Raw genomic sequence first — 63,612 nt, forward strand, 5'->3', positions numbered from 1 at the left:
AACGAGATATATTTTTTACACAATTTTAAATATGTACTTATAATTTTTTTAACAATATAAATAAATCACCTGAAATAAATATATTTTTATTATTATACCTCAATTCTCAACCTGCCACTGTGAAAAAAACTTAACTCTAAAATAGTAAAATCACAACTTTCATAATTTGTGGTCATTTATTTTCATTTAAAATTTTAAATAAAATTGCTATTTGTAATTTAAGATGGACAAGTACTTAAATAAAAATAATAATGAAAACAGTTACCTCTGTATTTTTAAGGTCCTGTTTATTTATATGGTCTTAGAGTACATAGCCGTTGGTGTTCCAATAACCCTACCTTACTACATAACTATCATACATCCGAACACACTTACCGTCCACGTGTCCTTTTCTCAATTATCAAATTCATCCAACGGTTCAAAACTCCGAAGTACGTTAACCTTATGCTACTTCTTCAACCACCTACTTCATCTTCTCATTTACTCACCATCGTCCTTCGTCTCTCTCTTCGCCATGCGAGAGAGAGAGAGAGAGGAGAGGGCATGAGTCGCCATTAATCCGAGCATTCAAAGCATTCAACAACCGGGAGGTCCCCTAGCATTCACTCATGGCGTTTCCTCTTGCTCCAGTTCCAGAAGTGAGCGATTTGATGGTAATCTTCTTTTAATGCTCTTCCTACTTCTCCTACATTATATGAATTGCGTCTTGAATGAGGGGGAGAGGGAGAGATGGACTGAATTGGAGTCTGCGGAGTCCGTTGGCAGTGACTGAATCTTTGTTTGCTATTCTTTATTGATGCCAATTTGAGAAGTGGAGTTTTGGGTTGTATTGATTATTTCTTGCTTTTGTAATTGGGGGTGTGAACAGGGAGGAAGGGTGGTGAGTGTAGAGAATGGATGGTGGGAATGTTGGTTGTTCTTCGAGTCACAGGCGATCAAAAAGGTGTGTTTTTTATGGAGTGATGTGTGTTTTTGAGATTATTTTGATTGTTTCGTTGGTTTTCTCATTTTCACTGTAAAAATGTCTTCTTTTTTTTTTTCTTGGGAAAATTACATATACAAGTGTGATTTTTCTTATTTTCTTTTTTTGTTTCTTCTCTTATTGATTTCATTCTAAGGTTTTTGAAGTGGTTTATAGAAAAGGCTGAACTTTAAGTTTGGATTCTTAACTTGAAAAGTTTCGTTAACTTGAAAATGATTTCTGTGTTTTCCTATGGAGATTTCCCCTTTTTTTGCTTTGTTATTTGTCTTTAAATCCTATCTTTTGCACCAGGGTGAACATATAATCTTGTTTTAGTAGTTGTTGCGGTTTGATTTCTGCAAAAGTAGATCTTTTTGTTGATTTGCTATTTTTCTTGTTTTTGATTGTTAAGTGATTTGTCTTTCTAGATGGAGATGATGCCCATCTTGAGCTTGTAATGGAACATGCTTGGACTAAAACTGAAAAGACTTCATTGCTCTTATTTGATTTTAAGGCATGGAATACAACATGCCTATATTTAGCCACTTCCACCAGAACTTATCCATTTTATCCCTGCAGTGCCGCTGACAGGATCTCCGAGTTAGCAAGGCATGGAACTTCATATTCCATGGGAGAAGATATTAATGACTATAAGGTGAGAAGAGAATACAAGGTTTGCTTAAAATTTTCTTTCTTCGGAAATGTTGTCTAAATTCGTATGAAATATTCAAAAAATTAATCTCATTGAATTTAGGTTCAATTATTATAATCACCTTGTATTCTATAAAATGGCCACTAACACATTCATCGCTTGAATGTGCAGAATTTAATGAAGTCGAGTAAGCCTCAGGGAACATCGGAGGTTGCTCATCAAAATAACGTTTGTGATGCTGCATTGAATCATCGGACCTCCCTCGAGAATGATGTAATGAAGAAAATTTGTGAATACTCATATATTTGCCTATATTGTTTTGATTTTAGAAGGAGCATTTATAATATGGATTAACATGACTAATTTTTTGAACACACATCAGTTATGAGTGCATAATGCAACCAAACCTTGTTAGCGAGAATTGTGAGTTGACTGATAAATATATAAAGCACAGACATACTTTATGTTATGCATACTTTCTAGTCTAGGGGCAGAAAGTCTCTCATAAATACTTCCTCCAGATGTTGCTAGAATGATGTCACCTTATAGCTATCTTTTGAATACTTTGCAGATAAAACTACTCCAAGTGAATTTGCAGCAAGAGAAGTCAGTCCGTGTTATGCTTGAGAAAGCAATTGGTCGAGCTTCCAGTACTTTATCTCCTGGGCATAGGCATTTTGCTACTCAGGTATTGCAAATGTGGTCTAGTTATTGTCCCCATATCTTTGATCCTTCATATTGGATATCTTGGATGTTCTTAGGAGTAGTTATGTAGCTTGGAGCGCTCTTCATATTCCTGATGTTTCGTCCATTTGGGTGATACTAATTGCGCCTTCAGGTTTTGTCTGTGATGGTGTGCAAAGAAGGAAAGTTTTGCTTGTCATCTTTGTTTTATATTTATAGAACATATTATGCTTGGGTAAATCGTAGTAGAACTTACTGTGAACATAGCATGCCACGTAAAATTCTTGTGGAACTTATCATTACTTGTGGAAACAAGTTGTTCATCTTTTGTAATGGAGTTTTTTTGGGGTGTTTTTGAAGTGTGATCGAATATATGGTGTTATAATGTGTAGAGTACTGTAATTGTCTATAATGTGAACTTTGGCAATGGAAGATCAGATTTGATCATTTTAATCATTGCTTGCAATGGAAGATAACTCTGATTATCCTGTTGTTATAGCTGGTTCTGAGAGTAGTTCTTTGGTGATTTCTTATTGGGTTTTAATCATCAAGTAGAAAAGGTTTTTCTCTGGAATATAAAATCTTCCTTTTTTCATATTTTTTTTCTTTGAAATAAATAACATTACTGTATCTATTCTGATTTATGATAATTAGTGACAATGCCAATTGTTTTGTAAATTTAGACAAGAGAACTAATAGCTGAGATTGAGTTCCTGGAAGAGGAGATTGCAAATAGGGAGCAGCATGTACTTTCCCTCTACAGAAGTATGCTTGATCAGTGTCTTAGCGCATCAACATCAGCACAGAGTTCAGGCAGAACTTCACCTGCTCAGACAAAGAATGGAGGAAGAAAGCACCCGAGCATAATTTCAAGTGCATTTTGCTCCTCAAGAAAATTCCCGTTGCACAGTTTCCAAGTACTGAGTACCATAAAAGAATCTAAGAAGGGTAGTGTGTTTGTCAAGCCTAAGGGCAAACATGAACAGATATCAACTATGAAAACAAGCACACATGGGGGATGCAACACTTCAGATTTTAAGGTATAAGAAAAGTAGGCCTTTGGTTTTTTTCTTGAAATGCTTATCTTCAATTCCACTGGTTCACTGGTAGTCACTTTATAGTGGGTGATTTATTCATTTGTACTTATATACTGGAAAGGGCTAAGTTATTGTTAGATAATATATTACTTTTTTTAATCCAGCATGAGTTCACATCATTCATAACAGGAGCCGAAGAAGCTCATGTCATGAGGACACAAAGCCATGCATATCAAGAAGAAGATTTTCAATAAGCATAATATCCAAATCTTAAAATTTTCAATAAGTTCTCGTGCAGTTACGAAGCTCCTCCAATATTTGTTTATAACCCTGTCTGTTCATAGGTTTATGCCTTATTTGTTCAATAATTACTTTGAAGTAAATTGCTGGTCTAGGTTAGAGTATGTGCCAATTATAATACAATGCGACCCTGCTCATGTTTGTTTGTTTCTTTCTTAAATGGAGAAGTTACCTACTTTCGGGGGGAGTCGCTTGGCTCGTACTCTAAAAGATCATCTCTACCAATGCCCAAGCAAGTTATCTGAAGAACTGATCAGATGCATGGCTGCCATTTATTGTTGGCTACAAACAGATGCATCCACAGACGCAGAAAATGGTCGCTCGCCATTCTTGTCGAGGTCATCCACCAATGTTATTCTTCCCCGAAGAGGTGCTGGAGATGAGAAAGTATTGTCTTGCAGACCTATGGTAGAAATATCTTCGATATCCATTGACAAAAAAAAGTTCTCAAGTGCATCATATGCCATAAACAGCTACAGGTAGGATAAAAAAGGAGTAGTTGCTTTTCTTTCAGTTTACTTTTTTACTTTTTCCTTATCTTCGTCATGCATTAAAACCGATTTAAACTTGTCCTTCTTTCTGGAATTATTCTCAGATTACTGGTGGAAAATTTAGAAAGAGTAGATGCTAGCATGTTGGAAAGTGGCGCCAAATTGGCGTTTTGGCTGAACGTGTACAATTCTCTGATTATGCATGTAAATCATTTTCTGAAACAAGGGAAGCTCTTCCTCCTTTTTTTGAATTAGTTAACCAATGAATTTCCTTTGCAGGGCTATTTAGTATATGGAATTTCTCACACTTCTTTACGAAGGCTGGCATTATTTCACAAGGTAACTGTGTATTGACATGCAATCATGATCAAATCACTTGATTTGAGCTTGAAAATTCTGTTTTGTTTTGAAGATAAATGCAAGTTAACATTAGTTTTATCCTGCCATTGCCTAAACTCGAATCATGAAAATGGGCTTTTTCCTCTATATCAACTTGCCTTGTTTCCTCTACCAATTTCATTATCCTTCCACATAGCATGTGAATGGTTTCACTTTTAAAGTTCTTTAAAACAATTCTGTGGATGGGAAGACTAATCTATTATTCCTTGAGTTCATTGTGGATGAGAATCTGATATGAAGCTCTTTAATTTCCATTTGACTGATTGTTGTTCCTTCTCCAATTGATTATCAGTTAGCATGTTTGTGCTCTTTGATTTTTGGATAAAAACTAACTTTACCAGACTTTATCCATCTATGCTAATCCACTGGTTTTTGTTGTACAGTGCAGACTGCATATAACATCGGAGGGTATGTTTTCACTGCCAACTCCATAGAGCACTGCATTCTGTGCTGCCATACACCTCGAATTGGCCGTGTATGATCTGAACTTTGTTTTATTATTGGCTGTATGTGCTGCCATACATTCCTGTTAAATCATTTTTGATTTGTTTGCAGTGGTTTGAAAGTATACTTTCGAACGCAATGAGGAAGAAATCCGGAGAAGAAAAACAGCTTCTTGAATCAAAATTTGGTCTTTGTAGATCTCAACCTCTTGTTTATTTTGGCTTATGCACTGGTGCTGCTTCTGATCCAATGGTAATGCCTAACTCTTTCCAAAGTTAAATCTCTTTAAAAGTTTAAAAATTTCTTATTATTATTATTTTTTTACTTTAAAACAGTTGAGAGTCTACACTGCCAAGAATGTCATCGATGAATTAGAGAAGGCGAAGAAGGAGTTTCTTCAATCCAATGTGGTTGTTAAAAAATCAAGGAAAGTTTTTCTGCCGAAGATTCTTGAACGATATGCAAAAGAGACAAGTTTGAGCTCCGGTGAACTTCTTACATGGGTGCTCGAGAACATCGATAAGAAGTTGCACGAATCTGCTGATCCTAAAAACAAGAGAAAGGCATCGCAAGTGATCGAATGGTTGCCATACAACACAAGGTTTCGCTACGTTTTGAGCACGGATTTTGCTGAAAACCAGTGATCATCTAAATTTCTGCTACTAGTTTTCAACAGTTGTTCTGCGTTGTGTGTGTATATATATACTTGCGGGGAAAAATGGATGCATTTGTACACTAATGCATATCATCTTCGTGTTTTCTGCGATACTCTTTTTTCCAATGAAATAATGCAGTGATGTTGAACCAAGATTACTTGTGTTTTTGTTGGTGTGTTTTTGTTGTCGATGAAATGTATTTAGGGTCCGTTTGATTCCTTAAAGAGAACAATACAAACAATATAATACAGTACAAATAGTTAAAGTGCAGCACTAGTGTCTTTTTTCTAAAGAAATAATGCAGTGATGTTGAACCAAGAATACTTGTGCTTTTATTAGTGTGTTTTTGTTGTCGGTGAAACGCATTTAGGGTCCGTTTGATTCGTTAAAGAGAACATCACAAACATTATAGTACAGTACAAATAGTTAAAGTGCAACACAAGTGCTTGTGTTGTTTTATGTTTGATTTTCGTTGGACTGTATAATTTTTTTTTTGTGTTGTTTAATATTTGATTTATATAAATACATAACACAAAATAGTACATTACAATAATATCTTTTTACTATTTCATATTTGTTTTATAATAAAAAATAGTTTAACATGAGTTGATTTGCATTTGAACCGGATGCTAAAACAACATTCATGATACAGGAAAAATAGAGTGTGCTTTGAAGTAGATCTTGATTTTTAGTCATAATAATTGAAGTTGATTATGTTTTAGATTGTTTACTTATTTTAAAAAGTTCATTATATTTTTTTCCAAAAAAATCAAGTTAATTTCTTTTAAAAATTGAATTTTTTTTGCTTACGTTTAATATATGAATTTTTGGCATTTTGCACAAAACTCTTTGGAATTTTAAGTTTTTGCAATTTAAGAAGATTTGTTTGAAAATTATTATTATTTTTTTTCAAAAAATTTCTTATGACAAACTCCTGTCTTCTAATAAAAAACTTTTTTTTAGCTCATTTCTTAAAACCTCACCATTAATTTATATACAACTTTTGGCTCTTTACCTGAATAAAATGTGGTTAGGTAATGGTTTTGCAAATTCGAAAAAATATAGGGACTTAAAAGAAAAAAATTTTGAAAAAATGGATTTTCTTTTATTCTGATTGGGCTTGGGTTTCATACGGCGGGCCCAAAATGGATAACCCCAGAGAGGACAGTTAACACGTGCGAATCGTGCATTGAATGGCAATTTTGATATTAAGGTGAAAAACCAAGGCCAATTCCAAATCCTGACCCTCTAATCATCCATTGGCCAAACCACACGTGCGAAAAATAAGAACCAAAAAAAGAACCTTTATTTTAAATATAAGAAGAGAAAATTAGAAGCCCAAAGGGTTCATTCTCGTTGCTGCTCGTTCTTGTGTCTCGTGGCTCGAAACCCTCACGGAATCAGCCGGAAAACGCTCCGATTCGCTTCGAAAACGCCGGCCGGCGAGGGAATCTATGGTGGAAGGAGGCGTGGTTGGTGCTTGTGTGCCAGGGATGGCTCTGGGGCGTCTCGGGAGATGAGACTGTGCATCGCTGTTGGATTTGGGGCTTGGTTGGTGAAAAGACGAGATTCCGTCTCCGGATGGAGGGTGGGAGCACTATAGGCTTTCTCTCTTTGGTACTTTTTTGCTTCCTTTCTTTTCTTTGTCTGATTCTTGGTCTGGCCTGCCGCCCGCGCTTCACCGCGATTCAGTAGTGGTGAGCTGTGGCTGGATTTGGTGGGCTTTTGCCGGAGGTGAATTAGGGTTCGTGACGGGGGTGCTTTGAATTGCAAGTAGCCGGAGTTTCATTTCGTTAGGGTTCGCGGTCTTGATTTTGAAAATTAGGGTTTTGATTGGAAGTGTGAGAGATTACGTGTATTTTGGTAAAGTTTTGAGCAAGTTCATGGATAAGGCGGCGGCTTAGCTGAATTCGACTTTGTAAGTTTGATTTTTGCTGCATTTCACGGAGTCTTTGAGTTTAAACTTAGGGTTATTATTTGGTCTTTCTTAATTATCACGGTTTTCTGATGCTAAGTTTCTTTTAGGACGAAGTTGGGTCTGCTTATGAGTTGTTAAGGGATTTCTTGAATTTCTTGTTGACTAGAGTTCCGGCTTTGATGTGGTAATCTTGGTTGTCTAATGTTTTTGTGACTCTGTGAGAGTTTTGTTTATCTATTTTTTGGTGAACTTTCTAGCAGTTGTTTTAAGTTGCATTTTCTATTTTGCTCTATATCTACCGAGAGCCCCATTTTTACTATGAAAATTGCAAATTTAAAAGTGCACTGTATTTGATTTCCAGTTCTGCTAACTCTGTTACTATTCTTCCTTGAAACAGGATTTATTTCATTTAAATTACTTAAAATGCGCTTTTTGTGGGACTTCTTTTCAGGAACGTGTTTTAAATTCTATTATGTTTGTTTGGAGAGAAAAAAATAGTGCCTATTGCTCTAGTTTCTTCTCCTATGGTGCCATGTGTTATATTTTTGTTAACTAACTGGGTTTTTGTCTCAATTATGCATCAAGTATCTCTTTCTTTCTATACTATAGAAACCCATGATTGTATTGTGATATAATAAAGTTCGAATACATTGATAAATGGCTTAATCTTATGTAGATAGCATTTGGTATGCTGCACTTCTGACCTATAGTTTATCATGTATTTTGACTTGTATGGTATGGCCTGACCCTATCCCTTTCTTGATGTTGCTATTGGATTTTATGTTCTCAAAAGGGTAGTGACAGTTATCCACAATGGTTCTTGATGTGAATACCTGAATACTTTGCTATTGGATTTATCATGTTCCCTTTTATGACGTTGCTATTGGATATTATGTTCTCAAAAGGGTAGTAACGGTGATCCACAATGGTTCTTGATGTGAATGCTGAATACTTTAATGAATGGAATAAGGCCACTTAATGGTTTTTCTTGGCAGTAATGGTGATCTAGAGTGGTTATTGACTTGAATTGTAATTTACCAATATCTCATATACCTGTTGGCAATTATCAGCCTTGTGCGAAGCATGTTATGAATTCTGAAGGGCTCCAACAGTCTTTTCAATTCAGAAGTAATTTGACCTAAAACATTTAGCGATTAGTTTAGTGTCTGTTGGATACTGTGTCTTTCCATGTTGCAATCTTTTTGTTGCTGGACATTATTTTCCTGTGATCAATGCCTAAACCACTCAGTGTTGCTAGGATGTCATTTTAGAATTATTTTTTCTTGTTTGCCACTGGCAAATCTGGGGATTTTGATATCTTCTAATGACTTCATTTCACTTTATCTGTCCAAGTCAGCATCCCTAATTTCAACTAGTTTGTAACATTTCTATAAAAAATTTCTCAGCTCTGAAATTGCATACAATTTTGACATGTTGCTTAATTGGTCTTTCTAGGACACACTACTGGTGTCTAGTATTGGAGAGTGGTTGTGAATTTTAAGAAATTTAAATATGCAGTAAAATGAGTTACTTTTAGAAAAATAAAACTTTAAACAAGGGTTTTAACTAAAATTTTTAAAATCATCCAAAATCACAAAAGTCATATAGGATTAAAAAGGTTAGAAATATAAGGAAGAACCAATTTTAAGATGCAAGAAATGAATCAAAACTGATATATGAGGTTTAAAAAGATAAAAGGAAAAAATAAGGTAATTTAAAGGAATAAAATATTAAGAAGGAAAAATAAGAATAAAGTTATAGAATCAAAATGAGATATTTGGAATCAAAATCCACTTATCTAGACAAACTCAAACAACATAAAGTGAAGTAGGATCTCACACGGGGAACATGTGGTCCAAACGTGTCTTCGTATCATCGTATGTCTATGGTATGTCAAAGAGACGAGTATATCCAAAGAGACAATATGAATGAAATGCCTCACGCATGTCACTTTATATCGATAGAGAAGATGCAAATTCAATTAATTTTGGCCACGTGTCACTTTATATCATTTGGGAAAATACAAATTCAGTTAATTTTCCCTGTTTTCTTCGGGAATACAGATGCCTATTTCAAAAGTAAAGAAATTGCTTAACTTGGATGAAAATGTTTGAACTTCTTCTGGTATAGAAAATGAAATTTGGAGACATGATTATCCATTAATGCTGCCAATCATCTCATATCAGAAATAGGATCCTTTATGTCATAATTGGGGTTTTCTGCCATGCTTTACTATATATGCAAGTTACAAGTGATGCAAATAAATGGCTCTGTGCCATTCTAATGGTTCCTCATCTAGAAGTGAAGTTTTTGTTCTGAATGTAATAAAAGGTTATCCTTGTTACTCCTTGAAGTTTGTGTGCTACAGATTAATGAAGTTGGCATTTGTCATTGATTCTTGCTTGCACTCATGTAAAATGGGAACTGGTTCTTATCAAGAATTGACTAATGACATGAGCTTGAATGGATGATTTATTTGTTCAGTGTTATATGTCATTTCCAATTTTCACTATGTTATTGTATGTTATATAATTTGTGAACATAGTATTTATTTATATTATTATCTTTCCTTCTGCAGGGATACACCCATGGATTATGATGACAATGATTTTCAAAGCCAGAACTTTCAACTAGTTGGAGAAGACAACAGATTCCCATCAAGTCTACAGTCTTTTTCTCTGCCAAAGCTAGATCTTGATGATCACTTTGATGTCCGTCTTAAGTTTGATCCATTAGTTGAATCAGAGTGTTTTCTTGGAATACAAGGTCAAGATAACAACTGGATTGAAAATTTTTCTTCTGGGAGCAGTGCATTAGATTTTACTTCCAGCGCTGCTGAATCTTGCTCCATTTCAAGGCATAACAATGTGTGGTCTGAGGCTACATCATCTGAATCTGTTGAAATGCTATTGAAATCTGTTGGCGGAGATGAATTGATAAATGATGGTTCTATCATTGAAGAAGTGGGTGCTCATGATCAACTGACTGGTGTAGAAGGCCACATACAAACCTGTTATAAGATGGATGATATCATAAAGATTGATCCTACTCAGCCTCCAGACATATGCTCCAAAAGCTTATCAGGTGTGAATGAGTGTCAAGGCAGGGATCAGTCTCAGGTTGATGCCCTAGCTCAAGCTTCTGAGGGAGAGAAGTCTGGCATGGATATGGATGTGGGTTCCTTTGGTGAAAGATCGGGCTCTGATCAGGAGTCTGGTGCTGAGCAATGCACCATAGATCGGAAGGGAATTGCATCATTGGCTGATGCCCCCCCAAAATGTGCAGCAGTGTGTGAGGATTTGTTGGAGAAGACTGTAGATGAAGATCCTGTAGGTGTCACAAAAATTGATAGAGAAGCCTCTGCTCCTGTTGCTTGTAGTGTGCAAGCTGATGATTCTGTTGTATCTGCTGGAAATCTGATGTTATCAGAGAATGTAATGGAGAAAAACTCTGATATCCCTATGACTCTGAATGATTCCTTTAAACATGAAAGTGATCATGATAATGTGACTGATGAGCCTTCAGTAAGCTGTGGCGCTGATAACACCCTCACTAGTGTTAAGAACTCTTCTTGTTTGGAGGCAAATGTAGACCCACCGGTCCTATTGATGGAGAGATGTAATGAGTCTATATTTTCTGGGAACCCAGATGAATTGCTCGAAGCAATTGCATACCCGGTAAACACCTGTAACAAAGATGGTGAAATTGGTGATTTCAAAATGGCAAGGACAGAGCAGATGCCTTATCTTAAACTGGAAGGAGGTAGGAATCAGGAAAAATCTTCTGTTGAATTCAACAAGGAAGAAAATGCAGATCAATCTTGCGGGACAGAAGTTGAAGATGTTAGCCAAAATCTGCAAGAATCTTGCTCAAAAAATAATTCCTGCAGTGAAAATGTTTTGTGCACTGAAATTGTGAAACTGACTGATGGACATGGAGAGGTAAAGCTTGATCGTTCTACGGAAGGAATGAAAGAAAATGATGGCTCTGAAATTGGTGAAATCAAGGATATAAGTAGTCAATTGGGAAACAATAGTAACAGAGAGGCAGCTGAACTGGATTCTTCAAATGAAGAGAGACATGGTGCAGTTGGGCCTGAAGTTAAAAATGGTGATACCTTGCCAACTAGAGTGTTCGACACTTCTCTGTTAAAAATAGCATCTTCTGATGAAGATAAGAGTGTTGCAGATGGAGCTTTTGAGAAAGAAGTTACCGCAGATCTGCCACAAACTGATTTTCTGGATAAATCCTTTTCAGCTACATTAGCAAATGATACAGATGTGGATTTGCTATCTTCCACCAGCCACAAATCTCTTGGAATGTCTAGTGACCATAAATCAAAGGCAGAGTCTTGTGACATTCAAGAGACTCTGCACGATTCTCTTCCGGAATGGGCACAACCATCCATACATTCTAGCACCATCAGTTCTAACAGTGATGCTTCCATTGTTTTGGATAAGATTAATCCTATATCAGCTGCGGTTCAAGATACTGTAATGCTAAATGTGGTTGAAGATTCATCGACCAATAATATGGTTCATAATATGCCAGGTAAAAGCTGAAACTGAAATGATTTTATGTATGGAATATGGATGAAGCTGGAAATTTAATCTTTTTGCTGCTAATATCTCCAATAAGTTAGTTTATCATTATGTACTGAATACATCATTGGCATTTTGTTTGTGTAGAAAAAAGGGAAACAGAATCAACTTTGCAACCGCCTTTGAGTGTAAATGTTATGCACTTCACTGAAACCTCATGCTCTTTACTGAAAAATGCTGAAGCTCAGACATTTGACAAGCAGGTTTCTGATCCAATTGCCATGGATGGTTTGTCTGGAGAGGAAATAATTCATGTTGACTCAGGTATTGTATACAGCATAGGTTTCTATGTTTATCCATTCAGTCAGTGTGTTATTCTTTGTTTACTTCATTATTGTGAATAACATTGATTATATCCCACAGTGCTAATCTATATTTGTGTACAGTTGCTAGTCTTCCTGCAGCTGATGTCTACTCTGCTTTCCCAACAAATGAGACAAATAATCAGCAGTCACATTCTGATGAAGCCCAGCTTATTGATGCTGATTTAGAACCAGATCAAAGGAAATCATCTATACCCCCATCAGATTCAATTCAGGAGGACAAGAAGGATGATACATGTATGATGGTTTCGAAGGCTTACTCAAATTTCCAATTAATTACATCAAAAAATTCAGTGGATGATTCTGGTATGTAAAGTTCTAAAAACTTAGGCCTGTTTCAACTATGTTTTTCCTCTTTTTGGCTAAAAGTGAAAATTTATTGAAAAACACATTTGTTAACATGTTTTATGATACAGTTTCAACGTGGGTCGCATTTTCATGTTTTAAGAGAACTTCCTAAGCACATTTTTATAAAATGTTTGTTACTTCTTTGATGCTCCAAGGCCTCCAATGATTTCTCCCATGTGATATGCTTATTTTATTTACTATCTTTCAAATTAATAAATATTTTTGGTTAAAATCATGTTATCATTAATGGCATTTCCAAATTTTATATTTACTGAAGTTTTTTTTAGTGATTAATATCCTAATGCACTTGCAGTTGGAGTCTCATATATATATATATATATATTAGCGGATGGTTGCCCATATACCTCCATAAATATTATATTTATTTATATTAAAATATTTATAATGAAATATAGGTGATTCAGAGTATTTGCTCCTAAATTTTCGTGTGATATGTATAAGGCTATTTCCAAAAAATGATAGCAATAATAGTAGCAGTAATAATCTTATATGTAAACTAAGTAAACATAATAATATTAATAAAAATAGTTAAATTTCGATATATCTTAGGAAACTATAGTTAATTAAACATGCTGGAAATAAACAATTAATAATTGAGCTTCTGGATAAATGTAAATTATATTGAAATTATTTATTTGTACAATTTATTATTTGGATATTTTTATCTGTGATTAATTGTTATAATAGATGCATTTTTACATTTTTATTTTCAAGATGTGTTTTTACAAGTGAGTTGAAAAACATGTTCTCTAAAATAAAAAAAATGATAATTAAAAAAATATAAAATGAAAATTTTCGAAACTTTTTCAGACCAAATAGGCTGGTATGTTCTTTGCTTCCCTCTATTTATTTGCTCTTTTTGAGTATGCTTCTTTTTTCATTTAACTTATTTGAAGTCAAAATAATATTTGTTTCAATGAGTAATAACTTTTTTGAAGTCAGAAACTATAAAGTGAAAACAGAAACATTGTTTCTCTTAAAAAATAGATACTGGTTTGAATTTTTTGAAATTTGTTAAGATAGAAAAGTTCGACTTTAAGTGACAAAGCCTGAATACAAAGCAATCTAGAATTGGGAAAACCATACGAAACATAAATCAGAGCAACTGAACAGGTTCTCAAATTTCTGTATACTTCAGTGCTATGTATGGGAATTCAATAGCTGATTTATGTGATATTTGGCAGCCCCACTGAATGTGGCATGGGTTGAGTAAGAGTTATGTTTAGTAAGCTGCTGTCATCTAGGTTCTAGGACTTTCCTGTAGGGATGTAGCATTTCGTGCATCACTGAACTTGCTCCTCTGCTAATACAAGTTGAGGTCCACATCTTTTACTTTCCTGTATATATATATGTACATATATTTCATGTAAGTGCTGCTTTTTGCTCCTTCTGTGGAAAATACCGGGCATGATGAGCCAATAAGGGTGCACCTTTCATTTTTCCTTTTGCAGACCGATCTTCTCCTATAAGTGAAAGTGCAGAGGCCAACCAAGCTAATGTTACTTCAGGTGATGTTGGCTGTATCTCAATTCTCATGTCATATTCAAAAAATAACTCATCTCTTTTTGGATTTTTTTAATCAAATACATTTATTTGGCTTATCTATCTCCCTTTTGGAGCATATACGATGTAGGGAGGGTAGTTGGTGCAAAGCTGACAGTTTTATTTGTTTAATTGTGTGATGTTTGTGTTTCTTTTGTCTTCCTCTCGATCTCTAGGATTTTGTGGAAACTTATCTGCATTTGTATTAGTAGTTTGTTTGGTATAACTGACAATTCTCCTCAATCCTTCTCTATCTTGATAGTTAACGCTGAGCAGCTATCACCAGAAGGTAGAGCTGAAAATTTAAGCTCTCATGGGCCGGATTTGGTTTCACCCACAGTCACTAGTTGCATTGAAATTTCTAAAGATAGGAGGGAACAGCAGAAGAAGAATGAAGATTTGTCGAATAGAGCAGGATCTGTTGGAGAAGACCGGTGTTGTATTTCTGCTGACACTGCAAGGAGTGCGTGTGGTGCTGAACCTGTGGATAATAATTCCAAGGAGGGCACTGCTTTGGAAGATAATAGAAATCCATCATTTGAGGTTTCAACAGCCATCTGTTCTGATAAGACTCACAATGTGTCGAGACCTCCCACTGTAAAACCTCAAAAGCGTTCTCAGGTACTATTTTTCGTCATACAGATGTTCCTTTGATTTACATTATTGTCACTTAATCTTTTCCGTTGATGAAAATTTTAGACAGCAACAAAGAACACTCAGGAAAGCCATTTTGAGTCGGAAGTAGAAGTCACCAAAACAATTCATGAAGATGGGACAGTAGCATCTAGGAGCTACTCTGGAAAAACTGCCAAACCTGATGGGAAGATTACTGAAGAAACACCACCATTGAGCCAGACAACTGAAAAAGATGGCAAACAATGTAGCACACCACCAAGTGCTGTTTTAACCATGGGCAGTGACAATTATCCAGAGATGAGGCAATATCCTGGTACTAAGGATGGTAACTCTAAAGTTTCATTTCCATCTGCTGTTCAGACATCAGATCAACCTGATTGACGCTCTTCAATTTCTGCAGCTTCTTTGTTCCATCAACCTTTCACAGATTTACAACAAGTGCAATTGCGTGCACAAATTTTTGTTTATGGATCTCTTATGTAAGTAGTATGTTTATACTGATTAAATCTTTGAGTCAAGCCCACTCTAAACATTTCTTTTTGGTTGCTGCAGTCAGGGAACCCCACCTGATGAAGCTTGTATGCTCTCGGCTTTTGGGGAAACTGGTTAGTGTTTTCTAATTACTATGTTATCTCTGCACATGCTTATTGTGAATCTTGCTTTAGTTGCATGGTGTCTCTGATTAGTTTTGTTGATAACTGACAGATGTGAGACGTGGTTATTGGGAAGGTATGCTACGTGTGGCAGTTGAACGGTTCCAGAATCAGAAATCGCCCTCTAGTGGTTGTGAAACCCCAGTGCATTCTCGCTCTGGTATTTATAATTTTGGTTGTATTTCTGGATTTAGAATTTTTATCTAATATGTTTAGCTAATATAACATTTGGTGATACTTACAGGTGTTAGGGTTTCTGAGCAAGTTACGAGGAGCAAATCTCTTCCAAACAAAAGCCACAACCCTCCTGTCACCAAGTTTGCACCATCAGTCAGCTCATTATCTTTTCCAACACCTTTGTGGAGCAGCTCTGCTCGTGATAGTTTACAGGCAAGTATGCCAAGGGGCACTCACCTTGACTTTAATCAGGCTGTATCGCCTTTGCATTCTTATCAATCACCACAAATGGGACATTACTCGAGCAATGGCGCATCTTGGTTTCCTCCCAATTATCCTGCAACTGTGGTCATCCCATCTCAATGTTCAAGGCTTGATGCTAACCCACAATATTCAGCCGTCCCAGTTACTGCAACAGTTCAAGTAACACCAACTAGGGAATCATCTGTTTCACGCGCCTCTGTGCAGCCTGGTGCTGCAAGTGCTCTGCTGCCGTCCCCAGGTCCAAGTGTTACAGTGGCGACAACTGTTCCTATTGAAGTAAATAGGAAGACACCAACCATTGTGAATAATAAGAATCCATCGCCTGCTCAGAGATCTAGAAAAAGGAAGAAAACTACAGTCTCTGATAAGGTTGAGCCTGTTTTCCCAGCATCTCAAACTCAGGCTGAACCTGCTGCTGCTACTCCTATTGCAAAGACTGTAACATTCTCTGCTGTCCAGCCCTCTAGTAGCTCGCCAACAAAAAATAGTTCCATTGTGCCTGTGATTACATCTTGTAACATCTCTCCAACACATAATCAGATAGTAGCAAGTGGTAATACTGAGCAGAGTGCCATTTTTCCTGAAGAGACAAGTAGTAGAATTGAGCAGACAAAGCTACAAGCAGAAGAGGCTGCTGCTCTTGCTTCTTCTGCTGTTAGGCATAGCCAAGGCATATGGAGTCAGTTAGCGTTGCAGAAAAATTCTGGATTAGCATCAGAATGTGAAGAAAAACTTGCTTCTGCAGCTGTTGCAGCCGCAGCAGCAGCTGCTGTTGCAAAGGCAGCTGCTGCAGCTGCCAAAGTTGCCTCAGATGCTGCTTTACAGGCTAAGATGATGGCAGATGAAGCTCTGGATTTGGTTAAAACTGCAAATACTTCCAAGAATTCTGATGCTGACTACCATGTCGGTAAAAAAATGACAATGCTTACACCTGTATCCATTTTGAAGGGCAAAGACAAGTTCCATGGATCCAGTTCAGTTATTTCTGCTGCGCGTGAGGCTTCCAGAAGAAGATTAGAAGCAGCTTCAGCTGCCGCCAAAAGAGCAGAAAATTTGGACGCTATACTGAGGGCGGCAGAGTTGGCTGCAGAAGCAGTAGCACAAGCAGGAGTTATTGTTGCGATGGGGGATCCTTTACCTGTTGCATTTAATGAATTGGCAGAAGCTGGCCCAGAAAATTACTTCAAAGTGCTTTCCTCAGCTTCTGGGAGATCTGGCAAAACAAGTCAGATTGCAGGAGATCAACTAGCTGTAGATTTTTCTGGCGGTCAAGACAAATCAGCTAAAAATGCCAGTGATTGGTTGAATCACAATGAAATTCAGAAAGTTCCTGCTGGAGATACAAAATCTTCTCATGATAAGCTTCCTTCAGCGGCTGAGCAAAATCATTCAGGTTTATGGACTGCTAAGAGTCTGCACTATTTTCTAATTATGGGAAAAAGCATGTGAAATTCTGACCTCTTTTGTTACTTCTAATTTTTTTTTTAATACTTATTCTGAATCAGGTAGTATAATGGGTAATGCATCTTCAAGTGATCCGATTATTATATGTGAAAGAGACCATTTGGCAAGTATTTCAATGGAGAATGGCATATCAAAGGATACTCTTGTTGAGGTATGATGGAATTGCTGGTTATAGACTGTTCTATTCCATTTTCATGAGAATGTTGAGTATCTGGCTGCAGATTTCTTGGTAGTTCCTTTTTATTTGTTTTGACCACTACTTGTTGACTGTATTTAGTTGTCTTTTTCCTTCTTACTTGTTTTTAGAACATCCAAGCAAATTATTTTGGTTGATTTAATTATGATCTGTGGTGTTTTTGGTAAATGTTTAGGTTATGCCTAATGATGATAGATTCAGAGGGGCTTGGTTTTCTGCACATGTTCTGGAGCTGAAGGATGGTAAAGCACATGTCTGCTACAATGATCTTCAGGATGAAGGTAAACAAAGAATCTTTTTTTTTAATGGTCTGTTTTTAATTGACATATGTTGAGTTTTTTTATTTCACAGCAAATAATTACATTTTTTAAATAATTTAATGTGAAGCTTGATGTGTTTTTCTTTGAATACTCTTTATATCTGCAATTTGTTATGTAGGCTCTGGTCAGCGTAAGGAATGGATACCACTTGAAGTTGATGGGAATAAAGCTCCCAGAATAAGAATTGCACATCCCATGACTATAACCAAGCCTGAAGGAACAAAGAAGCGGCGAAGGGATGCTGTAGGGAAGTATGAGTGGTCTGTTGGTGATCATGTAGAAGCATGGAGATTTGATGGGTAATCAATCTTTAAATTTATCCCTGGATATTTACCCCGATGGTGACACATCTTTTTTGCTTTATGCTGAATTTTGAAATGAATGGATTGCTTTAATATGAAACTAATTATAGATTTGATAATTTTTAATTGTGACGTAAGGTTTATGAAAGGAATGATGTTTTATGGGATGCGGTAATTTTAGAGGCAGAGTATCTTTTCTGTGACCTTTTTTTGTCTATTGGACAATGTTGCTCTTAAATTGATGGGTCAGTATGAGCATATCCCAACTTTTGGTGATTTACAATTATTTCTATCCACATAATATTTGATTGTACAAGGAATGCTAGTCCCTGGCTTAATTTGATGAGTGTGTTGACTGTTGCTACCTCTATTTTGTCGTGAAAGTTTTTAATGTTAAGATTTATGCATCTCTATCATCATGCATTTACACTTTACTTCTTTCTGCTAGCTATTTATGCTTTCCTCGTTTTATTTGTTTCTGGTGCTTTAAATTTTCAGTTGGTGGGAAGGTATTGTCACTGAGAAGAGCAAGGAGGATGAAACAAATCTCACAGTGCATTTTCCAGGTATGAAGTTTGGTGATGTTATTGCATCTTCATTTACCAGTCAGATTTTATCATGATTGCAGACACGGTTCTCATCCATGAGGTTTATCTTGATTTATTTTTCTTCATTCAAAGCCAAAATCTCAAATTTGTGATCCCTTGCAAAAATATAATGCATAATCATGTTTATATTTTTGTAAATTCTTGGTGGTCATTATCTAGGTGTGTGGGTACCAGAAATGGCCCTCTATTGGGGGGCGTAAAGGCGTTGACGCCAAATTATACTAAAATTATGTGAAACTGGACTTTTAAGCATTGTTATTTTGTCCCTCAACTGGCAATTACTAACAAACATGTGTTTTTGAAGTGCTTCATTAATCATATTTTCAGAAAAACAAATAATTTCAAAAATTATGAAAGATGATTTTTATAAAATACATTTTTGCTGATGGTAAATGTCAATATGGCTAACCATAATTTTCTTCTTTAGCGTGCCATGTTATTTATTTTTACTGTAAAGTGAGTGACTTGGTATGATATCATTCATTGCAACATGATCACTTGTTTGCAAAAGCCCTTTTGGTCTTCAGGTTCTTGTTTAATTTGTGAAAATTTTTCTTAGATTTGTTTTATGTGAAGGTCCTGTTAAAGTTAACTGTTTTGGTGGGAGTTCTCTTCCAGGCTATATGATTATTTTCTGACTAGTCTCTCTGCATGTGAAAGATGTCAATTTGCCTTTATTAACAATTATTTGGTTAACGATATGGATTGGCTTCACTAACTGTATCATTATTATTATATTTTTTTTCAAAATTAATTGCCAAAGCAATCACATTCAGAAGTTATTTAAATTTTGTATTTTACTCACAGCTGGAGGTGATACATTGACTTTCAAGGCTTGGAACCTTCGACCATCACTCATTTGGAAGGATGGCCAATGGACACAATGGGTTCGTTTTAGAGACGTTAGCTGTCAATCATATGAGGTTTGAATGTTTTTAAGCATTCTTTGATTTGATTTGGTTTGGTTTAGTAAAGATAGCTTTATTCATGTTTTGATTATGTTTATCTTTACTATTATTATGGTTAGGGGGATACACCTTTTGAGAAAAGACCAAAGTTAAGCAGGCTTGAAGCCAGTCTCAATTCAGAAGTTGATGGAAGGGGAAATGAGGAGACTAGGCCATTGACGTTGTCTGCTAAAGAAAGCACATTTACTGCTGGAAAGAATGTGAGAGGAGAGAAAAGTTCTAATCCTCGTCAAATGACAAGGACTGGTCTGCGGAAGGAAGGAGCAGGGGTTGTCTTTGGTATTCCCAAGCCTGGTAAGAAAAGGAAATTTATGGAAGTAAGCAAACATTATGTTGCAGATAAGATGGACAAGATAAGTGAAGGGAATGATTCTACTAAATTTGCTAATTTTTTTATGCCACAAGCATCTCGCTTACTGAGAAGTACTTCCAAAACTGATCCTCAAGGAAAGCGAGCTTTTAACTCCAGGCCTAAGTGGTCAAGACCTGTCAAATCCCAAACAATTCAGAGCAGGAGTATGGCAGAGAAAGAGAACTCGTCTGTCAGCAATGCATCAGCTTCCAGTGGTGGGGAATCTGGCCAAGATTTGTCCCTGCATCCTGTAGCTTCTCTTGGCAATGAACATGACCAGCTAATAAAGAAGAATACTCTAGAAATGGGCTCTTCCTTCAGAGCTGTTGGGCCCACCAGTAGCTCTTCGCTGGAATTTTCTTTTCAATCTGTACCTGGTGTTGCAACCTTAAAGAATTTTTCTGGTGCTGAGGATGATCGTGGGATAAAAGGAAAGCTTATGTCAGTGGCAGAGAAATCATTTAGAAGTGAGAAGGGCTTTGAGCATCCTGGAAAAGCAATGTCTGAAACTGTCGAGCCTCGTAGATCCAACCGAAGAATTCAGCCAACCTCGAGGGTAAGCTCTGCCATATCTTAAAATTTGATTGTAAACTATTTTTTTGAACTTATGTGCAGTAATAGGTAGGGCAAATGGTTGACATCAATTACTTCTATTCCTTCTCTTTGCCTTCTACATACTTGCCTGTGGTTAAAGTAGAACATAGCATGCATATAATTTCAACATATTAACTTGCTGTGTTAGTCAAATTCAACAAGAAAGCAAGTACTATCGTCATTAACTTGAATTTCATGGATTTGTTCTCCTGCTTTGCGTTTTGATGGATTATGTGATACAAGACTTGGTTGTGGCTTGCTCTCTTCTTTTTCTTCTTCATCTTCCTCCGTTATTTATTTATTTATTTATTTATTTTTGACACAGATGATAATTCTTACTCTCCCTCTCAATTGATCTAAGTCACTTGTTAATTCATAAATTGGCTGACGTTAAGCTGTTGTTTTGGTGCAGCTGCTTGAGGGACTACAGAGCTCTTTGATTATTTCCAAGATTCCTAATGTTTCACATGATAAGGGTCCCCGTGCTCTTCATAGAGGTGGTTCATCTTCAAGGGGTAATTACCTGATGTCCTAGTCTTGGTCATGTTTCTTTTTTTTTTCCCCCTTAATGCTTGGGTGAGTATTCTTTGAGATTAAATTTGATTTGGTACAGGGAATACTCATGGCTGAGAGAGGCTTTCCTAATCCGGTCAGTTCGTAGAAATGCTTTAGAATGGTGGTAATTTCTAGCCAGGACTTTGTACATAAATGCAATTTTAGGAAATGGAACCAGAGTTTTCTTCTCTCATAAGATAAGATGTAAAATGTCATAGTAGCCCCGGTTAATTTTATTTTTATTTATTTTGGGAACCATCTCCTTGCTTCCTCTTTTCTGATGCATTAGTATGTGTGATTGTCCCTTGCTGTTTCTTCGGCTTTCTTTCTTGATGAAAATTTTGGATTTCATTATATTCTGACCAGTTTTGCAGGAGATGCCCAGGGTCGGCGATCCACTGACAAATTTGTTGTCAGTTTATGCCCATTTTGCTATTAATCTTTCCCTTTTGATGTGTGCTTTGTGTTTGTTTCATGCTTTGACTTCACTTTATGCTAATAATTGTTTTCTTGTCTGTCGTTTAACTACTAATTCATGTTTTATGTTGAAATTGCTGTGCTTACTGCTGCCTCCGGCGAAGGAATGGTTGGAAGCATTACCCTTAAAATTGTATTGCAATAAGTAAATGTCAAATGCAGTATGCGGCATTTCATGGCATGTTTTCAAGAATGACATGATGCATTAGAAAGCCAATTGTTTTTAGTGTGTTGATTTTTTGCAGTTTGGTTTTTATTCTGGTTTTTTCATGTTTACATTGTACCCAGTTGTGTTTTATTTGTGAATTATGTGATGTGTGAGATGGCTTGCAAAGCTTGTCTTCATATGCATTTTGGCTATATTTATTATTTGAATGGTGGATGGGATTTAACCAGGTGACCAACTTTGTGCCGGATGAGAGAACAAAGCCAGATAAGCCTGGGTTGCGGAAATAATGACATATTTAATCAGCTACTTATTTAAGATTAGGTGTCTAGGTCTTTTCAAAAAAAAAAAATGTAGGTATTTTTAATTGCCAAATGGAATGTTGTTAAACTCACAGCCTATATTGCAATTATCAATCTCAATATGTGTATAATCCACTAATAGGCATGAGTTGCATAATCAAGTGCTACCATCTTGAATTACTTAAAATCAAGCGATTTAGAGTTTTAATTTTTGTAAATATAAAATAGCAGCGGGAGGGAGTGGTCTATTATTCTCGATCTATATATATATATATCTTTTATTTATTTAATGGCATATCAACATAAACTTTATAATTGCCTGAAATGAATTAGCCAAAAAATCATACTGAACTTGCAGATCTCAATAATAAGAATCATAGCATCATGAAAGATACATATATATATATATACGCAATTAAATAATACTGATACTAAGATCAATGTAGATATAAATACAAACTTTATAAATATTTAAAAATGAATCACCCAACAACCTTTAACATCATTCATAAAGACTAATAATTGATAAGATAACTGCTTATCTTGTGCAGTGAACAGTGAACTCATCATCATATGAAGCTTGTGACGTGCTTTTTTATAACTGAACCAAGCCTCGTGAAAAACAAACTACTACAAAGTTCTATAATACCTCATCCCAACGCTTTCCATGCCTCGAGATCGTCACCCTCCATCCATCAATCATCATCATCCCATACACGTATATAAGCTCTTCTCTCTCTCTCTGTCTCTCTGGTATGCTTCTCAAATTCAACAATGGCCGTCAGGGTTCTCGTCACGGGCGCTGCTGGTAGTGCTTTTTATGATGCTTCTTTTGATGTATTACTGTTATTCTTTTCGTTTCTTGAGGGATTTGGTTTGGAATATGCTTGGCTTTTGGTGTTTGGAGAGGTATCAATGCTTGTATTTGATGCATGATAAGGATGCCATGGTTTTAGTTTGGTTTTCTTTTGTTTGTTTGTGAGATTTCGTTGGTTTTATGGAGTCTTTTTATCTGATTCTGAGGTTTTTGAAGTCTCTTTTTATGAGATCTGTTCTCGGTTGTGAAAAGCAGGAGCCTTTGAGAGTTTTGGTCACTGGCGCTGCAGGCAATGCTGAAATTGATTGAAATCCTGCTTTATTTAATTTAATTTAATTTTTTTTTTTAACTAGAAGGGAATGATGAACTGATTATGTTTGTTTATATCATCAATATGTTTAATGTTTTCTTGGATCTTATACGTTGATGCTTATATAACTCGGTAAAAGGAGTCTCTTTTTCTTCTTTTTCTTCCTCTTCTCTTCTTTCACTTTTGCTGTGTATATAAAAATGTTTGTTTTATTTTTCCCAATTTTTGTTTTTACTTGTTCTGCTATGGATTTGGATTTGTTAATATTGATTATGTTTGTGTATATCAGTGTGGTTTATGTTTTCTTGGATCTTATGGGTTGATGCTTTCTTATCTTAATATGTTCTTTGTTTTCAATTTTTTTCTTCACTTGTTTTGCTGTGCATCTCAATATGTTCTTATGCCTTCTTATTTTTAATGCATTTTGCAACATATCTTAAAAAAAGTTCTATGTTTTCATTTTTTGTTTTTTAAATTGTTCTGTGTACATATTATGGTTTGATTCAATTGGAAATGAGTTAATGGTTCAATAAATAATCTATATTGAAGATGATTATTTGAAGTTTGTTGGGATTTTGATTAAAAAGAGATGTAAATAACAAATATTTTAGTTTAGTTCTTTAAGGGAGTTAGATATGTTCAACTGACAGAATTTTCATGTAGATCAGTATATTTATTAATCCATAATAGCAAGAAAAAAAACAGGAACTTTGATAGATGCATTTTAATTCTGGATAAAATCAGGGAAGTGGAAACCATTTGCTCAACTTCGTTGATTACAGATACTAAAGTATCCAATGTTAATATGTAGACACAGTAACAAGCATCACATTATAATCATGCAAAAGTTCTTGTTTTCTGTTCAATGGCATTGCCTTTGTGTCAATGTCAATCTTAGCAAATAATGAATTCAACAATCTATGTCCTTTGGAAGATTAGTGGAAAGGAATTTTACAAATCAGATTTAGTTTAAGTTTGTAATGTTCACCTACCAATTGTGTTTTCTCATGCAGGACAAATTGGATATGCTCTTGTTCCCATGATTGCTAGAGGGGCAATGCTGGGCCCCAATCAACCAGTGATTCTTCATATGCTTGATATCCCACCAGCTGCAGGAGCATTAAATGGTGTGAAGATGGAGTTAATTGATGCTGCATTCCCACTTCTCAAAGGTCTCTATTCTTCAATTCATAGACAGAAATAGTTCTGCTTGAGTTTTCCAATGTTGCTTATATTTTGGTTCAATAGGTGTTGTGGCCACTACTGATGTGGTTGAAGCTTGCTCTGGTGTAAACATAGCAATAATGGTTGGTGGATTTCCCAGGAAAGAGGGAATGGAGAGGAAAGATGTGATGTCGAAAAATGTCTCCATTTACAAAGCTCAAGCTTCAGCTTTAGAGCAACATGCAGCTCCAGATTGCAAGGTGATGATACTTTTGATTATAGATGCTATTCATCATTTGTCAATTGGGCGTGTTCGAATATCATCTCAGTTTTAATCTTTCTCTCATATGTTGATATAAGCCTTTTGTTTTAAATTTGCAGGTTTTAGTTGTGGCTAATCCTGCTAATACTAATGCACTCATTCTAAAAGAATTTGCCCCTTCAATTCCAGCAAAGAATATCACATGCCTCACACGGCTTGATCATAACAGGGCTCTTGGACAAATCTCAGAAAGACTGAATGTTCAAGTTAGTGATGTGAAGAATGTGATCATATGGGGAAACCATTCTTCAACTCAATACCCAGATGTCAATCATGCAACTGTGATTACCAAAGATGGAGAAAAACCAGTTAGAGAACTCATTGCTGATGATAAATGGTAAGACACCAAATAACCATAAATCTTCTATCATCCTGCTAAATACACAACAATTTAGCTAATCTTTGTCTAGTGTGCATCAGGTTGAATGGAGAATTTATAACTACTGTACAGCAGAGAGGTGCTGCTATTATTAAAGCGCGGAAGTTGTCCAGTGCTCTATCTGCTGCAAGTTCTGCTTGTGATCATATCCATGATTGGGTTCTTGGAACTCCCAAAGTCAGTGTTCATCCATTGCCATAATCTTCAACAGTTTTTATTGTTTTCCTTTGAGAATTTATCAGTTTACTTTGTCTTCAGGGCACTTGGGTATCCATGGGAGTGTACTCTGATGGTGCTTATGATATTCAACCTGGTTTAATCTATTCTTTCCCTGTTACATGTGAAAATGGAGAATGGTCTATTGTCCAAGGTCAGTGTATTACTTGATCTCTTACTTCTCTCTTATGTTTTAGTAACTTGCATGACTTATAATTCATAACATTATTCAACTTGTTTTCAAGTTTCTCCTCATGTTACTTCAAAATCTTCTGCATTTTTTCGGTTAACTTATTCGATAATTTAACTCTGTTTGATGTTGAGATTGATTCATAAAATTCCTTGTCTTGAAGTTCTATATATATATATATATTGTTGTTTTTGTTTAGCTGGATGTTAATCAAATAACACTACTAGTTATTCAAATTGTTTCATATGCTGCTACTTCACAATCCTTTGAATTTTGTCTACTTCTTTAGCAATTGGAATTTATCCTTGAAAACTTGAAACTTTACTCTTTATACATTTCATTTATTTATTTATTTTTGATGATTTGCCGTTAAATTAGGAAAAATAATTCTATGTAAATCTTAAAATTCACAGGTTTAAAAATCGACGAGTTTTCAAGAGGAAAGATGAATGCAACAGCAAATGAACTTGCCGAAGAAAAGTCTCTGGCTTACTCATGCCTTGCTTGATCATCTTGCTTATTCTTCTATAAAATGAAAAAAATAATAAATAGTAAGAAGAAGAGATGATGAATGATTAAATAAGGAAAACATTGGCAATGTTTTCCTTAGAATTATTTCTTTTAGTTTATGTTACTTATGCTTCTTTTTTAAGCTTTTCATAGCATTGTGTCATCAGTTTGTTTTTAAAATAAGAATCATATACATAAGAAGGAAGAATGTGGGGGGAAAGATCTCTGGGATCCCAATCCAAGCGTAATATTTATCATTATTAATCGAATTTTACATATTAAAAAACTTAGTTATTTCATAAAATTTTATAAAAATTTTATTATTTTTTTAAAATTGTTTTTAATTTATATCATTACATTTACATTTTTTTAAAAAATTAATAAATATTTTAGATATTAAAAAATAACAGATAAATAGAAACATATATTTGTGACAGATAAAAAACGGAAGAAGTATTTTTATTTGGACATAATATGAAGAGAATAAAATATAAGTTATTATTTTTTTAAAAAAATTTTGGGTAACAAATTCATTTAAACAGTAAAAATGAATGGGACTAACATGATAAATGTCTAGGTCAACATGCACTGAAAATTGGGTACACAGACACTGACAAATATTCATGAGGTGTCTCTGTAATAATTGAATCCAATAAAAAAAAATAAATTTTTTTTTTTTTTTCCATGAATGCTTCACTGAAGACTACCTATGAATGCTTATATTTTAAGAAATAATATATCAATGTTTTTCTTAAAAAAATCATAAATTATTCTCCAACTTTCCATGGGATTAGAATGGATTAAAACCAATCAAAGTTGAGATTTTAAAATGTGAATTTTCTTCTTTTTTCTTTTTATTAAATGCAATGAGAACAGTTAGTTGGTTGTCTATATGGAGATTGAACATCCCATCATTTTTGGAGTGGGTTAATAATGCTGTTAGATTTTGAAATTTTGGTAAATTCACATTTGTTTTAATTAATAATTGATGTTTATAGATGATAATTTATTTTTAGTAATAATTAATATTTTTGGGAAAAATTACTTTTATTCCAAAATTTGATCATTGTTAATTTAAATACAAACAATACTAAAATACATGAAACACCACATTAATATTAAATTCAATTTTGATTTATTCGATAAAACAAAAGATTAAATATTATATTTTAAAGCTTCTTCTGTAGCTTTTTGGTTCAAAATAAATTAATAATAATAATAAAAAATCTATTGATAGTTTAAAAATACAAAATCTATATAAATATAACAACATAACATAATCAATATAACAAAAAAATAATACACATACATATATCTATTTATTTATAATAGTATCAAAACAACCTCAGTCAAAACTAAATTAATAATTTTATTTCAGTAATAAAATAAAATAATAAAATAAAATAAAATAAAAATAAATCTACATATAGTATTTTCAACTGCAAAACTGCGGATATTTGTAAAATGTCCACGCGTTCATAGAAAATAGTGAAAAAAAAATACAAAGAAAAACTGATATATAAATAATATAATAAACATTGTCTAAATTTGATTATAACATATAACCGTTGGATTTGGAATCCAATGATTAAAAACTAAATCTGTAGGACTAAATTCTATGAATGTTAATAGAAAACGTGTCTCATCTCTAATTAATATATATATTATTATTATTATTATTATTTTTTTATATTGGGAGTTCTTAGCCAATGAAAAAAACAGAAGGTTCTCTTTTTCCAAAAATCATGCTTTTCGCTTTTCTTTTCTATTAATTGCGATGCTTCTCAAGAAATCGGGGTTCTTTGTTCCCTTTTATTGGGATTATAAGATTCTTGGAAGGGAGGGAGGAATGGTTTTCGGAATGGAGAAGAGATCCGATTCGGCGCTTCTTGCATCCAGGAAGCGCTGGGCGCCTAGATCGGTGGTGCTGGGAATGATGCTCTTTCGCGCTTGGCCTCATCTCGCTCTTCGCTGGTCATGTTGTTTCCGACATTGAGTGGACGCGGATTCAGAAGGCATGGCGGTCCAGAAAGGTATGGATTTTCGGCTGTTTTTCTGGTTTATTATTATTTTTTTTTTTGCGGGAATTTTGTTGAGAAAGTTTGGTAGGCTTGTTCTTTTGTTGTTAGGATTTTGGTGGTTGTGATTGATGGATATTGGTATTGATGTGCGTTTTGATAGTGCTTTTTCAGTTTCAGGTGGAGTAAGGATTGTGAAAGATTATGTTTTAGTGGTCTGAGGGGGAAATTTGAGCATTTTAGATGGTTTGGTGGATTAGGTGTTTTTTGTTTTTGTTATTTGGAAGGTATTATTGTTTGATATTGAATTTGATAAGCTTTGGGATAATGTAATTTAATTTCAGGTGGAGTTTGTGTTATATAGATTGGTAATATTAAATAAATGTGGCCCAAAAGATATAACTTCTCAAAAACATCTATTAAGTGTTGTGACTTTTCAATGATAGTATATTAGACCTAAAACAGATGTGACCCTTCACGTATATCATTTGAAAGGTTAATGGTTTCATTAAGAGAAAAGTTGTAACTTTTCGAAAAGGTCTTTTGGGTGGTTATAATATTGGACAATCACGATTTTTCCAAAGTTGTGATCTTTAGTTGTATCCTGGCCACATAAAACCCTATGGACAATAAAGACCTGAATTAATCTTGTATGATAATCTAGTACACCAATCCTATTTATTCTAACAATAGGGCTTGCTTAATTGTTTATATGTTGGAAAGTATCATGAAAGATTATGTTTTTGTGGCTAGGGAGAAAAAATCTTGGCATTTTAGATTGTTTGGTGGAAAGTCTCTGTTAGAGAAGTTGATAAGCTTGAGTATAATTTAATTCAATTTCAGGTAGAGTGGCTTTTGCAATCTAAATGTTAGTTGTATTTTAGTGGTCAAAGAGAAAAACCTAAGCATTTTTGATAGGTTGGCGGATATAGAGCCATTTCTTTTTCGGGTGTTAGTTTGGATGGTCTGATTGTTGGATATAGAGGTTGATAAGCTTTAGGACAATGTAGGTTAATTTCAGGTGTGGTAGGATTTGCAAATCTATCTTTTTTAAAAAAGAATAATGAAAGATTATGTTTTATTGACCTGAGAGAAAATTCTTAGCATTTTAGGAAGTTGAGTAGATTTAGGCTTTTCTTTCAGATACTGTTTGTTTGGCAGGCCTGATAAATAGATATTAACGTTGGGAGAATGTAGTTTGTTTATAGGTGAATATAATCTATCTGAATGTTAGAAAGTATTAAAATCTCAACATTTTAAGGAGTTTAGTTGGATTTCAGGTTTTTGGATGTTGTTTGTATGTAGCTTTGGGCTATTTTTTGAACTGTTGTTCGTTTGACAGTCTAATATATAGATATTGGAGCTGATAATCATTGTGGCTTTAGATGGATTAGGTTTTGCAAATCTTTCTATTCATTAAATTTTGTGGAAAACAAGGATATGCACTACTAGAGATGTTCTTTTTGCCTAAACCCCCTTGATATTGTAAAATATTTTGTAGATGAGTAGACTTTCCTTTAATGGATGTTGTTAGTGCTGAAGGGCAAATAGACATTAATCAGTGCTGATAAGCATTTAATAGGTAAAGTTTGATTTGAGGCTGCTCAAAGGTTTGAAATCTATATTTTGGTAAATTTAAAAAAAAAAATATATCATGAAGAGTGATTTATGTGCCATAGAGAAGTCTTTAAATATGAAATTTTTAATTGAAAAAAACGTGATAGGACTGGTACCAAATCTATATGAGTTTCAGATTACATGAACTATTTCATATAATTTTCACTCACTATGTTAAAATTGGATTTCCTTACCCTGCGGTTGTTTTGAATTCATTACTTATTATGGGTGCTTTGGCTAATTTGAAGATTTTTTCAGGGAGGTTACAGTGGAGTTGTTGATATATGGAAATCAGAGTTTTCAAATTTGTATTATGGTTGTTCTGGTAGGGGCCCTCATTTTCATTGTAAGTTCTCTAGCTAAATGTGGTGCCTTATCCTTTCTTTAATGGTTTTAATATGTGAAGTGAGGGATTCATACTCCTGGAAAATTGCTATTTCTCCTCGAGGGAGATCTGTTTTATCTTGTTATCTCTTTGTTAATGTAGAATTTTTCACTTGTATTGAATACATTTTTACAGTGTTTAGTGAGAAACTTTCAATTCAGCATACTTCCTGATCGCATGTAGTTCAGTAATCCATTTTAGAATGCGTACTGAAATTAACATAAATGTACAGCCATTTAAGAATATGTTGTTATATGTCTTTATCTTCATGTTCATATATCATCCTGATTATGCTATTATCTTGTTCTTGTCTCTTGAGTTTATTTTGTGATCAATTAAGATTGTTCAATACAACATTATGCACATACTTTTTATTTTTAATGACTAGTGAGTTGCAAATTTGTGACTAATTAATGCTCTTGATGCAAATAACACTTCTAATAATCAATACTAATCAATCACACTTCTATTGATTTTAAACATGTTCTGGTTTTGCATATAGCTGCAGTACCTGAAAGGAAATCTAATGGTTATTTACTAATTGCAACAAGTGGAGGACTAAATCAACAAAGAACAGGGGTAAGTGCTTTCCTATGCTACTGTGCGGCTAATATGATATGAAGGCATGAAATATTTGTGATGATATTACAAAAGAACTCCAAGTAGTGGTCATGCCCAGAAAGTCAGATTTATTTAGTTATTTATTTATGGTGATGAAGCTGTAGTTTGGCTAAAAATCCTGCAACTTAGTCATTTCTAGATATAATCTGTGAGTGTTTTTAGCTTTAATGGCATGTCAACCTTGGGAAGGAAGTATTGCAACATCAGGAAACATGAATAGTAATAATAAAGATACGTAAGGGCAAGATAAAAAGTTAGAAATAAAATCTGGAAGTAAGAGTGTAAGAATTTCAAGCCAGAGTCTATTATAAATGCTAAGCATTCCAATTAGAGATGTACTAGCTTGCTTTCATGCTGATATGCATTTTATTGAGGTTAGAAATATATAACCAATAGAACTAATCTTCCAATCATCTCAATTTGGGTCTTAATCTTTTCATATGTGAATTTTCAATTTCTTTGAAACTTTAGTTAATGCTCTATATGGTCTATAGGTGACAGAGAGACTCATATGAAGGCAAAGATTTTAACGAATAAAAATGAACATCAAGGTCCCTAATATGCAAAAGATCTTGCATCTTAAATAGCCAGCACTTGTTTCAGTTTGCTGGATGCTGGAAGCCCATTTCACCAATGATTATATGACAATAATAGTTCGTTTAGCACAATTTGTGACACAGCTTTGCAACCTTGCCGCAATTTCCTTTAGGAAAAGCATTTTTCTCTAGCATTTGATAAAAGTCTAATTAGAAGGTCAAATTGTATTTGAGGGAGTGCATTATTCTCATGTAATTTTTTTGATTCTTTTGAATAAACCAATAAGGGAATTATTTTGTACAATGACTAGACATTTTCTTGGTTCTCATATTCATTCTATATATTTAGATAACAGATGCTGTTGTTGTTGCTCGGATTCTGAATGCTACACTTGTTGTACCTGAGCTGGATCATCATTCTTTCTGGAAAGATAACAGGTGAGACAACATTTAATAGGTGCGGTGTATGTTTATATCTAAGTACATAAATAAAGACATTTAGCAGGAAAATGCTATCCAAGAAAATATCTCTTCTTTTTCTTTTTGTGTGAAATGTAGAATTGCATACATCTTATGAAAATAATTCCTGACTTGCAGTGATTTTGTCAACATATTTGATGTTGACTGGTTCATGTCTTTTCTTTCGAAGGATGTGAAAATTGTTAAAAGGATACCTGATAAGGTAATGCGATCAATGGAAAAGCCTCCATACACAATGCGTGTTCCAAGAAAGTCAAGTCCAGAGTATTATCTTGATGAAGTTCTTCCAATACTCCTTCGAAGGCGTGTAAGTAGAAATAAACTAATTTAGATTTGGTGTATGAATTGGATCTCATGGAGCTTTCTTCCGGAGGGTATTGCTTAGATTTGGCATGATGGTTGTTTAAGGGATATATGTATTTACCCATTTTGTGTATGCAGGCTTTGCAGCTGACGAAGTTCGATTACAGGCTTGCAAACTGGCTTGGTGAGGATTTGCAGAAATTGCGATGCCGTGTTAATTATCATGCTTTGAGATTTACAAGGCCTATAGAGACACTTGGGCAGAAGTTGATTACAACAATGCGAAGCATGACCTCTCGCTTTATTGCGGTTCATCTGAGGTATACTTCTTTGTCTTGATTGTGTTAATTTCAGACAATATTACTTCATGGGTGTAAAGAAAATTTTCTTTTGTTTGATATTTACTGCTCATGACCTTGTGAGATGATGCACATCCTTATCTTGGTCTTCGCCACCTGGTCAATCAGGATTATATTCAGATTCAATATTCCTGTTGCCATGATTCAGAGTTCTTTATATAACTTTATTAATTTTTCCAATTTGCATTTCTGGATGCAGCTTCCCATTTTTATTGGTTATATTATTTTTCTCGGCACTTTGTGTTCTCATTTGGAAAGTTCTAATTTGTTTTTAAGCATTTGTTGATGCATGCATAAGCAGGTCTTGTGCACCGCTGAACTTTTTGTTTGATTTTCTTCTTTCTTATAATTGTATAAATTTGTTAGTCTATAACTGAGCTTTTGAATGAATTTTACATTTATACTGAATTAGATAGAGAGAAAATTGGAGATTTTCATGTTGTGGCTGAAAAATAACTTTTAGATGACAATGTTGTTTGCCTGACGTATGAGTTCCCCCTTTCTTTATGCTAACAGGTTTGAACCTGACATGCTTGCATTTTCTGGTTGTTATTATGGCGGTGGTGAAAAAGAGCGCAGTGAGCTAGGTGCAATTAGGAAGCGATGGGAGACATTACCTGTGAGATACCATTCCCACTCATCTGTTTGATTGTTTATAATTCATAGTAAATTGATGTTGCACCACCCTACTGAAATTATCTTTACCTCAAATATTTCATTTTGGTTAATGAGTCAACATTTTGAACTTTCATAGTTCCTTGCTGTTTGCAGAGGTATTTTAAAACCCTTGTATGAATTTTATTCATATTTGTTGTTTCACTCCCTACCGAAAACAACCTTGCTGTTATGGTCATCTTCTGCGGCGTTCTGTTGTCAGTGCCTTAATCTATATGGATTGAAATGAAGGCTTTTATCCATCAGGCATATCCCTACCTATTTGCACATTGATGAGTGGATAAAACAATCCCAGTTTTGTACCTGAAATAAAACAATTTGTCAAAGCAAAAGTGTTAGAAAATTAATGAAATAAATTCATTGGTGGCTTCAGCAGCAAAATTTGTAAATCACACTAAAAGCAAAAAGGTTTAGCTTCTTTTCATAGATTAATATAGACTTGAATTTCCATTACTTTCTTCCTTATTAAGTTTAACCTGATGGAACATAGTTGTAACCATTTGTAATTGTATATTGGCAGGACTTAATCCCTGAAGACGAGCGCAGTCGAGGGAGGTGTCCACTAACACCCCATGAAGTTGGATTAATGCTACGAGCACTTGGCTTTGGAAATGACTCATATCTTTATGTTGCATCAGGAGAGATATATGGTGGTGGCAAGACTTTACAGCCTCTCAAAGATCTGTTTCCAAACTTTTATACCAAGGAAATGCTTGCTGGAGATGATTTGAAACCCTTTCTTCCATTTGCCTCCCGCCTCGCTGCGATTGACTATATTGTTTGTGATGAGAGTGATGTGTTTGTTACCAATAACAATGGAAATATGGCCAAGATTCTAGCTGGCAGGAGGTATGAATCTAACCTTGTTTAATTGATGCTTTTACTTTAATGCTTTTGGATTTTAGATGTTGCTGCTTCTCTGATCTTGTTAATCTCAAGAAGACCTAGTAGAATAAATGTTCAAATAACATATCTTGTTCTAGTCATTTCTTGGGGAGGTGATTTATGAAGGCTAGGGAAATGCTAATTTGTTAAACTTTTGAATATCCCTTTCTGGGCTTGTTTGGCTAACATTGTGCACCTATGCATCATACATCATAGGTTTCGTTGACAAGGTAGTGTTGATAACATCAACGCTAATGCTTCATATTTCTTTGAAACTGCTTTAATTATTGAATTGCCACATATGAACTTCATGGCAATTGCTTCTTTTTCTCCCCTTGGCTCCTTCTAATCATATTTTAAGTAGTTCACTTTCTGATAAGAAGAAGCCATCGATTTATTTCAACCTAATAATCAATGAAAGTTCTATTGTTTCAGCTGTTTCCCTGTGAAAATGGGTCTTGAGAAGTGCAAATCATTCAATTTAATGGCTTTGGGGTTTTTCCTTTCAGTGGCAAGACACCATAAAAAGATATATAGAGTTCTGTCATCTGATGATCCATAACTGATTCAAAGTTTCCTGCAGGAGGTACATGGGACACAAGAGGACCATCCGACCAAACTCAAAAAAACTGAGCTCATTATTTAAGGGACGCGATAAGATGAACACAGAAACATTTGCCAAGAAAGTCAAGTCATGCCAGAAAGGTTTCATGGGGGAACCCAGATGAGATGCGGCCGGGAAGAGGTGATTTTCATGAATTTTCATCTTCATGTATCTGCAGGAAATCAGATAACCGGAATGAGTCTTCAGATAATCCTAAGAAGCTGCTTTGATTGAAAAATGTGAGACCGATAATGAAGTTGAATAGCAAGTCCATCGACAAAGCGTTGGACAGAGGAGTTAAAAGAGGGAATTTATTTACTTCGAGGTGTTTATTCTAGATGTATACTATGTAGCTTTTTCTGATCACTTTCATCCAAGTTTCGCTTCGGTCACACTGGATGCAGTAAGCTGTCTTCAGGAAGATGAAGTGCTGATGCTTCTTTTTATTACTGTGGAGTAATCAGAAACCTTCATCAAGATTTTGTAGTATTAATTGTAATTTCAATTCTGGTTCTGTTGTAAGCTGCTTCATCTTTGAAGAGGTCTGTGTTTGTTGTTGTGTTTCAAAGTGTTATAAATGTTGCTTTTTTACCTTTAAAAAAAAAAAAGCTATATCATCATGTTGTTTCATATGATTTTCTTATTCCTGGTCTTTTTATTCAAGAATCAAACAGGTCTCTTTTATGTTCAACTGTTTTATGTTTTTGTCAATTCTAAGTTGTGTTTAATTTTTATTGTTAGAGAAAATAGATTCCCTTGACATCATGCACCTTTGCTATAAGTGGGGACAATCTTCCTTACTAGGCCGGTCTTTTGGGGTCCGCTCTTTCCTCCACTTGTGTGCATTACATTGTAACTGCCCTGTATTTGGTTTTTGCATTATTGTTAAAAAAATGAATACAAAAAAATCTCTAAACAAGTTTTTTTAATAATTTAATACATCAAAAATTAAAAATAGTTTTAATAAATGAAAAGAATTTGAAGGAACTAAAAATAATTTAAATTAACTTAAAAAAAAAATTGAAGGGTTTGCACTAAATTTATTAACTTTATTAAATTAAAGTTGTTTATATATCCTCTTGAGTGAGGAATGAAAGTTTTACATAATTCTCTTAGTATCAGGGTTGCCATCTAGTTGTTTATTCATCACCATTGAGATTTATCTGGGTTTCAGCTCCGATCTCAAACTATGTGCATATTGTTTTTGTACTCATTATGCTATCAGTAAAAAAGAAGTCATTAGCTTTCAGGCTTTATATTTTTGTTTTTTGTTATTAAACTTAAGTATGCTTCCAATCATTTATACAAACTTGTATTTTAATATTTAATGATTACAATTAAGAACTTGTTGTGTCAAGCATGCTTTTACTCACATTAAATATCTGCTCACTCCATGCAGCAAGCAAAGGACATATAAAATTTTTTTTTGTAACTAATCAAAATAATGTGTTAAGGGTTTTCATTACCTTCGCCACCATTTAAGAATGTTAAAATTCATACCTCTATTAATGTTCTTAAAATTTAAGAAGGTAGTGTTTAAGTAGAGTTGACATCCAACAACAACAACACTAATAATAATAATAATAATAATAATAATAATAATAATATATTATTCCCCAAAACCACCACCAGCTAAGTGGCGGGTTTTGATAAGCCTAGTTAGGACCAATTGTCGGCCTCTAGTTTCGTTGTAACTTGATGGATTTAATAAAAAATAAAAAAAAAGGGTTTGGAGGAAATTTTTTTACATGTGAGATCACCATTCATCTAATCAATATGATTTAAAATAAATAATTTCTAATTTAATTTATATTTTAAATTAATTATTTTTTTAATGAAATACAGACAAATCAAGTATCAAAAATATATTCAAATGTAAAATTTATCTCTAGTACATCTGCGCACTTTAACACCCTAAAACAGGAAGTAATACTTTTATTTATAAGCTACATAAATTAATACATTATTAAGAGTTAATTGGTATGTTGTTGGAGAGAAAGAGAAATTAATTTTATATTATTTATTTCTTTAATCATTCCCCTATGCATTCTTCCAAACTTTGGCTACACAATACCTTTGGTCGGTGGACTGATGCGCTTACAAATTTTATTTTATTTTTTATTTTTATTATTATTTGGTCAGAGAACTTGGGTATGCCGTGACCGCACTTTAATTTTATTGACAATGATATGTTACCAAATTTAATAGTTTTACATATGTTACTCCATCCTTTCATTAGAAGTGCCCTCACTTTAATTGTTATAGAAAATGGTTAGAATTAAAAGTTTTATAAAAATTTAGTTTTTTTTTTTTTTACTTTTCTACTCATCCATTAAAATGATGTATTTAAAATAACATGGATTGGATTGTATGAAATAATCGTATTTTTCATTTGAATGCCTTACCGTTTTACAATATAATTTTTAAAACTGTTAACATATTTCTTTCTTGGTTTTCAATAGTTGCTGATAGTCAATAGCTATCTCTTAATGAAGCAGCTTAGAAAATTAAGCACTCATTCAATTTTCTTAAGCGCTAGAGTCTCAAATCAAGCCAGCAATTCTGATCCTGATCTTGCGTAGTAGTAGGCGGTCCATCTGATAGTTTGGGTAGGCCTGAGGGGCTAGACGGTGGCTTCTGTCTTTCCAGCTATTTTTTTTCATATTTTTACTTCATATTGTACTTTATTCTATTTCCTTATTTCGTAAGATGATTTATCTTCTGTTTTCTGTTGTTACTTTTATTCAATAAAGTTGTGGTTTATCCACATTTATTTTTAAAAAAATAACATGGATAAAAAATAATAAATTTAAAAATTAATATTTAAATTTGTTATTTAGATAAATAATTTGGGATATGAAAGTTTCTAGAGGTTGATACTTACAATGCATCAAAAGGAGTACTTAGTAATAGTATTTCATCACCTAAGTTATATATAATAATTATTTTATATAATTATATCCTAACATATAAAATTCTATCCTTATATTTTTTAATTTATAATTAACTCGTTCTATCAAAAGACTCATTCCAAGAGAGCCAAATTTCAAATTAAATAGCATTTTTGGGGTAATTTTTTTAGTAAGTCACTAAATTTTGGCTCATTTTCACTTTGATCACTGAACTTTAATTTGTATCAATTTGGTCACTCAATTTTAATTTGATTTCATTGGGTAGTAAATCAAGGAATTTCAGAACCCAAATGAATGATGTAGCTCTTTTTTGATGACATGTACGGACTCAAATAGACTTAATAATGTGCCATGGGAAGAATTGACTCGGATTTTTAGATAGTCATGTAACCAATTAAGAGTTAAAATCCTTGATTTATTACCCAGTGAAATCAAATTAAAATTGAGTGACCAAATTGATACGAATTGAAGTTCAATGATCAAAGTGAAAATGAGCCAAAGTTTAATGACCTAGTAAAAAACTTACCCAACATTTTTGTCCTTCAAGTCTTCATGCCAACAAAGTCAAAATATTAATATAATAATTGTTTAATTGTAGTCCACTTATATTGAATTTAGCGAGTAGACATGAATAGTAAATATTATAAAGTTCAATCATATATATTGTACCAATCTACAAATAGATTTAATCTGACATCAGTTGTGTTAGAGTGAGCTTGAATTTTTTTTTTTTTTTAAATTAATATTTTAAAATGAAGGGTATATAATTTTCTATCAAATTAGTATTTTAAAATGAAGGTCTGCGCCCTGATAAATAGTATAAAAGTCTCTCTGGGAACACCAATGTTAGAGATGGCAATTTGTACCCTACCCGACGGATATACCCGTACCCGTACCCGGTCAAAGAGGGTATTACCCTCTTTGACCGGCACGGCACGGTGAAAGGGTATTACCCGTTAGTTTTTGAGCTGCAGATTTCGGGGTGCAGGTATGCCCCTCACCCTACCCGCACTCCTTACCCTCTCATATATATATATAATTTTTTATTAAACTAAACATTTACTCATAATTTACTCAATATCTATTTTTATGGTAATTAATTTGAAAAATAATACTTCAAATTTTTCTCTTAATATATTATTTTTAAATTTTTATTTAATTTCTATATTTATATTTGATAATATTATCAAAATTGAATTTTTAGATATATATTAAGAATCATAATTAAATTAAAAAAATAAACAAATATAAAAAAATAATGTTATAATAATTTATTCTATAAATTATAAGAACATCCCGAAAAAGATACTTAATAAAAATCAATTGGATATAACTTATGAGAATTACTTATAATGTTTTTTATATTCAAAATCTTACTAGATATTTATAAAATTTGAAGCTATATAAAATATAAATAGTAGATATATGAAAAATTTTTAAACAAAAACCAAGATGGTTAAACATGAACAAAACAAAAGGTAGAGTTACCATTGAATCCTAAATAGACTTCATTTTTATGTGATTATATAATTTAAGATAAACAAATATATATCAACTTGTAATTTTGAATTTATGGACATGTGTTTAAAGATTGTAATATAATGTATAACTAATTCATTTTTATTATTATTTAAATTTAATTCGATAATTTGAACAACGGGCAAGCGGAGTAGCGTCAGTGGATAGCACCAGTACCGCGGGTAAGGGTAAGGGTATGATTTTTTTTACCCTGAAGGGTACGGGTAAGGGTACGGGTATGGGGTAGAGGTTACGGGTACGGGTAAGGGTTTTGACATACCCTACCCATACCCTACCCGTTGCCATCCCTAACCAATGTATGGTCTTTGGACTACGTTAGTGGAGTCAAGGATTTGTTTTTGTTTGTTTTTTATTTATTTTTTTTTTCTGATTTTTAGTAGGGAAATGCTTTAGTTTTTAAAGTCAAATTAATTTTTTGGAGTTAAGGGGTTTGCACCCTTACAATATAGTTATTTACTTATTTATAGTTCATTTTTTATTTAAAAAAATAGTCAATTTGATTCTTTTTCTCGCTTGATTGATAATATGATAATTTATCCCATAATGGATTATTTTTTTTTTAAATCAAGATTGATTAATTACTTAATATGTGGAGTCCATTTGACTAAATTATATATATACACACTGTTAAGAGTAGTTTTGATTTACTAATGACAAAGTGATCTATTAATAACCGGGTTCCCATTAAAAATTTTCACAAATGGTGAGAGTTCGAATTATGGATAAGGACATATTTCTATAAGTGTGAGTAGTGGTTGTGTATGAATGATCCTAGCGCTCATATGTGTACGGGTCTCATCTTCACTTACTCCGCTAAGATTTGTACATGCTCCTATATTTTTTAGTGACCTAGCGTTCACCTTGGCCCCAAAAAAACGAGTAGCCTTTATTTTTCTTGATTTTCCTTTAATAAATTAGTGATTTAATTATCCAAATTTTTATATATATATATATATATATACACACAGAGGGAGGTGACCGAGTGATTGAAGTTGAAGATACAAAGCAAGACTTATTGTTCCTTTGAGAGATGGGTGAAGTAGTGAAGAGCAGTGAGAGTTGGGCGAAGTCTATTCCGGCAGAGAACGTTCAAGCTCTTGCAAATGAAACTAGTATGAATCCAGAGATGGAGATACCTCTCAGATATATAAGGCCTGACTTGGATCATCATCAGGACAATATTAATAAAATCATCGTTGATGAAGTGGTGCCAATCATTGATATGAAGAGATTACTTGATCCTAACTTATCTTCTCAAGAATCTTCCAAGCTCCACTATGCTTGCATGGAATGGGGTTTCTTTCAGGTTAATTATTTTTTCCATGTTATATATACTTATCAATTATTTCTAGCTAGTTTCATATTCCATGCATAATTATAAGTATATATATATATATATATATATGTTACGGTGCATGCATGTACGACGTAGGTTGTGAACCATGGAGTAGATGATGAAGTGATTGAGAAAATGAAGGTTGATTTGGAGGAGTTTTTCAAGCTACCTTTGAAGGAGAAAGAGGTGTTTGCACCATTGCCTGGTGGTCTTCAAGGTTATGGCCAAAAGCTTGTGCTTAATGAAGAGAAACTAGAGTGGCAAGACATGATGTTCCTCATCACTCAACCAGTTCTTGCTAGAAACTTCAGATTTTGGCCTACTTCTCCTCCTACTTTCAGGTACCTATTTTTCTCTCTTTCTTAATTCATTAATAAGTAATTAAGGTTCATCCTTTTAGTTATCTCTTTTCTCTCTATCAATTCTATAATTAAGCTTAATTAATTAATTGTTGTACTTAATGTTGATATTAATTTCCTTTCTTCAAGGCTTTAATAATTTTATTTTATTTAAGTAGTGGCGCCTTAATTCTGCTTTTCAATCAATATCTAAATATTCCAACAATGATATATATATATATATATATGGTTTTAACTTGACAAAAATAAATCCTTGATATATATATATATATTTTGGCATGTAGGTCAACACTAGACAAGTACTCAAAAGAACTAAAATCAGTTTCAATGAGTTTGTTTGCTGCAATTGCTAAGAACTTAGGACTCAATCCACAAGTACTTCATGATGTTTTTAAAGAACAACAAAGGATGAGGATGAACTATTACCCACCATGTCCCAAAGCAAACCAAGTGTTAGGCATCAACCCACACACTGATGCTGGTGCCCTAACTATTCTCCTTCAAGTCAGTGATGTTCAAGGCTTGCAAATAAAAAAAAATGGCCAATGGCTTCCTGTTCAACCACTCCCACATGCTCTAGTTGTCAACATTGGTGACGCCCTTGAGGTAAATATATAAATAATATAATATTATATTATTATTATTATTATTAAATATTAAACTTTGGTGATGATATATCAATGCCTTTGAGCTTTCTAATTACTGCATGTTTGTACTACTTGATATATATGTACGTAGATCATGACTAATGGGAAGTATGCAAGTGTAGAACATAGAGTGATGGTGAACAACAAGAAAGAAAGGCTATCAATTGCTGCATATCATAGTCCTAGTTTTGATAAAATAATTGGACCTTTGCCTGAGATTGTACAAGGTGGTAAAGAGTACTACAAGACAATGAAGTATGAGGAGTATATGGAGTTCCATTTCTTAGCCAAAGTGGAAGGCAAGAACCATATGGACTTCATGAAGTTGAATAATTAAGTTGTTTTATTTAATTACTTATGTTTGTAATAAATAGTATCATCTCTGTGATTATATATATATATATATATATGTATGTTTGTTTGTTTCATTGTAAGTCCATTTAAGCAAGTGTATGAACTAATCTGTTAGCATTTGCTTATCTCATTTGGATGATCTTTATTCTATTATGTGATCATGGAATGTGAGTAATAATTTAGTTCATCATCATTCCATTTGGATTTAAACTATTTAAAGAATGGTTGGTAGTTAGTACATCATTTCATTTTGAAATTTCTTTGAACACATGTGAAAATTAATTATTAAATTAGGTGTATTTTTTTCCAAAAACAAACATTAGTTATGAAAGGTAGATCATTGTAATTCTCTCTCTAAGTTCATATAAAAATTTAAAAAAAAATTGTGATGTGCATAAAAATTAATTATTATGGTTAATTATAAACGAATTACTGATTATCTTCATATTTTCCCTACAAATGAAGGAAGAGTTTATAAGTGTATGTATTTTATGCTTTATATTTTCTTGGTTCAATCATATTAAACTTTAAATGATATATTGTCACATTTATTCCATTCTTGGATATATATTTACATATTTATAAACTTGGAATTTTCGATATTTTGGTAAATGACAAAAGTTTGCATCATCATTTCTTAAACTTTTAATAGCATAAAAAATATTATGATCATCTTCTTGATTACTAATTAGCTTGAATCATTAAACATATTTGCTTGTCAAAGTACTTCTAAATTGTATATAATAGTTGAAAAGAAATGAAATAATGGCAAAAAGTAAAATTAAATAAATTAAATGAGTTAGATTAAATTATTCTCAACCAATTAACTTAGTTTAGTAAAAAATAAAAGTTTACTATCCATACATATACAAAAATTACCATCTGATCGATAATCCTAAGAAATAATCACTTTTTTCTTTAATCTATTTATAATAAACAATAAATTCCAAACATGAAAATGAGAAACATGTATCCAACTTAAAAATTTATGACCATGAATAATAGAAACTCTGATTTCTTATAAGTGAATCACACAAATCAAAACAAATGATATGACTCTAAATTAACTTAAAGCTCATGTTTATTTGTCCATATAATCAATAGTATTTCTCAAATATTAAATCCTATCCAAATCTTACCCAAATCTTTCTCATGGACATCTTGAACTTCTTGAAAAATACATCTGAACTGCTCAATAATTTCGAAATATTAAATTTTAACAAACTAACATTTCAAGGATTAATTATTATATGTGCAATTATTGATGAATATATATATATATATATATGAATGCTTTGTTAGATGGGGAACATGACTATATTTATCTAGTGAAAATTTTATTTTATTAAGTGTGCTCCTTGTTATTTATGTTATTATTTAAATATATACTAATGTGCATGGTTCCAAGTTCCAACGTAATGACGATTTTACTTTAGAATACATATATATATATATATATGTGTGTGTGTGTGTGTGTGTGTGTGCCAGTGAGAGAGTCTCATTCTTATTATTTTCTATAATCATTAGAGACAATACAACCACCATGATCAGCTAATGTAAATGATCGAAGATCTCCTTTCATCAAGCACTAATGAATTTTTTTTTTATAGCTTTTGGATTTATTATAATTTTTTATTCTGTCAAAAAAAAAAAAACTTTTGTATAATTATATAAGTCTCCACTATTATTACTTTTTCATTAGTTTAATCCTTAAAATAGGTCCCATTTACACCAAACCATAGCAAGCAAGAAAGGTAAGATTTTAGCTTATAATTAATTAAGTTTTCCAAAGAAATTTTAATTATAAGCACATATATACTAAAGTCTAGCATCACAAACTGTGAGTTCAAAGAGAAATTAAGAAGTGATGAGGAAAGATGAGAGTTGGGGGAAGTCCATTCAGGTTGACAACGTTCAAGTTCTTGCAAATTCAAGTGCCGATATACCTGAAATATATATAAGACCTGACTTGGACATCGGAGCCGGAAAAATCTCCGACGAGAAGCTCCCTATAATTGATATGAGTCTGTTATTGAATTCAAACTTCTCTTTTGAAGAATGTTCTAAACTTGATCTTGCTTGCAAACAATGGGGCTTCTTTCAGGTTTGTGCATGTTTATACATATATATTTGCATGCATATATATATTTCATGTGTGTATATATATATATATATATAAGTTAATTTGATTAAATATTTATTTGAAATTAAGTAATTGGAATGTTGTATTTTGAATAGCTTGTAAACCATGGGATAGATGATGAATTGATGGATAAAATGGAGGGAGATTTGAAGGAGTTTTTCAAGCTTCCATTAGAAGAGAAAGAAGTGTTTGCACCAGTGCCTGGTGGACTTCAAGGTTATGGCCAAAAACTAAATGTTAATGAAGAGAAGTTGGAGTGGCATGACTTGCTATTCCTCATCACGCGCCCACTTGATTCTAAGAATTTGAGATTTTGGCCTACACATCCTTCATCTTTCAGGTCGATCCCTAAACATCATCACTTTATTTATTTATTTTGTTTGTTAATTAATTTGTTTATTTCATTAATCGATTTTTTTATCTTAATTTGTGATTTATCTTTTTTTTTTATATTAAAAACTAATTACAAATGTTTCTATCTAATATGAAAACCCATATATAAGAGAAAAAGAGAGATTTTATTCATACTCAGACTAGCTAGTTGTATATAATGATCACTATATAGTAATATTAAGATAAAGCAAAAATTGTATACATACTCTAATGAAGTTGGTAGTTGCTAATATATATATTTTTCATAAAAATTGTATTTATGTATATATCTCTGTAAAAGGTTGTTTGAAATGTCTGTTTGAAGTTATTTTGTTTATTTTGGTTTTAACCCGCAGGTCAACATTAGAAAAATATTCACTAGAATTAAAAAGGGTTTCAGAATGTCTGTTTGAAGTTATTTGCCAAGAACTTAGGGCTCAAGCCAGAGACACTCCTTAATCTGGTTGATGACTCATCAAGGTATAAGGATGCATTACTATCCACCATGTTCAAAAGCAAGCCAAAGTGTTAGGCTTGAACCCACATTCTGATGTGGGTGTTCTAACTCTTCTACATCAAGTGGGAGATGTTCAAGGTTTGCAAATCAAGAGAAATGGCAAATGGCTTCCTGTTGAACCAATTCCTCATGCCTTTGTTATCAACATTTCTGATGTACTTGAGGTAATTAATTAATTATCTCTATTCACATTTACATTTAATTTTCCAAGTGACTTTTAGAACAAAATTAATTATATTTATTTATTACATAGTTTTCATTCAATATAAAAATCTTAAGATAATAGCAGCATGTACGTAGTAGGCATGGGACATATAATGATTAATTTGATTAATTATTTATATATATGCCAGGCACGCAATGACACCCTACAATATCATTATCATTATATATGTTATAATTATATGATCTCAGATAGTTATGGATTATCTCTATATATATATACTATTCATGTAACAAATTTTAATATTTTCATTACTCTATCAGTTAGAAATTTTAAGCTTATCCCAATAATTTTTTACCTAATTGTCAAACTAATATTGTGATCAGCATCTTAAAAAAACTTAAGGTTTTGATTTAAAATTTCTTTTTCTTTTTTCTTTTTTGTTCAATAGCTCATAGTTTAAACTTTGAAGTTAAAATACATTGATAGTTGATACATATATTAATATATATCATTTGCAAACTTTGGTAATAAATTAAGTAGCTTCAAACTTCGTAACTAAAAATTGACCAACTTCTTTAATTATATATATATATATATATTTATATATTTGATACGTTGCATGGAAATGAATTATAGATATGGACAAATGGGAAATACGTAAGCGTAGAGCATAGAGTGACAGTGAACAACAAGAAAGAAAGGCTCTCAATTGCAACACATCATAGACCAAAGGCTGATGGCATGGTTGGCCCTCTCAAAGAGTTAATGCAAGGAGATGATCAGGAGGAGCATTACTACAAGACTATGGCCTTTGAGGAGTATATTCAATTATATTTATCAGGGAAAGTTGAAGGAAAGAGACACATGAACTCCATGAGAATCAACAAGTCATATATAGATGCATAGCTAGCTCTTGCATGCATACATTTATATATAAAATTTGTGTGTGCATCTTGTTAACAATAAAATGTATGTGCTTATATGTATGTTGTTTTTAGTTATTAAGCCTTTTTGAAATAAAAATGGTTATTTAATTTGCTTTATTAAAAAAAAATGTTCCACATTTATAAATTCAAACTCTATATATAGACACATGATGCATATTTATATATTTATGATATTAGATGTAGGTTCATGTAGTTCCTATGTATATACATATTACGTACAGTCACAATCCTATCATAATTAAAATGAAGTTATATTATTGTAACTTTGGTTGATATATGTTATTTTCTTCGGATGAAGAATTGATTTTTAAGCCATTTATATATATATATATATATATGATGACAAGAAGATGGATGTGATATAGAGCAATTGTAATAGTGCCTTGAATGTCAAAAATCAATGTCTATTAAATTTTTATGCATTAACATTTTAATTAATAAATCAAATTGTAAAGCATTCGATTTATACAGAGTTGTTAAATGCAAATTAAATTTGTAATGTTTGAGCAAGATTTAATTTAAAAACTTAAATTAATAAAATGAGAAGTTTAAATTTATCGGTTTATATTTATATTGATTAAGCTATTTGATGGGATTGTGAGGCTATATATTTGTTATTCTTGCATGGAACCTTCCTTCACAAATATGTAATCCTTAGAAGCACACTTCTCTGATACAAGTCTCGAGGCTCACTATCTTGGCCCAAATAATAATATATTTAATTAATATCTAGCAAAGAATAAGTTTAATAAATAATAACTTTAATAAACTTTGTTTTTCTAATAACTTCTTTTATATATTGCAATGTGGCAACACATGTGCAACTTATTAGCCAAAAATAAATAAATAAATAACTGACGAATAAAAATTCAAACAAAGTGATATATATATATATATATATTTTGAGAAAGGTGACAAGCACCAGAATTCAGGGACGTGTATGTGTGGGGAGCAAGGCTCAACGCCGACCCACGTGCTCTCACCTTGCGTAGGACATGAGGTTCGATCTTGGGTCCTCCTCGAAATGAACGCCCTACGCAAGAGACCCAATACCAATTGACCCAAAAGCCGTTGGTCAAAGTGATATATTTCACTAAATTTAAAAATTCATAATTCAATAAGCAAAGACCAACTAAAGCCTAATGCTTCTAAATATATAATTTAGGAACTTTGCTATTTAATTTTGGATCTCTCATTTAGAATATTTATTTTTAAAGGTAAAATTATGTTATCACCAAATTGTTTACTGTACTTTTTATGTCTTACAAGTACTATTTTGTTTTGTGTATTCCTATTTTCTAAAGCATACACAGAAAAAAAAACCATCAAATAAAATGAATTAGTTTGGTCCAAACACCGACCATCTTTTAAAACAAACATTCTGATTTTAATATTTTTTATATATTACTATTTTATTTTGTGTATTCTCATTTCCCAAAAGCTTGAGGGGTAAAACCATCAAATAAAATGAATTAATTTAATATAAGCACTAATCTATAAATTAAAACAAATATTCTTAAAAAAACATTGCAATAAACAAAAATTGGAAAACAACTTTAAAAAAAAAAAAATTATGTACCCCTAAAATTGGTCAAAGTTATCTTAGACCTTATTCCTCAAAATTATCTTCCAGTTTTTTAGTCTTAACCATTAACATAACTACTGTTTAACACCTTTAATTTAAAACATTTCCCTGAATAATTTATTAATCAGATTATAAAATTTAATTTAATGAAAGTAAAAGACCTCATTGCCCAATATTGCAAGCATGTGTAACATATCCAAGAAACCCAAAACAAGACAAGAGAATATTAATTATATACAAACCCAAATGTACATTAGTACTGGTAGACTCAAAGGGGCCCACCCTCCCATTCCCCATACTCCAAACTCTTCATGTCCACCACTTCACTTTGACCATAATTTCAAAAATGCCCTTGCCCATCTGTCACTGTAGGGGAACATGGCTGAGGGCAAATCAGTCAAAATGTAGGAATGATTCTGTGAACAAGGAAGGTGCCCACAAGCTTCCTCTATGTCAGGGCCCCCCAAATCCCACTAGTTTCCAAGGTATCCAATGGATATGCATTGCACACCATGGTGGAACTCCCCAAACCCTAACCCTAACCCTAGACCATAAATAATTACACCCATTTCACCATTTGGGATTAATATTTAAAGTTCATGTTTTATTATAAATTAAGATTTTTATTATATATTTTTTTTATTAATTATTTTATCTCTAAACATTCTTTTTATAAATATGGATAAATGAGGAACACAACTCTCAACTTCTTAACTATATATATATATATATATAACTCTGTTATTATAAACACTATCTATTATTTTTTTATTTATATATATTTAAAATATCATTAAATATAATTACATGATAAAAGTGATTAACATCTGGTGTTTTCTAATAATTTTAACTAAAATAAAGTCTACAAACAATCACACTCTTGAGCTTAAAATATATATATTAACATAGAAAAATAAAACAAATATAATATATTCACAACTAAGTGAAAAACAATAAAACATTGTGAAGATGGACCACAGTGAAGACCTTCCTATAAAAACAATAAAACCTTCTCCTTCTCTTGATTTCATGGTGCAATAACTTTCCTTCTCTCAACCAACATCCAAAGAAGAAGAAGAAGAAGAAGAAGAAGAAACAACACAACTTGAAACAAAGACACATATATAGATATGTTCTTAGAGTATGAATGGACTAATCCTGCTGCAGCAGCCGCAGCAGCCATGCTACTCTTCAGTGAAGAAAATCAACAAGTTATCAATGATCACAGGCAAGTTTATAACCATCATTTTGGCCATGATCTCACCGGAGACTTCTTTTGCCAACCTACTACCATACCAGCTCCACCACCAGCACCAGCACTGCCAACTTCAGGGCTCTTTCCGATGGTAACCTCATCTTCTTCATCACTGCATGGTCTTGCTCTTCCACCAGCACCAACAAGATTAGGGTTGAATCTTGGAGTGAGAACTTACTTCTCTTCTGAAGAAGGGATGATGGTAACTGGTAGAGTCTCTCGCCGGAGACCTCGAATGGTCCGATGTCAAGCCGAAGGCTGTGGTACCGATCTAACTCATGCTAAACACTATCACCGTCGTCATAAGGTTTGTGAGTTTCATTCTAAAGCTTCCATTGTTATCACCGCCGGACTTTCTCAGAGATTTTGCCAGCAATGTAGCAGGTATATATATATATATATAGTGTTATAAATTGTTCTCTTTAATTATTTCCACATATTAATTACTATTATTGTTGTTGTTGTTGTTGTTATATATCTTTGAAATGTTATTATTGCATGTGTTGTAGATTTCATGTGTTGTCAGAGTTTGATCAAGGGAAGAGAAGTTGTAGAAAAAGACTAGCTGAACATAATCGTCGGAGAAGGAAATCACATGATCTAATAACTTCACCGGCCGGTGAGAAAACTCCGGTGATGGTGACCGAAAAAGTCTTGTTCACAACTAGTGATAACAAAACCAATGATCATGTCCTTTCACTTCCTCCTCCTCCTCCTCCTCTTCCTCCTCAAGAAGAAACTAATGGAGCACCAATGGTGTTAGGGTTAGGGTTTAACTCTAATGAGAGTGGTGATTTGATGGTGGTTCCGGCACCGGCAGGGCTCTCTGGCTCATCGTCGACAGGGACGTCACCGTGTCGATTTCCGGTGCAGCTCGGAGACTTCGGTGAGCATGAAAATCATAATCATTTTCCAAACTGGGATGATGGTGAGGATGGAAGTAGTATTAGAGCTCTCTTTTCATAATTAGTGTGGTAATATAATGCTTATGTTTAATTTTGTGTTGCTTTTGTTTACTTTTAGTTTAATAAACTTGAGAAGGAGATTAAAGTCTCTTTTTCTTTCTTAAGTTTTTATCCATGATCTTTAGCATGAGTTTTGTAATAAGATTTAGTAAGAGGACTGCATGAAGGTTCTGTTAATCACGTAAGCATGCATGTGTGTTTGTGTGTATATATATATATATATAGTCTCTTATTGTTTGTTTAAACTTAATTATATGATAATTAAGAATGGGAGAGTTTCTAAATAGAGCATGAAATTATTGTCCTTGATTATTCTGTCTATGATGTATTGTTTTTACAATTTGACAGAAAAAATCAGTTGCACGTGTATTATCCTTAAAGCAAAATGAATGTGGAGTTGCATGCACTCTTAATTATGAGAATTATTATATTGTTCCATCTCTAATGATAAGTTTTAGATCTTTGCACATGGACCATGTTATAAAGAGATGGATGTTTGTTCTTAACAAAATCTAAATTAAGCTGCTTTCTTCTTCTTCTTCTTCTTCTTCTTCTTCTTTCCTATTCATCATAAGGTGGATTAATGTATGTATTATAGTGCCACTGATAACTCTATCATAATTAGTTTAATGATGCTTGCAAAAGATTTGCTTATAAAATATTTTGATTTGTAATTTTGGATGGAAGTGAAAATTATAAGTTCATATATCCCTCTAAATTATAAATAAATAAATCTTTCCAACCAAACCCATAATATCTGATTAAAAAATTCCGTCGAAGATGAAAAATTTTTTTAAATCCAATCATTACCATAGAGCTCTAACCAAATAAACTCCCTATGATCAAAATTTAGAATTATTTTAGTCAATTATATTTACATAAGATCTAATAAATAACTTTGTTAAAGACTTAAAAGAAATTTAAATCCCTCAATATTAGAGAACACCGACCAAATAAACCCTCTTTGCAATAATCATAATTTAAGTGTATTTTTAAAAATGCTTTGAGAGTTATTACAACCAAACAAATAATATCTAGCTAGCTAAATTAATTTCCTGTCGGTGACTATTTAAAATTATTATTATTATCAAGTCTGTAAAAGTTATTTGAAGACCTCAAATGCTTCAAAAATCTTATCACTCCTCTGTAGCAAGGTGTCTGGATTAGGACATTACTGTTTCTGTCATGAAACAGTGATGGAAGACTTGAAAACACAGAGCCTAGTGAATTTTGGCCTTCAAATACTGCCAACAAAAACACAGGTATCTTTTCTTAGGGTTACAAGCAGTAAAATGACCTATTACTTTCTGCAACCATATTTACCACTCAGAGCCATCCAAAGTTTGAGGAAAGTTCCCGGAAAGTTTATATGAGATTCTGTGTGTGCACGTGTGGGACAATTTATCATGACAAAAAACCAATAGCCATTATTCACATTAGGGTAATGCTCCAACTGAACTAGCTACCAAGTGTAGAGATTACAAGGAAAGCACAGAAGCTTTAGCCCAAATTTGCAAAAAAAGAAAAAGGAGAGTTACCTGTTTTTTTGTCTTTACTGCATCACCTGAACCTTTGACAAATAAAAGATGAGAAATTCCCAGCAGCTTCCTTGAAAACATTTCTGACCATAAACTCTACATGTGCAAGCATCATGTGCATTGTTTATTCACTCTTTTGGTCAGGCGACTCAGGCCAAATAGTACCTTAGTTTTGTTTCAGTTCTGGTTCTCATACCACATGAGTGCCTTCCAAAGATTTCCAAATATCGCAGCATTCTTCTTCTTGATCCTTGTTCCTGCTCCTACCGGAAAGGAACTCAAAAGATTGATCAGGCATTTGCATCAGGTCTAGTGTTACTTGAGTTCCGGTCTCTTGAAAGTGATCCCAAGTGCTGGTCAGCTGAGATGGTTCCTGGGAATGGATTTGTTCATGTTGTTGAGGTAGATAAGAGAGAGTTGTGGAGGTTATTGTGCTTGTGTTTTGCCAGCCATTGCGGTCGGAGAACAATTGCCGAGCAAGGAGAGCTGCACGGTTCTCTGCTATCAGCTCCCGAAGAGCGGCGCTTGACCGAGACGAGAGATCGGACGTCGAAATCCAAGGAGAAGACTTGGATGACAGAAGAGAGAGAGCACGACCCGGAGTAGCTGATGATATGTATGGGAATCTATTGCCCATCATTGTGCCTTCTGTAGAACAAGATTTGTGATAAAAACATCAGTGATGCAGTTATCAAATTAACTTCACTATTTGGCTACTGAGAAGAGAAATCATTTTGGTCATATTGTTATATGCCAAATTGAACATTCAATACGAGCATCAACAAGCTAATAGGAAAACCTGACGAGTTCATCAACAAGCTATTATAAACAAATGATTTATCTATTACTAAATGAGATTGACAAACTATAAGTGATTCAGGCTGTGTGGCATAAAAAATGTAACAGAGACTTCAGAAATCATGGAAAAGATCACTGATATCAGCCCCTTATAATTGCAACCTTAGAAATAAATGAAGCACAGTTTATTTGACAAAGAAGTTCATAACATTGTTTTTAATTTCTTAAGTAAAAATATGAGGTTTGACGATGTCAAACAGAGTAACACAGCAAAAACTGATCCTCAGTCATTCAATCTACTCAAAGCCTAGATGGTAAATTTGTTGCTCATCCAATTTAGAAAACAATAAATTTAACTTTCAACTTTTTTATAGCCTTTCATACTGTGCTAACTCAAAAACTCAAAAATAAAGTAAAATAACATAATACAAAATTCTTGAAACAGCTTGCCAAAATGGAGAAAATATGACTTGAAAGCCATCACAGATTCACAGTTAACTGAAACTTTGAATATTCAAATTGCAGAACCAGCTTATTGAATTAACTCATTGATACATTAAACTAATGGATTTATTCTAAAATTTTATCAATTTTACATTAGGATTTACACGCCACCCCTTGAAAAACAGTGAAATTGTTTCGAGCCCACTTCTCAGAATTTTTTAATTTTATTTCACTTGTTATCCCATGAATAAGTCCTCCAGATCAAAGGGTGAAAACAGGCCAAAAATATCTTTTCAAAACCATTGAAATAATTTAATGCCATCAGGTAAAATTAAGAATATCCTCTCCGGTGGTTGTTATTTAGCAAAGCCCAACAAACAATAAAAATATGAATAAAGCATCATTTTATCCAACAGAATTAAGAGCAGATGTTAAGTTACATTTACAATAATTTGGGAAAATTTTACTATAGGAAAGTTTCCACAAAGAAGAAAGGAATTTTAATCTCAGTCAGTGATTAGGGCCATGTTGACACAAGTTCATGTCGATAAAACTTTTTTTTTTTAATGTATTTATTAGAGCATCAATAGAAGTTTTCAGACTAGTGGGATTTGACTGTACGATATGACAATTTATAAATACTTCTTTACTATGTTTTAAATTAAAAAAATTTATTTTATACAAATTCTTATCAAAATTTTATATTTAAATTCTATATTTATCAGAAACAAAAATCTATCTGTCTAGCTGATATGTTAGGGTTTTAAGTTTCATTTGCGTTAGATTTTTCTTAGTTCAACTATATTATTAATTTTCATATGAAATCAAAGACATAATAAAAATTGAAAAAAAAAAAATTGCATAGATATACCTACAATATACACACGTACACTTACAAAATGTAGATAATCTGGCAACTATAAAAAAATTATACTCTTATATACCCAACAAACATATACATAACTTCTTTTTTCAGAGCAAATTTCACTTAAGTATAGACTAGAATAATATAACTAAAATATTTGTGTTTAGTTGTGAAAATAATATAGGTAAAAAATGTGTTTAACTATTTCATAACAAACAGAGTTTTCTAGTTTCCATTGTAAAATTTGTTTCTACATAGTTGAAACAAGCATAAATTTTCAAAATTTTAAAAATTAAAAAGATTTTATAAAAATAAAAATAAGAAAAATGAATTTTTAAAGAATCGTCCCAAAACAAACCGCCTTTAGTTTCATTATAGCAACGTTTTAATGTGTAAAAAGCCTAAGATTGTCACTTTGGATATGTAATAGTCAACGGCTTTGCATTTAACTTAGTTTTTAATAACAAAAATCAAGCCACAGCAAATGAAATAATAGGAATTATGAGGCATTGTCTGAAAGGTACAAGGATGACAATCGAGGTTTTTTTTTCAGGAGGATAATAGAAAGCAAAAAACCATTTTAATCATGTCAAACTAGAGCAACGATAAAATTACCAGCCGAACTTTCAACATTCACCAACCCACCATGACAATACCTATATGACATTAACTACATGTAATTCACCACCTGGATGACATTAACTACATGCAATTCACCATATGAATAGTCTCGCAATCTTTACCATATGAATAGTTCCATAGGGAAAGAAAATTCATTTGAGAATATCTTAATAAAGAGCTGCAATGTTTATTTGTTAAATATCTTTAGGTCACTCATTTTAAGGTAAAATTGTCTACTCACATTCCACCAATTCATTTAAGGGATCTTGCACAAAAATTAATAAACACATTAAATTTTATAAAATTTTGAACAAAAATGAACTAAATAACGAGGGTTGTCAATTTATTTCAGACCCATTAGGAAGTCCGATTCCAGTTCTGATGAAGCAGGGATTAGGGCTAAAATTTAAGAAATAAGGTCAGGGCCAGGAAAGGGAATCCTTTCCTCATTCCTCCACATCCCTGAATATATAATGTAAATATTGTATATACAATAATGCTAAAAATTATTTATATTAAATAAAAATACATATTTTAAATATAAGATATTTGGTGTATTTTTATAGTAAAAGAGAATAAATTGATGAAAAAAATTAAGGGCTGGGAAATTCTTAAACCCAAATAATCTCCGCAAGTACAAGGATGTGAAAAAATAATTTTCGTACACGAATTCGAGGGACGGGGTCAGGGATGGGTTTGCCAAGTCGGGATCGGGACCGGGAATGCATCCCCAATGAATCCCTATCTCGTTGGCATTTCTACAAATAACTAAGGGGTCGTTTGGTAGTATTGACGATTTTTTTTTTCAATTTCATGTTTGGCAAAAAAACTAATAAAATATGTTTGGCAATTTGTTTTTATGTTAAAAAATTTTGAAAAAAAAACATATTTATGTTTTCAACTTTTTTTGAAAATGTTTTCACCTCCACTTCTACTCCTCTTTCTCCTAAAATATATTTTTAGAAAGAATTTGTCAAAATTATTGTTTCTAATTTAAATATTATATATATATAATAATACTAAAAAATTACTTATATTAAATAAAAATACATATTTTAAATATAATATATTTGGTGTATTTTTATAGTAAAAGAATAAATAGATGATAATAAAAAATTCGGAGGGGTAATTTCTAAACCCGAATAATCCCTGCAAGTATAGGGATGTGAAAAAATAATTTCCGAAACCCGAATTCGAGGACGGGGTTGGGGATGGATTTGCCAAGTCGAGATCGGGGCCGGGAATACATTCCCCAATGAATCCCCATCCCATTGGCATTCCTAGAAATAACTAAGGTCGTTTGGCAATGTTGCTGGATTCTTTTTTTTTCAATTTCGTGTTTTGTAAAAAAAAACTAAATTAATAAAATATGTTTAGTAGTTTGTTTTTATGTTCAAAAATTTTGGCAAAGAAACATTTTTATGTTTTCAACTTTATTGAAAACGTTTTCAAAACCCCTCCACTTCTACTCCTCTTTCTCTTTAAAGTATATTTTTAGAAAGAATTTGTCAAAATTATTGTTTCACAATTGTTTTTTATAAACTAGGATATACCATATAATATTATATATATATATATATATAGGAAAAATATTTTTAAAGATCCATTGTTTAAGCTATTGAGTTTATTACTTGATTTACCCAAAAAAATGCACAACAGTTAATATATCCAAACATGCTTTTGTTTTCAAGAAATTAACAACAAAATAAAAACAAAGTAAAAATAAAACAAAAAATTAAAAAACAAAATGGATGCCAAACAAACCCTAAACAACTCTTTTCTTGGAATTACACCTTTTTAAGGACTATAAATATGACTCCTCATTTATATAACATGAAAATTTTAAATAAATAAATAAATAAATATTGCCTTAGTATTATAAAATTTCAAAACAACTTGTATTTCAAAATGGAGAAAGAGGTAGGGTTGCAAATGAACCAAACCGCTCGCGAGCTATTCGGAGCTCGGCTCGGAAAAAGCTCGTTCATTAAGTAAATGAGTTGAGCTCGAGCTTAACATTTGAGCTCGAATTATTAAATCGAACCTCATATTGCTCGGCTTGTTAAAGCTCGTGAACTTGCTCACGGGCTTGCCCGTTTATCAAGCTCGTGAGCAGGCGTACAAGTTTGGTAAATGAGCTTGCTCGCAAGCCCTACTAACAAGTATGTTAAATAAGCCTAGTAATGAACTTACTAATCGCGAACTTGTTTAAGGAGCTTGCTAAATGTGCATTTTTTCTAAGTATGAATGGATGCATGTATTAAAAATAATTTATTAGTCATTATGATTTATTATTTTTTAAAACTTCTTTTAAGCCCAAACTCGAAGCGAACTCGAGCTCGATCTTGGCTCGTTTTCATCATAAATGAGCTTCTTTTGAGCCTAGCTCGAAGCTATCATAAATGAACTTCTTTCGAGCCAAGCTCGAAGCAAACTCCAGCTTAAGTTTACTATCTTAAGCTTACAAATATGGGCTCGAACCTGTAGCTAATTCTGTCAAGCCGAGCTCGAAGTCGATTACACCCCTAGAGTGAGGATTAGTTTTAATAATTTATATTTAAATAGTCTCAATTTTATTCATTTATAATATCAATAGTTCGAAAACACAACTTAAATAATTTAGTCAAGCTTTAAAATTTTCAAATTCATTATTGTTCAATAAATATACATTCAAATATACTTTAGCATAACAAAAGATATGCTTTCAAAAAATATTTTCTTCAGAATATTTTCATAGCATCCATACTTTCGACATAATTAACATGTGTACATGCAAGCCTATAAACTAAACTATGAGCAATTTTCTCCATGAACTTAAAAGTGGGTCAATTTCATCATTGAACAAAGAATGCTCAAGTAAGAGGGTAAATTTCATCCTTGAACGAAGACGAGTGTTCAAGTATAGTGATGTGTTCAGAGATGATTTGATTAATCTAACAACCAAGAGAAGTTTTGAGGGATTATCTTTAAACTGGCAGAAATCTGACATTTTGATTTTTTTTTTTTATTTTAATTTAATGACCAAATTGACTCGCTTTTGAGTTCAAAGACCAAATTGAACAAATAAACGTAGCTCACGGAGCAATGCTACAAAAAAACTTAGCTCACCAACCAATGCTACACTTGTAACTATGTAGTATACAACTAGGCATTGGCTTGAAATAGACTTTGCTGCTCCAAAGTTTATTAAAAAATAATAATTAAACTAAAATAAATATTCGCAGTTAATCAAAACAGTTTAAAAAAATTAAAAAAAATTACAATGGTGTAAAACAGTTTAAAACAGTTTAATTTGCGTAAATAAATATGACATGAAAAAATTGTCATGCCAGAAATTACAATGGTGTGAAATATTATTTGTGAGCTTTTATCAACGTTATTGCTTGCAATTACTATTTATTTCATACGCATCATTTTAAGTCATGAATAAGAAACAACTAGAAGGCCTTCTTTGGCTGGGGATTTCCTCCATACCATAGTCAATCAATTAAAAAAAATACAACAATATTAATAAAATAAAAATCGATTCTTAATTGAAAATAAAATTCGATTCTTAATTGAAAATAAAATTGAACTTTAAAAGTATTTATTTAAACTAATTTTAAGTTGATAAAAATTTCCCTTCAGAAAACAAATTTAAACACTAATCCGAAACCCTTAACCCTGGCCCGCAGCTTTGAAATTTTATTATTATTATTATTATTATTATTATTATTATTATTATTATTATTTTACAAATTTGTTGAAAGCAAGTACTACTATAAAGAAAATCAAAACAGTTTAAAATCGTTAAATAATTAATGAATTTGCAAGCATTAGTATTGACTATGACTACTGTATGAAAGTTAGAAACCATGTTCAATTGATTATCTTGTAATTAAAAAAAAAAATCTTTTTATTGAAGTTAGAAACTCACTCTTATTTCATCAAAACTGACAAAAAATCAACTAAATTTCATATTTAATAAAAATAATATGTAAAACAACACAAGATGATTTGTGTGCTCAAATTAAAAAAGAAGCTATGTTGTAGATGATATCTTTCATAGTTAACTTTTAAAATATTTTCTGAGATATGCACAATGAGTCAATGACAAAATAGAACAGTTTGGGATATCTTTCATAGTTTGGGACATGTAATGAGATGTGCACATCAACACTACAGTGAAAGGAGGGTGACCCATGTCTAAACTACCCCATTTAGGTATATATATATATAAACCACAGTGAAAGGATGGTGACCCATGTCTAAACTACCCCGCCTGGGATATATATATTTTTTATCTATATATATTATATATACATCAACACCACAGTGAAAGGAGGGTGTCCCATGTCTAAACTACCCTTTCTCAATCAAAAACAGGACTGACATGTGATGAATTTAAATTAAACCCTTATCTATCTGTTGAGTGTTAAACCTAAAAAAATCCCTATGTCACAAAAAGGTATTTTTATTTTATAAACGCCAGTAAGATCCCACTCCCCTAGTCTACTACAAAGCTTGATGTTTCATAGATAGCTCAGAACTAAAACTGCATGTGTGGTTTTTGTGCAACAATCCTTTATACTCTACTCCATGTAACATGAGTATTATTAACAGGAACGATAAAAGCTACAATTTCTTAGTTCCAACCTTAATAGAAATTCTTGTTATTTCTATCAAACAGCTAGATGATATATAACAACATCAATCAACCACTTGGTTTTATTATTTGCCCTTTTCCCTTATCATCTATAGAACTATAATTATTCATGACCATAATAAGCAAGAGCTTTCTCTTTTTTTTCCTTTCTTTTTCATTTTTCTTGAAATTTGACTCAGGCAAAGCCTTTCTATATTGTGCAGTATTCTAAGGATTCAGTAGTACAAAAGCCATATTAATTTACACTCTCCAGAGGAGTTCAAACTTAAACTAACCCCCCCCCTTTGAAAATTCTGCCTGCCAAGTTCCCTCCATGAAAAAAAAAAAAAAAAACCTCATCTGCACTAGCAGTCATGGATGACTTTCTACAAGAAAAACAAAAATTGTATCAGATCAATGACCTCCAACTCCTCTTCCTTCACGCATCCTCTAATCTTCTAATCAAGCTTTCCAATTGTATCACTAAGCACTAAGCAAAGCATCATCATCAACATGTCATATTGATAAGAAAAAGAAAAAGAAAAAGAAAAAGAAAAAACCAAAGTCTTATCATATCCACAACCTCAAACTCTCCTCTTCACCCACCCACATCCTACCAAGCTTCTTGCACCTCTTTTAATTATTCCAATCAAACTTTTTCATCCCACTTTACAGCCAGATATCTTTTCATGGCCTACACTCCACTAAACAATCATACAAAGAAAGCAACCAATGTTGAAGACCTTCCCAATTTTTTTCAGACAATATTCTGGAGCCAATCCCAGCTGCACCTAATCTCACCCACAGCGAATCCGCATGCGTACTGACAGAGATACGCGCAGCCTTGATCTGACACCGCGATTGAGACCTCACTCCCAACTTTTCCTCCATGCCCTACACGTCCCACCCCTATCTATCCCCATCCCTGAAAAGCCAAAGAGGCACACAAAACCCTAGCCATTCCCACACCCACAGTCCTTAACCTTATTAACTAATAATCACACAAAACACAACATTTGTTCTTCTAATCTTTCACTACGAACAAGTAACAACACCAGCAAAATCAAAATTAATAACAATAATCAACAACAAAGGTACCTACCTAGAGACGAGTTCTTGCAAATGGATTCATGGCTACTCTTTCGCCTCCTCTCGTTGTGCCCTGCCAGCCTTCTCCTGCAGCTCCGCTTCGCATCATCAAACTCCGATACCGCATGAAACCTATCCATTATCCAACACCATCATCAATCAAGGGTTTCCACAAAGATCTACAAAGATAGAGCGAGAGAGAGAGAGAGAGAGAGAGGAACCTGCTGCACTGTTGACAAAACCGCTGCTCAGCACCGAGGACGACGACCTTCGGAGCCTTAGAATGCATCTCACAAACCTTATGCCGACGATGATACTCCTTAGCATCAATCAATGGCTTCCCACACCCATCCACCTGGCATCTCGGCACCACCGCCATCGACGACGATGACAACGAAGCAGACGTTCCAAGCCTTTCACGCTTCATCATCACTGGTGATGATCCGATGATCCCATTCCCCTCGTAGTAGGGTCTCTTCCCCAAGTTCAAGCTCGTCAACTGCCGCCGCTGCTGTTGCTGCTGCTGCTGCTGCTGATAATGAAGTTGATGGTCATCACCAGCACCAGCTACCGAAGAAGTCATCACCGTTGTTGATACAGTGTCATGGTAGCCGGCGAGGTCCCAGATTCCCCAACCAACGCCGCCATTGGAGTCCATCTCTCTCTCTCTCTCTCTCTCTCTCTCGAGATCTCGATGGAGAGGAGTGTTGGGGAGAGAGGGAACGAAGAGAAAGGATGGCGCGGAGGAGGGGGACAAAAGGGTGATGGAGTTGGTGGTGGTGGGGGAGCACGTGAGGGAGAGAGGGAGAGGCACGTGAGGGCAGGATGGGAGTAGGGTGGGGCCCGGACACGTGGACCGAGATGATTTGAGGGATGGGATGACAAGACGGAAGAGAAGATAGAGAGAGAGAGAGAGAGGTAGGCATTCAATGTGGCTGCTCTGATAAAAGCTTCCAATCAGATTTCATTTTGGTTTGGTGCGCATTTACTATACTACCCTCCTTTTTTATTTATTTTTCATTTTCTTTTATTAGTGAAACTCATTTATTAATTTAATAAATTAAGAATTTATATATTATTTATCACATTTTTTAGAGTTTTTTTAAGTCTTTTTCTACTTTGTACATTAGAAATTTTTGTATAGTATTAAATATATTTTTTTTAAAATTTATCTTTTAATTTAATGTATTTGTATAATTTTTAATAAATTACAATCAATTAAATATTAAATTATATACTGTCACGCCCCGACCCGCGGGCCCACGGGACGCGACAATCGCCGCAGCAATCCCGAGGAGGGATACCCGCCACTCAACCCTCAGGATGCCGCAAGGCTAATCAACACACCGAATTCAACAATATACATATCGCGGATATGAGCGGAACAATGTTACACAGCGAGCGAATAACAACAACAACAACAACAACAACAACAACAATAGGATACGAGAAAAATATGAGGTTCACAAAAATACGAGGAAACAACCCTAACAACAGAGTGGGAAATGGTAATACAGAAGTTTAAGAGTATTTAAATACTAAACCATGCAACAAGTTTTCTACACACTAGTGGATCCATAGGGTCTTATAACATGTTCCATGACAACAACAACATACATGAGCCGAAGGAAATACAGCGAGATGATAGAATAGTAGTAAATGCCGAGTCTGCTGCACACGGTCACACCTACTACCTGCAGTGATCCCGGGAGGAAGAAGAGGGATGAGTAACTCAAGTTACTCGGTGAGGGAGGTTAGCACAACCTTAGCAGAAAAAATACACCAACAGCAAAAATAATAATAATGAATCATCAAAATAAATGCTTTACCAAAGTAATACAAGTTTAGAAACATTATTACATATAATAGAAGCCTTCAAGAGAATTAAAAAAACATAATAATACCAAGAAAACTCTATTTACCCCAACTAGGGTTTACAACACAAAAAAATCATAAAAGCATGGTTTTTAAATACAAGTAAAACAACAAAAATATCATGGGTTTGAAATAAATAAACACAATACCCAACACTCACCCAACATAACATGGTCTAGAAAACTCTCTAAACCTTAGCCGTGGCATGGCTGAGTTCGAGCCGCCAAGGTACTCATGCCCTTGACGTTGACCCATCAGTTCACCGGGTTGGTGACTCGGCTATCCGATGAATATCCAGTCAGGGGCTCTACACTCCCACACGAAGCGGCCCTCGAGTAATCGGCAGGTCGACACGCCACCTCAAAAGGTGGCCGTGAAGACCGCCCTCTGCAGATAGGGATATCACCAAAACAATCACCACAATAAAATACAACTCCACTCGGAGTACAATATCCATCCATGATCATAAATCAAGAATACCTCGGCCATTTGCACGAGGACAAGATAAACACATAAGCAAAGCCCAAACTTTTAACACAAAATAATTTGCAAGTCCCAACACAAGCAACAACATGGAAATCATTTTCCTTTCAACAATCCAAAATTTGCTTCAAGCCTAGGATTTCACCAAATCAAAGATTTTCATAACAAAACTCAAGTTTCAAACAAAATAAAGATTTCACAAACTCATGGATACATATATCAATCACAATTTCCACGATAACAAAACAAAAGCCAAAAGAGACATCCAAGATTTGCCTCAACAATAATTATCATTCACCAAATTACCAAACAAGTATAAATCAATAAAACTTACTTAAAACATGAAATGCATATATATATATATATATATAGCTATTGGCATTCTTCTAATAAAGCTATGCTAAATAATTCCACTCACAGAAAAGGAAATTTGTCTTCCTCGCAAGCTACTCCTCGGCTAAGCCTTTGCCTCGAGCCAAGACTTCTTCTCCTTGCCAAAGCATAACAAAATACAACAAAATTTAACAAAAACAAAACAAACAAGAAAAAAACCCTAAGTTTTCTAACAAACAACCCTAATTCGATCCTAAGATTAGCTCAAAACTAGGTTTAAAGGTTACCAATGAATTCCTAGGGGTTTTAGCTTCAATCTAATCTAAAAGAAATCAAAAGAAACAACTCAAAAGATTGCCGATGCTACGATAAATTCGACCTTTTCTACAGGAAACCGGAGCCCTATACTATGGTTTTCTCCCAATTTACAACTCTAAATCACAAATTTTCTTCTACAACATTCTCACACAAGATCAACAATTCAATGGCTTCAATTTAAACCTATAAACATGCAAATCCATGGAGAAATTCTAGGTTTTGAAAAACTAAAAACAAGGAAAATACAAGAATAAATACGGTATAAAAACCATAAATCTATGCTTACCAAGCTCAATGGTGAAGGAGGAAGAGATAGGATGCTTGGTTCGCGGAGAAAACTTCGCCGGATAAGAAAAATGGGAAGGTTCGGCCAAGACAAGGAAAGAAGAAGAGAAGAAGAAAAAGAAGAAGAAGAAATGTTTTAAGTGAAAAATTTTTCGGTCATTTCTAACTATCGGTGTCGAAACTGCTCGATGCAGAGCCTCTATCAAACCCGAGCTTCTCTGAGGAACAAGTTGCTTCTGAGCAGGTTTTTGCTACGAGGATCAGAGCCCCTACTGGTTTTGGGCTGAAAATCTATAGCAATGGCCTAAAGCAATCTATAGTAAACCCTGGTTATAACATATACTCCACTAACCGAGTTTTAAATACGGATAATTTTGAAAAATAATGAAATTTTTTATAAAATATAAATAATCAACTAACTTTAACCAATATTTTTAATC

General features: G+C 33.3%; 8 protein-coding genes across 16 annotated transcripts; 7 read left to right on the forward strand and 1 right to left on the reverse strand.

The window, feature by feature from the left end:
• The first annotated feature begins 522 nt into the window (after positions 1-522).
• Positions 523-5,736, forward strand: LOC120279660. Of its 4 annotated transcripts, none has more exons than XM_039286585.1 (12): positions 559-653; positions 869-943; positions 1,541-1,616; positions 1,785-1,886; positions 2,185-2,301; positions 2,981-3,337; positions 3,803-4,113; positions 4,230-4,329; positions 4,405-4,464; positions 4,913-4,999; positions 5,080-5,220; positions 5,304-5,736. In XM_039286585.1, the coding sequence occupies exons 2-12, from the start codon at positions 894-896 to the stop codon at positions 5,610-5,612; spliced, it is 1,710 nt and encodes a 569-aa protein (XP_039142519.1). In that variant the 5' UTR covers positions 559-653; positions 869-893; the 3' UTR covers positions 5,613-5,736. The 4 variants fall into 4 exon arrangements, with proteins under 4 accessions (XP_039142521.1, XP_039142519.1, XP_039142520.1 ...); XM_039286586.1 differs by lacking the exon at positions 559-653 and adding an exon at positions 1,390-1,475 and having other exon boundaries at positions 692-943; XM_039286587.1 differs by lacking the exon at positions 869-943 and having other exon boundaries at positions 523-653.
• A 1,234-nt stretch (positions 5,737-6,970) lies between these two features.
• On the forward strand, positions 6,971-21,724 carry LOC120279009. Of its 5 annotated transcripts, none has more exons than XM_039285836.1 (20): positions 6,971-7,241; positions 10,121-12,093; positions 12,231-12,407; positions 12,530-12,772; positions 14,287-14,343; positions 14,640-14,998; positions 15,077-15,338; positions 15,414-15,492; positions 15,566-15,618; positions 15,719-15,826; positions 15,911-17,500; positions 17,613-17,722; positions 17,943-18,048; positions 18,206-18,386; positions 18,888-18,955; positions 19,805-19,920; positions 20,025-20,259; positions 20,371-20,873; positions 21,324-21,426; positions 21,525-21,724. In XM_039285836.1, exons 2-20 carry the CDS (start codon positions 10,131-10,133, stop codon positions 21,539-21,541), a joined length of 6,330 nt encoding a protein of 2,109 aa, XP_039141770.1. In that variant the 5' UTR covers positions 6,971-7,241; positions 10,121-10,130; the 3' UTR covers positions 21,542-21,724. The 5 variants fall into 5 exon arrangements, with proteins under 5 accessions (XP_039141770.1, XP_039141768.1, XP_039141765.1 ...); XM_039285834.1 differs by adding an exon at positions 7,317-7,542 and having other exon boundaries at positions 6,971-7,212; positions 20,025-20,873; XM_039285831.1 differs by having other exon boundaries at positions 20,025-20,873.
• Positions 21,725-22,876: 1,152 nt separating this feature from the next.
• On the forward strand, positions 22,877-26,443 carry LOC120278769 (malate dehydrogenase-like). 2 transcript variants are annotated; one of them, XM_039285500.1, is made up of 7 exons: positions 22,877-23,219; positions 24,552-24,710; positions 24,787-24,962; positions 25,084-25,361; positions 25,445-25,580; positions 25,662-25,773; positions 26,223-26,443. In XM_039285500.1, exons 1-7 carry the CDS (start codon positions 23,186-23,188, stop codon positions 26,315-26,317), a joined length of 990 nt encoding a protein of 329 aa, XP_039141434.1. In that variant the 5' UTR covers positions 22,877-23,185; the 3' UTR covers positions 26,318-26,443. The 2 variants fall into 2 exon arrangements, with proteins under 2 accessions (XP_039141434.1, XP_039141433.1); XM_039285499.1 differs by lacking the exon at positions 22,877-23,219 and adding an exon at positions 23,385-23,517.
• A 1,589-nt stretch (positions 26,444-28,032) lies between these two features.
• On the forward strand, positions 28,033-35,434 carry LOC120279544 (O-fucosyltransferase 29). The gene is given in 11 exon segments (XM_039286467.1): positions 28,033-28,261; positions 28,263-28,352; positions 30,213-30,300; positions 30,842-30,918; positions 31,846-31,934; positions 32,094-32,283; positions 32,418-32,599; positions 33,155-33,257; positions 33,834-34,162; positions 34,782-34,917; positions 34,919-35,434. Coding segments are annotated over 11 exon segments (1,563 nt in total). The 5' UTR covers positions 28,033-28,096; the 3' UTR covers positions 35,033-35,434.
• A 4,819-nt stretch (positions 35,435-40,253) lies between these two features.
• LOC120279546 (S-norcoclaurine synthase 1-like) lies at positions 40,254-42,039 on the forward strand. Its single transcript, XM_039286469.1, has 4 exons — positions 40,254-40,559; positions 40,686-40,930; positions 41,233-41,554; positions 41,687-42,039. Exons 1-4 carry the CDS (start codon positions 40,284-40,286, stop codon positions 41,930-41,932), a joined length of 1,089 nt encoding a protein of 362 aa, XP_039142403.1. The 5' UTR covers positions 40,254-40,283; the 3' UTR covers positions 41,933-42,039.
• Positions 42,040-43,748: 1,709 nt separating this feature from the next.
• On the forward strand, positions 43,749-46,148 carry LOC120279534 (S-norcoclaurine synthase 1-like). The gene is made up of 4 exons (XM_039286457.1): positions 43,749-44,053; positions 44,188-44,432; positions 44,821-45,145; positions 45,784-46,148. Exons 1-3 carry the CDS (start codon positions 43,817-43,819, stop codon positions 44,921-44,923), a joined length of 585 nt encoding a protein of 194 aa, XP_039142391.1. The 5' UTR covers positions 43,749-43,816; the 3' UTR covers positions 44,924-45,145; positions 45,784-46,148.
• Positions 46,149-48,631: 2,483 nt separating this feature from the next.
• LOC120279454 (squamosa promoter-binding-like protein 8) lies at positions 48,632-50,013 on the forward strand. The gene is made up of 2 exons (XM_039286385.1): positions 48,632-49,318; positions 49,444-50,013. Exons 1-2 carry the CDS (start codon positions 48,810-48,812, stop codon positions 49,898-49,900), a joined length of 966 nt encoding a protein of 321 aa, XP_039142319.1. The 5' UTR covers positions 48,632-48,809; the 3' UTR covers positions 49,901-50,013.
• Positions 50,014-51,196: 1,183 nt separating this feature from the next.
• Positions 51,197-60,624, reverse strand: LOC120278856 (squamosa promoter-binding-like protein 7). The gene is made up of 3 exons (XM_039285597.1): positions 60,100-60,624; positions 59,892-60,010; positions 51,197-52,085 (listed from the first exon to the last, which is right to left on the reverse strand). The coding sequence occupies exons 1-3, from the start codon at positions 60,534-60,536 to the stop codon at positions 51,628-51,630; spliced, it is 1,014 nt and encodes a 337-aa protein (XP_039141531.1). The 5' UTR covers positions 60,537-60,624; the 3' UTR covers positions 51,197-51,627.
• Positions 60,625-63,612: the final 2,988 nt, after the last annotated feature.

This window comes from Dioscorea cayenensis, chromosome 16, assembly GCF_009730915.1.
Source record: "Dioscorea cayenensis subsp. rotundata cultivar TDr96_F1 chromosome 16, TDr96_F1_v2_PseudoChromosome.rev07_lg8_w22 25.fasta, whole genome shotgun sequence".
In the NCBI taxonomy this organism is placed as follows: domain Eukaryota; kingdom Viridiplantae; phylum Streptophyta; class Magnoliopsida; order Dioscoreales; family Dioscoreaceae; genus Dioscorea; species Dioscorea cayenensis.

Excerpts from the sequence above, each read along its gene's own strand:
- LOC120279660 (XM_039286585.1), top strand. The coding sequence starts at position 894 with ATGGATGGTGGGAATGTTGGTTGTTCTTCGAGTCACAGGCGATCAAAA. Across the intron at positions 944-1,540 it reads AGTCACAGGCGATCAAAAAG|TGCCGCTGACAGGATCTCCG; the intron begins GTGTGTTTTTTA and ends TTATCCCTGCAG. Across the intron at positions 3,338-3,802 it reads GCAACACTTCAGATTTTAAG|TTACCTACTTTCGGGGGGAG; the intron begins GTATAAGAAAAG and ends TAAATGGAGAAG.
- LOC120279009 (XM_039285831.1), top strand. The coding sequence starts at position 10,131 with ATGGATTATGATGACAATGATTTTCAAAGCCAGAACTTTCAACTAGTT. Across the intron at positions 12,773-14,286 it reads AAATTCAGTGGATGATTCTG|ACCGATCTTCTCCTATAAGT; the intron begins GTATGTAAAGTT and ends TTCCTTTTGCAG. Across the intron at positions 15,339-15,413 it reads ATATCCTGGTACTAAGGATG|CTTCTTTGTTCCATCAACCT; the intron begins GTAACTCTAAAG and ends CAATTTCTGCAG.
- LOC120278769 (XM_039285499.1), top strand. The coding sequence starts at position 23,409 with ATGGAGTCTTTTTATCTGATTCTGAGGTTTTTGAAGTCTCTTTTTATG. Across the intron at positions 23,518-24,551 it reads TTTGGTCACTGGCGCTGCAG|GACAAATTGGATATGCTCTT; the intron begins GCAATGCTGAAA and ends TTTCTCATGCAG. Across the intron at positions 25,774-26,222 it reads AGAATGGTCTATTGTCCAAG|GTTTAAAAATCGACGAGTTT; the intron begins GTCAGTGTATTA and ends TAAAATTCACAG.
- LOC120279546 (XM_039286469.1), top strand. The coding sequence starts at position 40,284 with ATGGGTGAAGTAGTGAAGAGCAGTGAGAGTTGGGCGAAGTCTATTCCG. Across the intron at positions 40,560-40,685 it reads TGGAATGGGGTTTCTTTCAG|GTTGTGAACCATGGAGTAGA; the intron begins GTTAATTATTTT and ends TGTACGACGTAG. Across the intron at positions 41,555-41,686 it reads ACATTGGTGACGCCCTTGAG|ATCATGACTAATGGGAAGTA; the intron begins GTAAATATATAA and ends ATATGTACGTAG.
- LOC120279534 (XM_039286457.1), top strand. The coding sequence starts at position 43,817 with ATGAGGAAAGATGAGAGTTGGGGGAAGTCCATTCAGGTTGACAACGTT. Across the intron at positions 44,054-44,187 it reads AACAATGGGGCTTCTTTCAG|CTTGTAAACCATGGGATAGA; the intron begins GTTTGTGCATGT and ends TATTTTGAATAG. Across the intron at positions 44,433-44,820 it reads ACACATCCTTCATCTTTCAG|GTCAACATTAGAAAAATATT; the intron begins GTCGATCCCTAA and ends TTTAACCCGCAG.
- LOC120279454 (XM_039286385.1), top strand. The coding sequence starts at position 48,810 with ATGTTCTTAGAGTATGAATGGACTAATCCTGCTGCAGCAGCCGCAGCA. Across the intron at positions 49,319-49,443 it reads TTTTGCCAGCAATGTAGCAG|ATTTCATGTGTTGTCAGAGT; the intron begins GTATATATATAT and ends CATGTGTTGTAG.
- LOC120278856 (XM_039285597.1), bottom strand. The coding sequence starts at position 60,536 with ATGGACTCCAATGGCGGCGTTGGTTGGGGAATCTGGGACCTCGCCGGC. Across the intron at positions 60,011-60,099 it reads TTTTGTCAACAGTGCAGCAG|GTTTCATGCGGTATCGGAGT; the intron begins GTTCCTCTCTCT and ends GATAATGGATAG. Across the intron at positions 52,086-59,891 it reads TTGCAAGAACTCGTCTCTAG|AAGGCACAATGATGGGCAAT; the intron begins GTAGGTACCTTT and ends CTTGTTCTACAG.